General features: G+C 43.9%; 1 protein-coding gene across 1 annotated transcript; it reads left to right on the forward strand.

Annotated features, from left to right (window-relative positions):
* Positions 1–7,757: 7,757 nt before the first annotated feature.
* On the forward strand, positions 7,758–57,379 carry LOC140717088 (tubulin alpha-1C chain-like). The gene is made up of 5 exons (XM_073030274.1): positions 7,758–7,867; positions 15,164–15,386; positions 40,089–40,237; positions 53,710–54,390; positions 56,688–57,379. The coding sequence occupies exons 1-5, from the start codon at positions 7,865–7,867 to the stop codon at positions 56,979–56,981; spliced, it is 1,350 nt and encodes a 449-aa protein (XP_072886375.1). The 5' UTR covers positions 7,758–7,864; the 3' UTR covers positions 56,982–57,379.
* Positions 57,380–72,089: the final 14,710 nt, after the last annotated feature.

A 72,089-nucleotide genomic window follows, 5' to 3' on the forward strand; every position in this document is an offset into this window, starting at 1 on the left:
AGTCTTTTTAATTAGTTCTTTTGTGGTGCTCTATTGAAGGTCTTTTTAAAAGTCCAAATATATCACACCCACAGGTTTGCCCTTAGTTATGCTGTGAGTCACAACCTTGAAAGCCTCACAACTTTGTTGAAATGATTATCCTCTCATAACTGCATGTTACCTCTGCTTGGTATTTGCTGTTTCCAAAGTGCCCTGTTGCCATTTTCATAATAATATCTAGTCATTTATTTTGTTTAATGATACACCTCAGATAGGCCCTTCCAGCCTTTCAAACAACCCCCCGATTTAACCCTGGCCTAATCACAGGACAATTTACAATGACAAATGAACCTACTAACCAGTACATCTTCGGACTGAGGTCTTGAGGAAATTGCACCTGGAGGAAACCCATGTGGTCACAGGAAGAACATACAAACTTTCTTACAGATGACATTGGATTGGAACTCCTGAACTCTGATGCCTCAAGCTGCGAACCGTTACACTACCATGGGGCCTTTACACAATTAATTCCAGGTTTGTGGTTCAAAGGTAAAAACCAAAAACACTACAGACACTCAAAAGTCGGGTAGCATCTGTGGAAAGAAAAACAAGACACCTGGTATGATCTCCCTCCCACTCAAAGTGAGATTAGATGTGAATGTGTTAGTACCAGTAAGTAAAAAAAACAAGAGATGCTGGAAATCCAGAGCAACGCACACAAAGTGCTGGAGGAACTCAGCAGGTCAGGCAGCATCTATGTAGGGGAATAAACAGTTGACATTTTGGGCAGAAACTTTTAATCAGGAATGAAATGTAAGGGGGCAGAAGCTAGAATAAGGTGGGGGAGGGTAAGAGTACAAGCTGACGGGTGATGGTGAGAGCAGATGAGGGAGAAGGTGGGCGAATGAAGCAAGAAGCTTGGAGGTGATAAGTGGGAAAGTTGAAGGGCTGAAAAATAAGGAATCTGACAGGAGAGGATTATGGGAGAAAGGGAAGGAGCAGGGGAGCCAGAGGGATATGATGGGCAGGTGTGGAGAAGACAAAAGGCAAGATTGGAGTCACGATTGGGAATGGAAAAATAGAGAAGGGGGAGGGGTGGGTCATTGCTGTGTTCGAGAAATCAATATTCATGCCATCAGGTTGGTGACCACCTAGATCAGGAATTCCCAACCTTTATTATGTCATGGACCAAATTCATTTAGCAAGGAGTCCATGGACCTCAGTTTGGGAACCCCTGACCTAGACAGAATACGAGGAATGGCTCCTCCAACCTGAGAGTGGCCACATTGTGGCAGAAGAGGAGGCCATGGAATGGAAAGTAGAATTAAAATGGTTTTGCCTATAGTGGACAGAGCAAAGGTGCTTGACAAAGTGATCCCGCCCACCCCCACCCCCAATCTATGTTATGTCTCAGTAACGTAGGGGATATTGAACCCTGAGCACTGGATTCAGTAGCTGACCCCGGCAGACTCACAGGTGAACTTTGGGGCTCTGAATGAGGTGGAGGATCCACAGATTCTGCCAGGCCCACTGTGTTCCTCCAACCTTTTGAGCATTAGTCAGATGGTTTAACGAACAAGCTTCATCCCATTCCTCCTCCTTTCTAACGATAAAGATTACTTTGCTCAGAAGCCTCACTCCTATCATTGTATTCTTGGTTCTAGAATATTTAATAAAATGTTAGTTCTTTTTGTACAATGCAACCTCATGGAACTTTCTTCCTGGTCTGGTCCCAAAACTAAACAAGTAACACAGCTCCCTTAAAACGTACAAAACAACATCATTCATTATGCAATATGACACTCAGTAGTCACTTTATTAGGTACCTCCTGTATCTCCTGTTCATGGTCTTCTGCTGGTGTAGCCCATCCACTTCAAGTTAGAAGCATAGAAACATAGAAAACCTACAGCACAATACAGGCCCTTCAGCCCACAAAGCTGTGCTGAACATGTCCTTACCTTAGAAATTACCTAGGGTTACCCACAGTCCTTCATTTTTCAAAGTTCCATGTACCTGTCCAGGAGTCTCTTAAAAGACCCTGTTGTATCCGCCTCAACCACCATCATCAGCAGCCCATTCCACGCACTCACCACTCTCTGCTTGCCCCCTGACATCTCCTCTATGCCTACTTCCAAGCATCTTAAAACTGTGTCCACTCATGCTAGCCATTCTAGCCATGGGAAAAGCCTCTGACTATCTACACGATCCATGCCTCTCATCATCTTATACACCTCTATCAGGTCATCTCTCATCCTCCGTCGCACCAAGGAGAAAAGGCCCAGTTCATTCAACCTATTCTCAAAAGGCATGCTCCCCAATCCAGGCAACATCCTTGTAAATCTCCTCTGCACACCTGTGGTTTCCACATCCTTCCTGTAGTGAGCGCCATCGTTCCAACGTGCTTCAAGGCCGCCACCAAGTCCCCGTGCCGAAGAAGTCTTCAGTATCCTGCCTCAATGACTACCGTCCCGTTGCACTCACATCCATCATCATGAAGTGTTTCGAGAGGCTCATCATGAAGCACATCAAGACCCTGCTGCCCCCCTCACTGCCCCCCTGCAATTTGCGTACTGTCCCAACTGTTCAACAGATGACACCATTGCCATCACCCTCCACCTGGCCCTAACCCATCTGGGCAAAAAAGACACATACGTTCGAATGCTGTCCATAAACTTCAGTTCAGCAATTATCCCTTAGAAAATGATTGGAAAGCTGAGCCTTCTGGGCCCGAACACCTCCCTCTGCAACTGGATCCTAGACTTCTTGACTGGGAGACCTCAGTCAGTCGGGATCAGAGGCAGCATCTCCAACACCATCACACTGAGCATGGGGGCCCCCAGGGCTGTGTGCTCAGTCCACTGCTGTTCACTCTGCTGACCCATGACTGTGCAGCAACACACAGCTCGAACCATATCATCAAGTTCGCTGATAACACGACTGTGGTGGGTCTCATCAGCAAGAGTGACAAGTCAGTTTACAGAGAGGAGGTGCAGTGGCTAACGGACTGGTGCAGAGCCAACAACCTGTCTCTAAATGTGAACAAAACAAAAGAGATGGTTGTTGACTTCAGGAGGGCACAGAGCGACCACTCCCCGCTGAATATCGACGGCTCCTTGATAGAGATCGTTAAGAGCACCAAATTTCTTGGTGTTCACCTGGCAGAGAATCTCACCTGGTCCCTCAACACCAGCTAATAAAGCTCAGCAGCGTCTCTACTTCCTGCGAAGGCTGAGGGAAGTCCATCTCCCACCCCCCATCCTCATTACATTCTACAGGGGTTGTATTGAGAGCATCCTGAGCAGCTGCATCACTGCCTGGTTTGGAAATTGCACCATCTCGGATCGCAAGACCCTGCAGCGGATAGTGAGGTCAGCTGAGAAGATCATCAGGGTCTCTCTTCTCGCCATTGCAGACATTTACACTACATGCTGCATCCGCAAAGGAAACAGCGTTATGAAGGACCCCACACACCCCTCATACAAACTCTTCTCCCTCCTGCCATCTGGGAAAAGGCTCTGAAGCATTGGGGGTCTCACGACCAGACTATGTAACAGTTTCTTCCTCCAAGCCATCAGACTCCTCAATACCCAGAGCCTGGACTGACACCAACTTACTGCCCTATTGTCTTGTTTATTATTTATTGTAATGCCTGCACTGTTTTGTGCACTTTATGCGGTCCTGGGTAGGTCTGTAGTCTAATGTAGTTTTTTTATGTGTTGTTTTTATGTAGTTCAGTGTCGTTTTTGTACTGTTTCATGTAGCACCATGGTCCTGAAAAACATTGTCTTGTTTTTACTGTGTACTGTACCAGCAGTTATGGTTGAAATGACAATAAAAAGTGACTTGACTTGACTTGACTTGAGAACCGAGCACAGTACTTACTCCAAGTGGGGTCTGACCAGGGTCCTGTCCTATATAGCTACAACATTACCTCTCGGCACTCGAACTCAATCCCATGGTTGATGAAGACCAATGCATCATATGCCTTCTTAACCACAAAGTCAACCTGCACAATGTCCAATGGACTCGGACCCCAAGATCCCTCTGATCCTCCACACTGCCAAGAGTCTTACTATTAATACTATATTCTGTCATCATATTTGAACCACCTCACATTTATCTGGGTTGAACTCCATCTGCCACTTCTCAGCCCAGTTTTGCATCCTATCAATGTCCCACTGTAACCTCTGACAGCGCTCCACACTATCCACAACACCCCCAACCTTTGTGTCATCAATAAACTTACTAATCAATCCCTCCACTTCCTCATCCAGGCCATTTATAAAAATCACAAAGAGTGAGGGTCCCAGAACAGATTGGTCACCACTGACACACCACTGGTCACCGACTTCCATGCAGAATATGACCCATCTACAACCACACTTTACCTTTTGTGAGCAAGGCTTGGATCCCATGCCTTCTTACTTTCTCGATAAGCCTTGCATGGGGAACCTTGTCAAATGCTTTGCTGAAATCCATATACACCACAACTAAGGTTCTACCTTCATCAATGTGTTTAGTCACATCCTCAAAAAATTCAATCAGGCTCGTAAGGCACGACCTGCCCTTGACAAAGCCATGCTGACTATTCCTAATCATATTATGCCTCTCCAAATGTTCATAAGTCCTGCCTCTCAGGATCTTCTCCATTAACTTACCAACCACTGAAGTAAGACTCGCTGGTCTATAATTTCCTGGGCTATCTCGCTCCCTTTCTTGAATAAGGGAACAACATCCGCAACCCTCAAATCCTCCGGAACCTCTCCTGTCCCAATTGATGATGCAAAGATCATCACCAGAGGCTCCTCCCTTGCCTCCCACAGTAGTCTGGGGTACATCTCATCTGGTCCCGGCGACTTACCCAACTTGATGCTTTCCAAAAGCTCCAGCACATCCTCTTCTTTAATAGCTACATGCTCAAGCTTTTCAGTCTGCTGCAAGTCATTCCCACAAACGCCAAGATTGTGAATACTGAAGCAAAGTATTCATTAAGTACCTCTGCCATCTCCTCTGATTCCATACACACTTTTCCACTGTCACACTTGATTGGTCCTATTCTCTCACATCTTATTCTCTTGCTCATCACATACTTGTAGAATGCTTTGGGGTTTTCCTTAATCCTGTCTGCCAAGGCCTTCTCATGGCCCCTTCTGGCTCTGCTAATTTCTTTCTTCTAAGCTCCTTCCTGCTAGCCTTATAATCTTCTAGATCTCTATCATTACCTAGTTCTTTTTTGAACCTTTTATAAACTCTTCTTTTCTTCTTGACTAGATTTACAACAGCCTTTGTACACAGTTATGATGTGTTGTGCATTTAGATATGCTCTTCTACACACCACTGTTCTGACGCATGGTTATTCGAGTTACTGTCGCCTACCTATCAGCTTCAACCAGACTGACCTCTGACCTCTCTCATTAACAAGGCATTTACGCCTACAGAACTGCGACTCACTGCATGTTTTTTTTTTCATTTTTTGCACCATTCTCTGTAAATCTTAGAGACATGAAAATCCCAGGACATCAGCAGTTTCTGAGATACTCAACCCAACAATCATTCCATGGTCAAAGTCACTGAAATCACATTTCTTCACCATTCTGATGTTTGTTCTGAACAACTGAACCTCCTGACCATGTCTGTAAACTTTTATGCATTGAGTTGCTGCCACATGATTGGCTGATTAGATATCTGCATTAATGAGCAGGTATACAGGTGTCCCGAATAAAGTGGTCACTGAGTGTACAATGGGGTCCTTTATAAACAAATCTACTCTATGCTTTGTCACTGTAATAACCCACATTATGTGCCATTCCACACCACTTGCATTACAAAATCTTTCCCCTCTCCCTCTCCCAAAAATCCAAATGTTCCTGTTCAAAGTTCAAAACTGAAAGTAAATTTATTATCCAAGTACATATATTACCATATACTATCCTGAAATTCATTTACTTGTGGGCATTCACAGTAAATATGAAGAAACATAATAGAATCAATGAAAAACTGCACAAAATGAAGACAGATAAATAACCAATGTGCAAAAGACAGACTGTGAAATACAAAACAAACATAATAATAGTAAAAGATACATAATAAAAGGCCCCAAATTCAAAATGATATATATAGACAATGCCAAGAGAAACCAGAAACAATCCGGCACATTACAGGATCCTGTAGCAATTTAACTCAATCTGATTACTTATGCAGGCACAATTAGGTGGCAAACATTATTCACCAAAATCGTGCCAATATTCACTAATATTTTATTCACTAAAATACAAACTCATAAAAGAAATACAAGCCTGATCCAGTTTTACAGACAGAATCCCACAAATTATATCATGGCCAATCCGTTGTTACAGATGGGACAATCCATAATAACCATTCAGATATAATATTACAGGATGAACAAGCAAGAACAACTTACTTAATAGATGTAGCCATTTCAAACACACAGAACATACAGGAATCAATAAGTAAAAATCACCAGAATTTTGCTGAATTAGAAGAGGAAATGGCAAGACTTTGGAACATGAACAGTGTATACATTGTTCCGATAGTATGATCCCAAGGGCACTACACAATAGCATTAAATAATTAGCGTTACAGCAATATCTATGTAAGTCTTCAGAAAGCTACAATACTAAATAACACTGGGTTAGTCGGAAGGTTCCTAGCAACTGAGAAATGAGTGTGCTTAGCTGTGCTGTGCCTCAGGTTTTACCAGCTTGAGCTCAGGAAAAAATAAATAAGCAATAAATATTGAAAACATAAGTTGAAGAATTCTTGAAAGTGAGTCCCTAGGTTCTGGGAACAGTTCGTGATGGGGTGAGTGATGTTGGTTCAGGAGCCTGATGGTTGAAGGGTGATAACTGTTCCTGAACCTGGTGGTGGGGGTCCTGAGCCCCCTGTCTTCTTCCTGTGAGAAGACAACATTGCATAGATGGTGGGGGAACTTGATGATGGATACTACTCCTCTGACACCTTACTGCCCTACTGTCCTGTTTATTATTTATTGTAATGCCTGCACTGTTTTTGTGCACTTTACACAGTCCAGTGTAGGTCTGTGGTCTAGTGTAGCTTTCTCTGTGTTGTTTTTTTTAAAATTAGGTAGTTCAGTCTAGTTTTTGTACTGTGTCATGTAACACGGTGGTCCTGAAAAACGTTGTCTCATTTTTACTATGCACTGTACCAGCAGTTATGGTCGAAATGACAATAAAAGTTGACTTGACTTGCTTTCCAGCCACATGCTACCTAGTGTTAAACGACACACCTCCTAAACCAAACTATAATGCAGATGACAACATCTACTCCACATTACTTCAAGCAGATGCCAGAAGAGTGAGAAGACGCGAGTTTAATGTGTGGGAACTTGGCAATCTCTCACAACATTAAGTTGGTATCTTATCTCTTACACACCACGCCCATCTATTGAAAACACACAAAATGCTGGAGGAACTCGGCAGGACAGGCAGCATCGATGGACGGGAATAACGAGATGTTTCAGTGCGAGACCTTTCATCAGTCCAGCATTTGTTTGTGTTGCTCTAAATTGCCAGCATCTCTTGTTTTCATACTTTAGTATACAAGCGAGCTTCAATTAACGAGCAAGAACCTAAAAAAAAAATCACACAGATAATTACACACCTTAGTTGTTGGGTTGCTGACGAGGGTCCACCTTCCTCCTGTTTCAATAGCGGCGTTCTCCCTGGGTTAACTGTCCTAGGGCTGAGCGGGTGGAGGGGCGCGGCACAGAATAAGCCCCACCTTCTTCCCCCTGCCAAATCGCCGTGCTCGGTTTGGTTAGAAGCTTCGCCCTGTCCCACCCCCGACCGCGTTACCTGGCTTGAATTGAGCTGGGGAGGTAATTGAGAAAGTCTACGGGTGATCATGGTGAGTTTGGCGGGCTGCTGCTTTGGCAGCCAAGGGAAGTGTGGATGTGCGGAAATGAGAGATGTAGTGGAGAGCCCTCCTCACCCCAATGACGACCCCCGGGGTGGAGAGGAATGTCCAGAGGGGTAAGGGAAGGCGCTGAGCTTCCACCCGCTATGAGATAGGCGGGTGGGTGCTCATTGCGTTCGCTGATAAATGGGTAGGAACAACCAGTCTTGTATCCACATTGGAGGTGTACCGTTCCCTCTTCAGACCCCCCCCCCCCCCGTTTCGGACGATTCCACAACCTACAGACTTACTTCCGAGGACTCTACAACTCATATTCTCAATATTATTTATTGCTTTTTTTGTATTGGCAGTTTGTCTTTTTCACATTGGTTGGTTGTCAGTCTTTGTGGGTAGATTTTCATTGATTCTATTGCGTTTCTTTGTTCCACGAAAGTGAATCTGGAGGTAGCATGTGGTGACGCAGGTACCGTGTCGTGTACCTTGGTCCAGCGCAAAATTGCGATTGGTGGTACTGTATACATGGAAGCGGTTGAATGACAATAAACTCAAACTGTAAACTGGATCTCTCCAATGATTACTCTGACCCCTTGCCATCAGGCAGGAGATACCATAGCATTAGGACAAGGAGTGTTGGGATGGGAAATGGCTTCTTCCCCCAGGCTGTGAGACTACAACACTCCCCGCCACCACCCAGGTCTCACCACGTACAGTATGAAATGCCAGTAGCTTAACACGCTTTACTCTTTAACTTGTATCATATATGCAGCTTATTTTAAAAATGTATTTATGTGAATATTACTCTGTTTTGTGTGAATTATATGTACTGTGTCATTCACCTTGGTCTGGAGGAATGTTGTCTCGTTGGCAGTATGTATGTGGTTGAATGACAAACTGGAACTTGATACACTATACCTGCTTTGATAATAAATTTACTTTGAACTTTGATTCCAGAGGTGAAATGGGGCTTTTGACGGGCAGATGTCACACCCGGGCTACCCAATATACTCATGGGGAACAAGTGTTAACAGAATGAAGGGGTTAATAACAGTTTGCCCTCAGGATATTTATGGATGAAATAGCAAGCTGGACTGGTTAGACGGCTTTACTTTCCCACACTGTGTTGGGGCTTGTCGATCTACTGGAATATATTAGACAAATTTGACATATTCAAAAAAAACACAGCAACTTCAGAGCCAGTAGGTCTGGATATATTGGAAAAATGTAGTCAGTTTAAAACAAAACACACAAAATGCTGGAAGTGTTTTAGGGCAGACTCTTCAGTAAGTATTTTTCCCAGAATGGTCTTTGATGTGATTCAAGTTTATTGTCATCTGACTATATATACAAAACAAAGAAAACAACATTCCTCCAGATCATGGTGCACCCACAATACAAACAACACCCGAAACAAAATACTGCCACAGATACTTTCATAAAGTATCATTCAAAATGCATGTAATGCACAGCACAGGTAAACAGTACAGCACCGGTGTTGGCAGGGTATTCATTAGTCTCACAGCCTGGGGAAAGCTGTTACCCAGTCTGGCAGTCCTAGTCCTGATGCTCCTGTACCTCCTTCCTGATAGTGGTGGGTTAAAGACATTGTGTGATCAGTGGTAGAGATCCTCAACAATGCTTTGTCTAAATCACAAATGGAACCACAGTGGTTTTTACTGTGCTCTGTAGGGTCTTCCACTCCGATGCCTTGTAGCTTCCGTACCCACAGTGATGCAGCCAGACAGAACATTCTGGATGGTGCTCCTGTAGAAAGTAGTTAGAACAGGGACGGGAGCCTTGCACCTTGAAACTGCTCTGAAAGTAGATGCTGATGTGCCTTCGTGACTAATGAGTTGGTGTTGTGGGTGCAGTTAGATTGTCTGTATTGTGCACACCAAAGAACTTTGGGCTCTTCTCTCTCTGCACAGCAGAGCCATAGATGGAGAGTGGTTGATCTGCACCTTTGGCTTGTCCACGTTGAGACTCAGGTTGCCGTTCTCGTGCCATTTGGCATATGATATCTTTGTTTCTCATTGTGCAGACTCACTTTATGTGTCTATGATGGAATTGATGGCTTTGTGGCCAAGTTTGCGGACCTTACAAAAAATGGAGGGGCAGGTGGTGTTGAGGGGTCAGAGGACTTGGACAGATTGGGAGAATGGGCAAGAAAGTGCCAAATGGAATACAGCCTAGGGAAGTGTATGGTCATGCACTTTGGTAGAAGAATAAAGCTGTATTTAAAGCAGGTTGATAGGTTTTTGTTTATTGAGGACATTAAATGTGAGAAGGATGGGATTGAGAGTGAAAATACATTAACCATGAACAATTGCTAGAACAAACTTGATGGGCCAAATAGTCTATTTCTGCTCCTATGTCTTATGGTTATACTGCCCAAAATGTTGAATGTTTCCAGCATTGTGTTTTTATTTCAGATTTTCAGCATCTGCAGTGTTTTAGTTATAGCTGCTGTAGAACTGTTGGATCTGAATGTTATTTTAAAAATATCTGTCACATTTGTCCAAATTATTCGCATTCCCCAGCAACAATTGCCTTAGTGTTCTACCACCTGATCCCACGCAATCATGGCAGGCCTCAGGAAAGCTATGCATTGTCAAGATTCAAGATTGTTTAATGTCATTTCCTGTACAAAGTGTAAAGAGAATGGAATAATTGTTACTCCGGATCCAATACAGTGTTAAAGAACACAATAGTAATAATAATAAAACACTCAATAAATATAAATACACAAGATAACTTGTATGCATAACTTGATTGTATGTCCATGAAGTATGCTAGGCACAGAAGTTTCTGTACATAAGGTGACTGAGAGGAAATGATAAAGTAGTAGTGGTTGGGGTGGGTGAGGGGGTGAAGGTGTTGCTTGGGGTAAATAGCTGTTTTTTGAGTCTGTGATCCTGGCGTGGATGCTACGTAGCCTCCTCCCTGATGGGAGTGGGACAGACAGTCCGTGAGCAGGGTGGGTGGGATCCTTCACAACATTGCTCACTTTTTTTCGGGCACCTTTCTGAACACGGTGCTGGTGATGTGTTGGACAGTTTTTTTTTCTCAGCATAACAAAACTTTCAATTTCCAGATACAATTACATTTCTTCCCCTCACAGATATCAGCTATCAGAACCCTTCCATCAAAATATAGACCTCAACACAACATCCTATACAAAAGCCCTTATTAGTATAGCAGACAGATTTACATCTACACACTGCAGAAAAGGTTGCCAGGCTTTATGGAAACTATTTGTTTTTGAGTGTACCATACATGTCAAAAAGTCTAAAGGAATGTATTCCATGATTAATTTACACCAACCAAAAAGTCCAGGGGCCTTATCAGATATCCAACAAAGTAAAATGTTCTTCCTCACACAAAAAGTCAGAATGTTAAAATGTTTTTTCTGATGTGCATTAATAATACGACTGCTGGGGAAGCCTCAGAGAAAAGACACTGGGTCCAGTTCAAGCTCCATCTTCGGAATCGTTTCCATTTCACCCAAAATATCACTCCAGTATGCCTGAAGTTTGGGACAAGTCCTAAAACAGTGGGTGAAAGGTCCAGCATTTACTTTACATTTAGAACACACTGGAGAAACCCCCATCTTAAATATCGAGAGACAATCTGGAGTCAGATAGGCTCTATGCAGAATTTTGAGTTGCAATGCTTTAGGTCTATTACAAACTGAAATCTTCTTTGCATTATCACAGATGTCTTCCCATGTTTCCGCTGTAATTTCTACTCCCAGCTCTTCCTCCCAGACCCTTCCCAACTGCTCAGCCTCTCCACAAGAACATTCCCTCAGGATGCTGTAAGAAGTAATAATGGAGACTTCACCCTTAGAACAAAACAGCCTCTTTTCTGTGTCAGAACTATAGAAATCAGTTAACAATGATGTTTTTTTCTGTATATAATCTCTTATATGAAAGAAACGAAAAAGCTCCTTGTTGGGTAAGTTAAATTTCTGTACTATTTGACTAAAAGACATTATCGTTCCTTCATCAAACAAGTCTCCTAGATGGAAAATACCCTTAGAAGTCCAAAGTTTAGGTTTCCGGTGACATCATCGTCAAGAATGGCAGCTTAAGTCACTAGCTCCTCCAGAAAAATGCGTATTAAGCCCCGTTAACCCATCAAATATAGTATTTTTCAAAAAATATTTGAACTGAAAAGAGGGGCAAGAATGAGGAAAAAGAATGGAAATTTAAAAAAAAGCGACACTGCGGCCGAGAGGAGTGCAGTGAGCGGCCCTCCTACCTGTCCGTGTGCTAGCGAGGCGGACACTGGGCCTCGTTCAGGCGAAGCGGCGAATATGATCGAAATTCTGAAAGAGATAATGGAGTTCCAGAAAGATATAAAGCAGCAGCTCCATGATATTAAGTCAGAGCTCGCCAACGTCAATCAAAAAATAGCGGTGGCAGAGACTCGAACTGAGAAGGTGGAAGATCGCGTTCAAAACGTGGAACAAATACTGAGTAAGACAATAAAAATATTATATCACCAAGAAGGTAAACTGCTTGACCTGGAGGGAAGATCACGGCGGAAAAATATTAGAATATACAACGTTCCCGAAGGAGCGGAGGGCTTGTCTATGACAAGAGTTTGTCGGAAAGTTGCTGCTGGATGCGCTGGAGCTTCCCTCGACTATGGAGCTGGAAATCGAGAGAGCGCATTGCGCACTAGTCCCGAAGCCTACCCGAGATAGAGCAGATAAGCCGCGCTTAATAATAATTAAATTCCTTTGGTACAGTACCAAGGCGGAGATTCTACAAAGGGCCTGGGGTAAGAAGAGGGTGTTTTTAGATAATAAATTAATATATTTCAACCAAGATTACCCCCTGCGCGGTCCTGCAGTAACGTAAAGAATACTCTGAAAGCAAGGAAGGATTAGATTTCAAACTCTGTACCCTGCTAAACTTTGAGTGTTTTATGAAGACGGGGCGCGGTTGTACCAAACAGTGGAAGAGGCGACTACAGACATGAAGGCCAGAGGGTTGTCTGTCAGCGTGATCAAACCGAGGGAAAGCCTGGTAGAGGAATTATCCCGCTCCGCTTGGGAAATAGTGCAAGAATCGAGAAGGCAGGAGACAGGAGGAGGCTGAGAAAAATATATCAGGAAGAGACCGGGAGTTTTCCAAAGACAGTCCTCACCCCCTCTGGAAGAGTCATAAGGTTTGGCTAACTTAAAAAATGTTGAGAAGCTAAACGGAAGCAAAAGTACACAGTGATATACCTATCTCGAGAAATACTTATTATAATGTGGATTTTATATTACTTAGTTGTTATTCTTTATTCGCTCACTTACTCCTTTTTCCCCACCAAAATGAGAATATATATATGTGTGCACAGGGAAATCTTTTCTGTGTAATGGATTTGTTCACTGACTTTTATGAATACTGCAATGGGGGCCCTCAACTCACAAGTAGGAGGGGTTATCCCGCACAGCTAGACATTTCCTCTAGCTCAACGCAGGGTCATCTACTAGAGACCTCAGCCTTGGAATCACACGTTCATTGCCATTTTTGTTATTATTTGCGTTTCCAGGTTCTTATTTGTTCAGGGAGTAGATCGATTAAGTTTTATTCTGCTAATTTCAATGATACATTGACAGATAAATACAGATGGCTAAGGACAAAGTAACATTCATTTCTTTTAATGTCAATGGACTATTAAATCCAATCAAGTGTAATAGAATTTTATCCAAAATGAAAAAGAACAAGCGCATGTAGTATATTTACAGGAAACTCATTTAAGTGATAATGAGCATAGAAAACTAAAGAGAATGGGCTTCACTAATTTGTTTTTCTCCTCTTATAAATCAGGACATAGGAGAGGAGTTGCTATTCTTATTTCAAGTAAGCTAAATTTTGAAAAAGTATTCAAAATGGGAGATAAAGAGGGCAGATATATTCCAGTAAGGGGGAATATAGACAGAAATTCAGTTACTCTGTTGAATATATATGCACCCCTGGGAAGTGATATTGGTTTCTTTCAGAAAATTACTGATATTATGGTAGCAGAAACAGAAGGTCTCCTAATATGTGGGGAAGCATAACCCAAATTGACACCTTCTTGAATTCTCTAGAGTTACCCACTTTAAGCGAAGAACAAAATAGAACGATGACTGCTGACATAACTGAAGCTGAATTAAAAGCTGCAATTAGTAGGCTTAAATTAAGCAAGTCACCACGATCATATGGGTATACGGCAGAGTGGTACAAAGAAAACTCTATGAACAGTGGTGGATATAGCCCAGTTTGTCATAGACAAAACCTTTCCCCCCCCCACCCCAGCACTGAGCACGTCTACAAGGACTGCTGCCACAAGAAAGCAGCATCCATCATCAAGGACCCCAACAACCAGGTCATGTTCTCGTCTCACTGCTGCCATCAGGAAGGAAGCACAGGAGCCCAAGGTTCCACACCATCAGGTTCAGGAATGGTTACTTCCCTTCAACCATTAGGCTCCTGAACTGACATGGTTAACTTCACTCACCACAACTCTGAACTGATTCTATGATCTACACATTCACTTTCAAAGACTATATATATTCTCATTATTATTTATTTTGTTTATGCAGTTTGTCTTCTTTTGCACTGGCTGTTTGTCTATAGTGTATGTGTAGTTAATTTTATTATAAAATATGTTGTATTTATTTTCCTGTAAATACCTGTAAGAAAATGAATCTTAAGGTAGTATAGGATAAAATGTACTCGGTGCCACTTTATTAAGTACCTCTTGAAGCTAAGAAAGTGGCCACTGAGTGTATGCTTGCGCTCTTCTACTGCTGTAATCCACCCACTCCAAGGTTTGATGAGATGTGTATTTGGAGATGTTATTCTGCACACCACTGTTGTAATGCGTCATTATTTAAGTTACTGTCGCCTTCCTGTCAGGGTGATCTGGTCTGGCCATTCTCCTCTGATCTCGTTAATGAGGCATTTTTGCCAACTGAACTGCCACTCACTGGATGTCTTTGTTTTTGTTTTTCACACCAATCTCTGTAAACTCTAGACTGTTGTGTGTGAAAATCCCAGGAGATCAACAGTTTCTGAGATACTCAAACCACCCCATCTGGCACCAAAATCATTCCATGGTAAAAGTCACTCAGATGACATTTCTTCCCCATTCTGACGTTTGGTCTGAACCACATAACAATGCTTTTATGCATTGAGTTGCTGCTGTTTGATTGGCTGATTAATTTGCATTAAGAAGCAAGTGTACAGCTGTTCCTACGTGTATGCATACTTTGATAATAAATTTACCTTGAACTTCCAACAACAGAGAGAGTGCATCTCCATCCATGTTGGGCAGGCGGGTGTCCAGATTGGCAATGCGTGCTGGGAGCTGTACTGCCTGGAGCATGGAATCGAACCGGATGGAAACGTGGTGGGCACCAAGGTTACTGGCAGAGTGGACGACTCCTTCAGCACCTTTTTCAGTGAGACCTGTGCAGGACGGCGTGTTCCTCGTGCAATCTTTGTGGACCTAGAGCCATCAGTGATAGGTAAAGTGCAAGCTCAACAAGACCTGTTTGATCTTGTCCTCCATTTTCTTTATAATTAAGGCTAACCAACTGCTTGTGGGCTACGCTGCTTGCTATAACTTGCATGATAACTTTAATGATGCATTTAAAAAGCCGTATCAACTCCTCTGAACACCGACCTTTACTGTAACACCACAAGAGCACAATTAGACCATTCAACTCATCGAGTCTGCTCTGTAATTCCGTCGTAAGACCATAAGACATAGGAGCAGAATTAGGCCATTCTCCCCATCCAGACTGATCTGCCATTCCATCCTGGCTGATCCCGGATCCCACTCAACCCCATTCACCTGCCTTCTCACCATATCCTTTGATACCTTGACTGATCAGGAAACAACCAACTTACACCTTAAATACATGCATGGATGGCGTCCTGCACAGACTGTGGCAGAGCATTTCACAGATTTACTACTCTCTAACTAAAGCGATTCCCCCTTACCTCTGTTCTAAAGGATCGCCCTTCAATTTTGAGGCTCTGACTTCTATAGTTTTAGACACCCCCACCACAGGAAAAATCCTCTCCACATCTACCCTATCTATTCCTTTCAACTTCCGGTAGGTTTCGATGAGATCCCCCCACATTCTTCTAAATTCCAGAGAGTACGAGCCCAAAGCTGCCAATTGCTCCTCAAATGTTAACCCCTTCATTCCCAGTATTATCCTCGTGAACTTCCTCTGAACTCTCTCTAATGACGACACATCTTTTCTGAGATATGGGGCCTACAGTTGTTGACAATATTCTTAAGTGCCGCCTGAATAGTGTCTTATAAAGGCTCAGCATTATTTCCTTACGTTTATATTCTATTCCCATTGAAATAAATACCAACAGTGCATTTCCCTTCTTTACCACAGACTCAACCTGTGAATGAACCTGTAAAAGACCAGAAAACATAGGAACAGCGTTAAGCCATTCAGCCCATCAATTCTGCCCTGCCATTTTATCATTCCGTCATTCCTTGTCTATGGCAATGAATTCCAGAGACTCACCACCCTCATCTTTCTTTTAAACAAAAATGCTTTTCTATTTTTAAGTAAAATGGTAATCTTGATCAGCCACGTTGAAAGTTCGAGAATCTGCAGATCCTGAGCAACGCACACAAAATTCAGGAGAAACTATGGAAATGAGTAAACAGTTGATATTCTGTGCTGAGACCCTTCAACAGGCTGGAAAGGAAGCAGAGAGAAGCTAGAATAAGAAGATGGGAGGAAGGGGTAGGAGTACAAGCTGGCAGGTGATAGGTGAGGCCAAGTGAGGGAAAGGTAGGAGGAGAAGGGGGTGATGAAATAAGAAGTTGAAGAGGTAAAGGGCTGAATAGAAAGGATTCTGATGAGAGAGGAGAATGGACATGGGAGAAAGGGAAGGAGAAAGCAGATGGCTAGCTGAGAAGTGAAAGGGTGAGAGGGAGGCCGAAAGGGGAATCAAAGGGGGAGAGGAGAGAAATTACCAGAAATTAGAGAAATCAGTGTTCATGCTTTCAGGTTGGAGACAATGCAGATGGATTATGAGATGTTGCTGCAACCTGAGAGTGGACAGTAGCAGAGCTTGTGGACCGACATGTTGGAATAGGATGTTGAATGGGAATGGGTGGCCACTGGGAGATCCCGCTTTTTGTGGCAGACGAGAAGAAAGGCACTCGGCATCCTCACTATGTTCTGACACCTTCCTGCAGCTTATAACCTATCTCACAGCTCACTTCCCACCTACCTTTGTGTCCATGGTCTCGAACAACTGTAATATCCGGCTACAATTAATCAGTGACCAAACAAAGATCCTTGTGCCACTCTGTTAGTTAAACTCTGCCATTCTGAAAATGACTCCCACTTTCTGTCATCCAATCCCTGAGAGAAATTATTCCACTGTTTTAGAAATAGTCTCACAATTGGTTAAATTGCTGGACCAGTAATCTGGAGGTTTAGAGTAATACTCCGGAGAATAACATCAAATCGCATCATCGCTCTGGTATTAAACAAATAGGTTTTGTAGATGCTAGAAACACACACAAAATGCTGGAGGGACTCAGCAGGTCAGGCAGTATCTACAGAAATGAATAAACAATCAAAGTTTTGGGCCAAGACTCTTCATCAGGATTGGAAAGGGAGGGTAAGATGCCAGAATAAAAAGGTGGGTGAGGAGGGGGAGGGGAAGTAGGACAAGCTAGAAGGTGATAGGTGAGGGAAAGGTAGGTGGGTAGGGTCGGGGATAAAAAGAAGCTGGGAGATGATAAGTAGTAAAGGTAAAGGGCTGGAGAAGAAGGAATCTGATAAGGGAGGAGTGTGGGCCACAGGAGAAAGGGAAGGAGGTGATAGGCAGGTGAGGAGGCCAGAGTGGGGAGTCAATGTTTATGCCATCAGATTGGATGTTACCCAGACGAAATATGAGGCTTTGATCCTCCAACCTGAGAGTGGCCTCATTGTGGCAGAAGAGGAGGACATGGAGCGACATGTTGGAACAGAAATGGGGATTGGTATTGAAGTAGCTGGCCTCAGGAAACTGTGCTTTTGGCAGATGAAGCAGAGGTGTTTGACCAAGTGGTCCTCCAATCTATGTTGGGTTTCACTCATCACTCTGGGATTGACTGAATTAGAGTAAACCTCTTGGTACTTTGGTGCTGGACTGGTAGGATTTCTGGATTTTCTGGGTTATTAACACCCCCTCCCTCCCCCCCCCCCCCACCCCCAGTGCGCACTTTAAATCCACTGTTTGCACAGTACAATAAAGATTAGTTTTATTTGTCACATACATTGAAACATACTGTGTAGTGAAATGTGTGGTTTGCCTCAGATCAGCAAGGATTGTGCTGGGGAAAGCCTGAAAGATCACAGCATGCTGTTGTGCAGAGGGTCTTGGCAGTGCTTTTGCAGGAGTGACAGGTTATCCAGAAAGCAAAGCCTCGTTGTCAGATGGATTTTGAATTGAAGAGCAGGGAGATTATATTGCAGTTGGACAGGGTACTGGTGAGGCAGCATCTGGAGTACTGCTTGCAGTCCTGGTCGCCTTACTCAAGGCTTTGGAGGCTGTGCAGAGGAGCTTTACCAGGTTGATTCTGGAGATGAGAGATTGAGTCGCCTGGGATTATACTTGATGGAGTTCAGAAAAGGAGAAGGGATCTTACAAAAGCACCCAATTATGGAAGGGCTAGATAAGATAGAAGCAAGAAAGTTTTTCCACTGCTAAGTGAGAGTAAAATTAGGGGACATCACCTCAAGATCTGGGGGAATAGACTTGGGACAGATGATGAGAAACTGCTTTTCCAAAGAATAATGAATCTGTGGGATTCTCTATCTAGGGAACAAGTATTATGGGTACCATGGTAATGTAGCTGTTAGTGTGACGCGATTCCAGTCCTCTGTAAACTAGTGCATCCCATCCCCTGTGTGCATGGGTTTCCTCCACAGTTCAAAGACATACTGGTTAGTAGCTCTGGTCTTTGTAAATTGTCCTATGGTTGGGCTACAGTTAAATTGGTGGGTTGCTGGGTGACATGACTTGAAAAGCTGGAAGGCCAACAAAACATAAGAAATAGGAGCATAATTGGGCCATTCGGCCCATCAAGTCTGCTCTGCCATTCCACCATGGCTGATTTACCCCTCTCAACCCCATTCTCCCCATAACCTTTGATGCCCTCACTAATCAATAACCTATCAACCTTAACTATACTCTACACAACCGTCTGAGGCAATGAATTCCACAGTTTCAGCACATTCTGGTGAAAAAGTTTCATCATCTCTGTTCATGATGAATGTTTCTCAGTTCTGAGCCTGTGCCCTCTGGTCCTGGAGTCCCCGCTACAGGAAACATTTTCTCCACATTCACTCTGTCTAGGCTTTTCAATATACAATAGGTTTCAATGAGATACCCTGTATTCTTCTAAACTCCAGCCAGTACAGGCCTGGAGCCATTAAATGCTCCTGATATGTTAACACTTCCATTCCTGGGGCCATCCTCATTTACATTCTCTGAACCATCTCCAATCCCAGTACATCTTTCCTTAGATAAGGGGTCTAAACCTGCTCGGAATATTCCAAGTGCGGCCTGACTAATGCTTTACAAAGCATCAGCATTTCATCCTTGCTTTTGTACACTAGCCCGCTCAAAACGAATGCTAACATTGCATTTGCCTTCCTTACTACTGATTCAATCTGCAAAGATTCCAAGTCCCTTTGCACCTCAGATTTTTGAATTTTCTTTCCATTTAGAAAATGGTCCACACCTTTTTTCCTTCTACCAAAGTGCAGGACCATACACTTCCCACCACTGCATCTACTACTTCTTTGCCATTCTGCTAATCTGTTTAAATCCTTCTGCAGATATCCTGCTTCCTCAACATTACCTGTCCCTCCACCTATCTTGGTATCTTCTGCAAACCTGGCCACAAAGCCATCAATTCTGTCATCCAAATCATTTGACATATAACGTGAAAAGAATCGGCCCCATCACCGACCCCTGAGAGTGGCAGAAGAAGATACCATGGACCAACCTGGAATGGGAATAGGGATGGGGACGGGAATTAAAATGGTTGTCCACTGGGAAACTACAGTTTTGGTGGATGGAGTGGAGGTTCTCGACAAAATGGTCCCCCAGTCTATGTCAGGAGGCTGCATCGGGAGCGCCGGATACAATAGATCACCCGAGCAGGTTTACGGCTGAATGTTGCCTCTCCTGGATGGACTGTTTGACACCCTGAATGGACTGAGAGAGGAGGTGAATGGGCAGGTGTAACATTTATGTCACTTGTCAGGAAGGAGATTAGGCAGGGACGAATGAACGAATAGAAAAAAAATCCTCCCTCCCCTTGTAACCCTTTGTCTTTCACTCTAGCTCTGCCCCCGGTCCTTTACACCATCTGCTCCCTCCGTTCATCCTATCCATGACAGAGATGATCTTGTACAACTTCTTTGCTCCACAGGAAACAACCCAAGCTGTTGTTGTCTAATGTTGCTGCTGAACATCCCTGCAACTGTCGTGCTGCATCCTCCCTGGGGCCTCTATATCCCCAGGGAGTCAGGATACAGTCTCCATTTGTGGTCGGGCCTTTGTTTTACGAAGCTTTCCTTCATTTGTACTTGTAGCTGTATTTATGTGACTGAAGATCTCATGGGGCTCACCAGCTGTTCTCTCGACATGTCTCGACATTTCTGAAGATTTAAGCCCACATTCCATATGTAGACGGCACAGTAGCCTAGTGGTCAGCGTGACACTATTATAAGCACAGGAGCAGAATTAAGCCATTCGGACTGACAAGTGCGCTCCACCATTCCTTTGTGGCTGATTTATTGTCCACTGTCTTCTCTCTCTATCCTTGCTACCATGGGGCACCGCAGTGGCATATTGGTTAACATGATGGTATTACAGCTTGGGTTGTTGGAGTTCGGTGTTTGATTCCAGTGGCATCTGTATGTTCCTTCCCATGTGCGTGTGGAGTTCCTCCGGCTGCTCTGGTTACCTCCCAGAGTCCAAGGATGTACTGGTTAGTAGGTTAATTAGCCATTGTAAATTGCCATGTGATAATACTGGTGTTAAGTAGGTGGGTTTCAGGGTGGTGTAGCCCACTGGGCCAAAAGGGTCTATTCTGCACTGTATCTCTAAATAATTAGATAATCAAGACCCCATCAGTCTCCACTTCGAATATACCCAATGATGGCCTCCACAGCCATCCATGGCAACGAATTCCACAGATTCACCTGCAGTGACCCAGGTCCAGCTCCTACTGCAGCCTGTAATGAGTTTGTATGTTCTCCCCATGGACCATGTGGGTTTCGTTTGGGTGGTCTGGTTTACCCCCACATTCCAAGGAGGTAGGGGTCAGTAGGTTAATGGGTCACATGGATGTAATTGGGCTGGAAGGGCCTGTTAACGTGCTCTATCTCTCGAAGTTATACACACACTACATTCCTCTGCATTCTTTAGAGTTGTGTCAGTTTATCTTGTCTCATTCCTTCCTAAGAATGAATTATTTTGCACTTCTGAATTATATGTACAGTGGATTCCCAGTTAATTGGGCCATCGGTTAATTGGAGCACTGTGTTTAGAGTGAACAGTATTTAAATAGCATCAGTTCCATGTGTTTTTAAAAAGTAGTGATTTTTTGTCAGTGATAGTTGATGAGAAGTAATTAGTAAGACAACTCAGAACTATATTGCTCACTCTGGCTTCAAGCACTCGGGCCTGGAAATACTAGAAATGGCCAGGAGTGAAAAAGAACAATTTTACTACTTCAACAAGTTACAGACTAGAGTTGCAGGGGAGTGGGAACCAGAGTGCCAGAACAGTTCATAGAGAGATTGTGGAGGCAGATGTTGGTAAAACCTTAAACAAAATTAGGAATCAAATGTTGAGCATGCTGTGACTAATGTCATGAGCTGCATTTATTTCAGTGCAAGAAGCATCGTAGGAAAGGTGAACGATAGTGCTGAAGATGAGGCAGCTGGTTTACAAACAGAGGCAATGTGTCATGCGGAGAGGCTGCTGACAGGGCAAAACTGCAGTCAACAGATGAGTAGCAATGTAAAAGGCGGACAGAATCAAAAAGGGTGAAGGTGTTGTATCTGAAAGTGCACCGTATATGGAATAAAGTGGATGAACTTGCAGCACAGTTGTAGATTGGCAGGTATGATGTTAGAGGGATCACTGAATCACAATTGTAAGAAGATTATAGCTAGGAGCTTAATGTCCAAGGTACACATTGTATAGAAAGGACAGGCAGCAAGGCAGAGGGGGTGGCGTTGCTCTGTTGATTTAAGAAAAATGAAATCAAATCATTAGAAAGAAGTGACATAGAATCAAAGGTGTTGAATCATTGTGGATCGAGCTAAAGAATTGCAAAGGTAAAAAGGCCCTGATGGGAGTTGTATACAGACCCCAAACAGCAGTAAGGATGTGGTCTACAAATTACAATGAGACAGAAAATGCTTGCCAAAAGGACAATGTTACAATAGTCATGGGGGACTTCAATATGCAGGTAGATTGGGAAAATCAGATTGCTGGATGACAGGAGTGGGAGTTTCTAGAATGTCTACCAGATGGCTTTTTAGAGCAGCTCGTGGTTGAGCCCACTAGAAGATCAGCTATTCTGTATTGGGTGTTGTGCAATGAACCAGAATTGATTAGAGAGCGTAAGGTAAAAAAAGGGGAAAATGATTGTAATATAATTCAATTCACTCTGAAATTTGAGAAGGAGAGGCTAAAGTCAGATATATCAGTATTACACTGTAGTAAAAGGAATTCTGCAGCCATGAGAGAGGAGTTACCCAGAATCGATCGGAAAAGAACACTGGCAGGGATAATTCCAGCAATGGCTGGAATTTCTGGAAGCAATTTGGAAGGCACGGAATATATACATCCCAAAGAGGAAGAAGTATTCCAAAGGAAAGACGACACAACTGTGGCTAACAAAAGAAGTCAAAGCTAACATAAAAGCCAAAGAGAGGGCATATAATAGAGCAAAAACTAGTGGGAAGTCAGAGGATTGGGAAACTTACAACTATTAACAGAAGGCAACTAAAAAGTCCATTAAGAAGATAAAGATGGAATACAAAAGTAAGCTAGACAGTAATATTAAAGAGGATACCAGAAGTTTCTTCTGTTACATAAAGTGTAAAAGAGAGGCGAGAGTGGATATCAGACCACTGGAAAATGATGCTGGAGAAGTAGCAATGGGAGATAAGGAAAATGGCAGAGGAACTGAATAAATATTTTGTATCAGTCTTCACTGTGGAAGACACTAGCAGTATGGTAGGAGTTCCTGGTGTCAGAGAATGAAGTGTGTGGAGTTGAAAGAAGAAAGAAGGTTCTTGGGAAACTGAAAGGTCTGAAGGTAGGTAAGTCACCTGGACCAGATGGTTAGACCCCAGGGTTCTGAAAGAGGTGGCTGAAGCAATCATGGAGGATTTAGTTATGATCTTTAAAGAGTCAATAGATTCTGGAATGGTTCCAGAAGACGGGAAAATTGCAAATGTTACTCCACTCTTTAAGAAAGGAGAGAGGCAGAAGAAAGGAAACCATTGTCCAGTTAGCCTGACCTCAGTGGTTGGGAAGATGTTGGAGTCTATGATTAAGGGTGAGGCCTCAGGGTACTTGGAGGCACGTGATAAAATGGGCCTTAGTCAGCATGGTTTTCATTGTTTCTGTGCACAACTACATATAATTAAATAAAAGCGTGCATATGGGAGATGGCTTTAACTGGTGTTTTCACATTGCAAAGAGTGCAGGAGAGAGAACAAGGAGCACAGACAACAGTAGTGCTAAGTGGAGGCCATTGCTCTAAAAGAAATAGATCCATACATTACACTTCCTCCCCCTTTAGATTAATGCAACATGAAACTGTATATGTAGTAGTGCAGATAAACATGCTTTCACAGTAACAGTCCATAACCAACTTCACAGTTCGAGAGGCTCAGTCTGTTTCTTTCAGGATAGGACCTTTGGATTGCATCAGTAATGCACCATCAATAACTCTCGGAGACTGCAAGTGAACGATAGGCTTTTATTAACAGCAAAAAGGGAGCACGACATCTCGGAGACTGAGGTGGGGAGCAGTGCCCCAATCGCCTTTATACAGGGGTCTGTGGGAGGAGCCACAGGAGCAGTCAGCAGAGGGGGGGGCGTGTCCAGACAGGTATACATAGTTTACCACATTCACCCCCCCCCTTTGTTTTAAAAGAGAGTCCCCATGGGGCGAAGTTTCTCACAAGTATATTTATAGGTCAAGTCTATCAGGCGGTCGAGTCCGTCGCTGCGATCTACGTAGCACTGGCGGTGATTGCACTGGTGACGGTGGTTGTGCTGGCTCCGGCCTGACTTGAGGTGCCATCCTGTTAGGCATCAGTAACCCCTCGTGTGTGCGTGGCGCCTGGTATGGGAGTGTCGTGAGGAGACTGTGTAGGGCTTGGTGTGCGTGCTGTCAGGTGGGTATACACCTCGGTGGGTACGGGGTTCATAGTCACCATGGAGTGTTCGGGGTAGGGGTCTGGTGCTCCTGCGGGCGCCAGGTCGCGGACGGAGACCGTGTCCTCCCGCCCATCAGGTAAGACCACGTAGGCATACTGGGGGTTCGCATGAAGTAGGTAAACCCTCTCAACCAGTGGGGAGTATTTATTGCTCCGTGCATGTTTCCTGAGCAGCACTGGCCCTGGGGACGTCAGCCAAGCCGGTAGGGTGGTCCCAGTGGCAGACTTCCTGGGAAAAGAAAAGAGGCGCTCATGAGGGGTGGCATTGGTGGACGTGCATAATAGGGAGCAGATGGAGTGGAGTGCCTCGGGGAGGACCTCCAGCCATCGAGAGACCAGCAATCCCTTTGACCTAAGGGCTAAGAGTGTGGCCTTCCACACAGTGGCATTCTCCCTCTCCACCTGTCCATTTCCCCGGGAATTATAGCTCGTGGTCCTACGAGTACCAATGCCCCTAGCCAGCAGGTACTGGCGCAGCTCGTCACTCATAAAGGAGGACCCTCTATCACTGTGGATATAGCAGGGATATCCGAACAGAGTGAAGAGCTGGTGCAGGGCTTTTATGACGGATGTGGTAGTGGTGTCGGGGCAGGGGATGGCAAAGGGGAACCACGAGTACTCGTTGATTATTTTAAGAAATTTTAAGATTGCGGTCGGTGGAGGGAAGGGGGCCCTTAAAGTCGACACTCAGTCACTCAATGGGGCTGGTGGCCTTGATAAGTTGCGCCTTTTCAGGACAGTAGAAGTGCGGTTTGCACTCAGCACAGACTTGGCAGTCCCTGGTCATCGTCCTGATTTCCTCAAGGGAGTAAGGCAGGTTCCGGGCTTTCACGAAATGGAAAAGCCGGGTGACCCCCAGGTGGCAAAGATCTGCATGAAGGGTATATAGCCGGTTGAGCTGTGCGCTGGCACGCTCCCCGGGATAGGGCATCAGGGGGCTCATTGAGCCTTCCAGGCCGGTACAGACTATCATAGTTGTAGGTGGAGAGATGATTCTCCACCTCAAAATTTTATCATTTTTGATTTTGCCCCACTGTTGGTTGCTAAATGTGAACGCAACCGAGCGCTGGTTGGTCAGCAAGGTGAACCTTTTGCCGGTGAGATAGTGCCTCCAGTGCCTAATAGCTTCCACTATGGCCTGGGCTTCTTTCTCCACCGCGGAGTGCCGAATTTCAGGGCCTTGAAGGGTACGAGAGAAGAATGCTACTGGCCTGCCTGCCTGATTGAGGGTAGCAGCCAGTGCAAAGTCGGAGGCGTCACTCTCTACTTGGAAGGGAATGGTCTCATCCACCGCATGCATCGTTGCTTTGGCAATGTCCCCTTTAATGCGGCTGAAGGCCGCGCGGGCCTCGGCAGAGACAGGAAATGCGGTGGAATTGACCGGGGGCGGGCCTTGTCTGCGTAGTGAGGTGCTCATTGGGCGTAATAGGAAAAGAAGCCCAGGCACAGTCTGAGGGCATTGGGAAGGGGGAGTTCCAACAGGGGGTGCATACGGTCGGGGTCAGGGCCAATGACCCCGTTCTCCATGACATACCCAAGGATAGCAAGTCGAGTGGTTCCGAACACACACTTGTCCCTGTTATAGGTAAGGTTAAAAGCTTTGGCCGCTTGGAAAAATTGTTGGAGGTTGGTATCGTGATCCTGCCAGTCGTGACCACAGATAGTGATGTTATCCAGATATGGGAACGTGGCCTTCAGTTGGCACTGGTCCATCATCCGGTCCATTTCCCTCTGGAAGACAGAGACACCATTCGTGACATTCGCGCAGGAAGTGATAGAGCCTGCCGCCCACCTCGAAGGCAGTGTAGGGGCGGTCCTCCGGGCGGATGGGGAGTTGATGGTAAGGAGATTTTAGGTCTATGGTCGAGTACACCTTGTACTGAGCTATCTGATTGACCATATCCGCGATGCAGGGTAGAGGGTACGTGTCAAGCTGCGTGAACCTATTGATGGTCTGGCTATAGTCCACGACCATCCTATTTTTCTGCCTGTTCTGAACAACAACCACCTGGGCCCTCCAAGGACTTGTGCTTGGCTCAATGATCCCCTCCCTGAGCAGCCGCTGCACCTCCGACTTAATGAAGGCCCTGTCCCCTGCGCTGTACCTCCTGCTTTTAGTTGCCACAGGTTTACAGTCGGGGGTCAGGTTGGCGAACAGCAGTGGGGGAGGGATCTTGAGGGTGGAGAGGCTGCAAGTGGTGTCCATAATGTGGCTGTTGGCATGGTGTTGGGTGGGATGTGTGGGTCGGTGTGTGTGTGTGGTCAGTAGCGGGGTATGTGACAAATTCGAACAGAACTGAGGATTCCTGACAGTGAGTGATGGGAGGGGCCCGTCATATGCCATAGTCACACTTTTCAGGTGGCTCTGGAAGTCCAGCACCAATAGCACGGGCGCACACAGTTGAGGCATGACCAGTAGCACAAAGTCCCGATATTCTTTGCCCTGCACCACCAATGTCGCTACACAACCCACCCGGATGTCTGTGGAATACGACCCAGAAGCCATGGTGACCCTCTGGCTTACCGGCCGTGTCACGAGTCTGCAGCGTTGCACCGTGTCCGGGTCAATAAAACTCTCAGTGCTGCCCGTGTCAAACAGGCAGCTAGTCCTGTGTCCCTCCACCAGGATGTCCATCATTGACCTTGTGAGCTGGTGTGGAGCGCTTTGGTCGAGGATCACGGAGGCCAGAGTTGACCCGCCGTCTTGGTCCGGTGCGGTGGGGTGCCCAGTAAGCACCCATGGATCATAGGCGGTGCGAGGTGGCGCCAACCAAGATGGCGACCCCCATGCCTTGCACGTGGCGCTGCTCGACCCCACTCGTGGTTTGGAGTTACAGGCCTGGGCGAAGTGGCCCTTCTTTCTGCAGCTGGAGCAGGAAGCTTCTCGGGCCGGGCAGTATTTTCGGTGGTGCTTCTCGAGTCCGCAGAAGTAACACTTCGCGGACTTGCGACTGGCAGCAGCCGAAGTTGATTCGCTGGCGGGTTGCAGGGTCTGCGGTGTCCATGAGGCCGGCGGGAGATCACGCGGCTGGACAGCGTCAGCGTTGTGCAGAGCGGCCTCCAGCGTGTCGGACAGCTCGATCGCCGAATGTAAGGTAAGATCGGCGTGTTCCAGCAGCCGCTGGCGCACGTACACTGACCTGATCCCTGTGACAAAGGCGTCTCATACCAGGAGCTCTGCATGCTGTTCCGCCGTCAGTCCCCTGCAGTCGCAGGCCCACACGAGTGTCTGTAGGGCCCGGACAAGCTCAGCACTCGACTCTCCAGCCGCTGCTGCTGTGTCGCTAAGCGATGTTTTGCGTAGACGGTGTTCACTGGCCGCAGGTATTGTCTTTTGAGGGCGTCCATCGTGCCCTGGTAGCTCGGTTGGTCCCTGATCATGGAGTAGACCCGTGGACTGACCCTGGAGAGGAGAACTCTGTGCATCGTGGCAGGCTCGGTCACTTGAATCTCCTCCAGGTACGATTCGAAGCATGCTAGCCAGAGTTCGAAAGCGTTGCCGACTTCCTGGGATTGAGGGTCGAGATCCAATCTGTCAATCTGTAAAATGATCTCCATGTTTTAAAATTGCTGTTAATAAAATTGATGCACCATCAATAACTCTAGGAGACTGGAAGTGAACGATAGGTTTTTATTAACAGCAAAAGGGAGCACGACATCTCGAAGACTGAGGTGGGGAGCAGTGCCCCAATCGCCTTTATACAGGTGTCTCTGGGAGGAGCCACAGGAGCAGTCAGCAGAGGGGCGTGTCCAGACAAGTATACATAGTTTACCACAATCAGGTCTGTTAGGTGTCTTGTCTAAGAAACCATTCTCGGTTTCCAGTGTCATGTTGCTGTCAGTGACATCATCTCTGAGAAGTAAGTCTGGTGACTGTAATGTGTCTGTATTGTGTGTTCTTAGGTTGAGCATTCAGTATAACCATATAACATTTACATCACGGAAACAGGCCATCTTGGCCCTTCTAGTCCATGCCGAACACTTACTCTCACCTTGTCCCACTGACCCGCACTCAGCCCATAACCCTCTATTCCTTTCCTGTCCATAGACTTATCCAATTTTACTTTAAATTACAATACCGAACCTGCCTCTACCACTTCCACTGGAATCTCGTTCCACACAGCTACCACTCTCTGAGTAAAGAAATTCCCCCTCATTTAACCCTTAAACTTTTGCCCCCTAACTCTCAACTCATGTTCTCTTGTTTGAATCTCCCCTACTCTCAATGGAAAAAGCCTATCCATGTCAACTCTATCTATCCCCCTCATAATTTTAAATACCTCTATCAAGTCCCCCCTCAACCTTCTACGCTCCAAATAATAAAGACCTAACTTGTTCAACCTTTCCCTATAACTTAGGTGCTGAAACCCAGGTAACATTCTAGTAAATCTTCAGTGTACTCTCTCTATTTTGTTGACATCTTTCCTATAATTTGGTGACCAGAACTGTACACAATACTCCAAATCTGGCCTTACGAATGCCTTGTACAATTTTAACATTACATCCCAACTCCTATACTCAATGCTCTGATTTATAAAGGCCAGCATACCAAAAGTTTTCTTCACCACCCTATCCACATGAGATTCTACTTTCAGGGAACTATGCACCATTATTCCTAGATCACTCTGTTCTACTGCATTCCTCAGTGCCCTACCATTTACCATGTATGTCCTATTTTGATTATTCCTACCAAAATGTAGCACCTCACACTTATCAGCATTAAACTCCATCTGCCATTGTTCAGCCCACTCTTCTAACTGGCCTAAATCTCTCTGCAAGTTTTGAAAACCTACTTCATTATCCACAATGCCACCTACCTTAGTATCATGTGCATACTTACTAATCCAATTTACCACCCCATCATCCAGATCATTAATGTATATGACAGACAACATTGAACCCAGTACAGATCCCTGAGGCACACCACTAGTCACCAGGCTCCAACCTGACAAACAGTTATCCACCACTACTCTCTGGCATCTCCCATCCAGCCACTGTTGAATCCATTTTACTACTTCAATATTAATACCTAATGATTAAACCTTCCTAACTGACCTTCCGTGCGGAACCTTGTCAAAGGCCTTACTGAAGTCCATATAGACAACATCCACTGCTTTACCCTTGTCAACCTTCCTCATAACCTCTTCAAAACATTCAATAAGATTTGTCAAACATGACCTTCCACGCACAAATCCATGCTGACTGTTCCTAATCAGACCCTGTCTATCCATATAATTATATATACCATCTCTAAGAATACTTTCCATTAATTTACCCACCACTGACGTCAAACTGACAGGCCTATAATTGCTAGGTTTACTCTTAGAACCCTTTTTAAACAATACGCCAATCCTCCAGCACCATCCCTGTTTCCAATGACATTTGAAATATTTCTGTCAGATCCCCTGCTATTTCTACACCAACTTCCCTCAAGGTCCTAGGGAATATCCTGTCAGGATCTGGAAACATCCACTTTTATATCTTTAAAAGCGCCAGTACTTCTTCCTCTTTAATCGACATAGTTTCCATAACTTCCATACTTGTTTCCCTTACTTTACACAATTCAATACCCTTCTCCTTAGTGAATACCGATGAAAATAAATTGTTCAAAATCTGCCCCATCTCTTTCGGCTCCACACATAGCTGTCCACTCTGATTCTCTAAGGGACCAAATTTATCCCTCACTATCCTTTTGCTATTAATATAACTGTAGAAGCACTTTGGATTTACTTTCACCTTACTTACCAAAGCAACCTTGGATCTTCTTTTAGCTTTTCTAATTTCTTTCTTAAGATTCTTCTTACATTCTTTATATTCCTCGAGCATCTCATTTACTCCATGCTGCCTATATTTATTGTAGATCTCTCTCTTTTTCCTAACCAAGTTCCAATATCCCTTGAAAGCCATGGCTCTCTCAAACTTTTAACCTTTCCTTTCAACCTAACAGGAACATAAAGATTCTGTACCCTCAAAATTTCACCTTTAAATGACCTCCATTTCTCTATTACATCCTTCCCATAAAACAAATTGTCCCAATCCACTCCTTCTAAATCCTTTTGCATCTCCTCAAAGTTAGCCTTTCACCAATCAAAAATCTCAACCCTGGGTCCAGTCCTATCCTTCTCCATAATTATATTGAAACTAATGGCATTGTGATCACTGGACCCGAAGTGTTCACCAACACATACCTCTGTCACCTGACCTATTTCATTCCCTAACAGAAGATCCAGCACTGCCCCTTCTCTAGTCAGTACCTCTATGTATTGCTGCAAAAAACTATCCTGCACACATTTTACAAACTCCAAACCATCCATCCCTTTTACAGTATAGACTTCCCAGTCTATGTGTGGAAAATTAAAATCTCCCACAATCATAGCCCTGTGCTTACTACAAATATCTGCTATCTCCTTGCAAATTTGCTCCTCCAATTCTCACTCCCCATTAGGTGGTCTATAATATACCCCTGTAAGTGTTACTATACCTTTCTCATTCCTCAATTCCACCCAAATAGGCTCCCTAGACGAGCCCTCTAATCTATCCTGCCAGAGCACCGCTGTAATATTTTTTTCTGACAAGCAACGCAACACCTTCCCCTCTTGTCCCTCCAATTCTATCACACATTTGAGCAACGAAATCCAGGAATATTTAGTTGCAAATCACACCCCTCCTGCAACCATGTTTCACTAATACACTACAACATCATATTTCCAGGTATCAATCCATGCTCTAAGCTCATCCACCTTTCTTACAATGTTCCTAGCATTAAAATAAATGCATATAAGAGATTCTCCACCTCTTCCTCTCTGTTTATCTCTAACAGTACAAAGAACTTTACTGTCTTCTTTTTCTTCCTTCTCCCATACATCTGTTCCTACGCTCTGGTTCCCCTCCCCCCTCATATCTAGTTTGAATCCACTGGAGCCTCTCTAGCAAACTACCTGCGAGAATATTTGTCCCCCTCCAGTTCAGATGTAAACCGTCCCACCGGAACAGGTCCCACCTTCCCTGGTAAACTGTCCAATTATCTATAAATCTGAAGCCCTCCGTCCTGCACCATGTCTTCAGTCACATGTTGATCTGCACTATCTTACTATTTCTAAACCCACCTGCACGTGGCACTGGTAGCAATCCTGAGATTGCTATCCTGGAGGTCCTGTCCTTTAACTTGGCACCTAGCTCCCTAAACTCACCTTTCAGGACCTCCTCACTCTTCCTACCCACGTCATTGGTCCCTACATGGTCCACATCTGGTCCACATGACTTCTGTATCTGATTTCCAACATCCACTGTGTACGTCAGTGGTCCAGTAATTGTAGCTATCCTAGCAGGTGTCCACTTGTCTTCTCGATAATCACACGCTAGGACTTTCTGTCCAATCTCGATGTTCCTTGCTGCTTTATTTTGCAACTGGCTGAACTGTTTATTCTGTACTTCCCTCTGGAGGTCTCTATGAGAGGTTGCATCACTGTCTGGTATGGGGGGGTGGGGAGGTGTGCTACTGCACAGGACTGAAGGAAGCTGCAGAGGGTTGTAAATTTAGTCAGCTGCATCTTGGGTACTAGCCTACAAAGTACCCAGGACATCTTTGAGCGGTGTCTCAGAAAGGCAGCATCCATTATTAAGGACCTCCAGCACCCAGGACATGCCTTTTTCTCACTGTTACCATCAAGTTGGAGGTACTGAAGCCTGAAGGCACACACTCAGCGATTCAAGAACAGCTTCTTCCCCTCTGTCATCCGATTCCTAAATGGACAGTGAACCCATGAACACTACCTCACTTTTTAAATATATATTATTTCTGGTTTTTTGCACAATTTTTAATCTATTCAATATACATATACTCAATTCTTATTATTATTTTATTTTGTTATTTATTCTTCCATATTATGTATTGCATTAAACTGTTGCTGCTAAGTTAACAAATTTCACGTCACATGCTGGTGATAATAAACCTGATTCAGATCTCAGATTCCTGCTCATGAACAGCATTGCAGGTGTTTGATCTGTTGTTGCATGAACGGAGTTCCAATACACAAAAAGGAAGTTGACCTCCTTGTGCCATAGAGAAACCCCCTTGACCTACTTGTTCATGGGCTTAGTGGATAAACCTTTCAGCTAACCCATTTGTTGCTGGGTGGCAAGGAGCTGACTTGAAATGTTTGATGCCATTTTTCTTCACAAACAGTCGGAATTCTGAAATGAATCGTGGTCCATTGTCACTCACAATTTGTTCTTGTAAGCCATTTCTGGCTAAGATAGTCCTTAGAGAGGAGATGGCCTTTGCTGAGGTGGTTGACTTCATTGCTATAACCCCCAGCCACTTCAAATGAGCATTCACAGCAATCAGAAACATGGAGTCCATGAATTGCCCAACAAAGTCAATATGTACTTTTTGCCATGGTGACGACAGCCATTCCCATGGGCATAAAGTTACCTGTGAGTGAACAGTTTTAGGCCGAGTTTTCTGTTATCTGTTCCTAGCCACCACACGTAGTGAGACTCCGGGTGAGACTCTTCATCTTCACTGTACCCAGGTGTTCTTCATGCAGATTTTCTAATACTCCGGTGCCTAATTTAGAGGAAACCACAACACAAGATCCACACACCAGTGTTCTTTGACATACCGACAGTTGGTCTTGTCTCGCTGAGAACCCTGGAAACATCGGGTTATCATGAACTAACCATCCTTGCATGGGGATTTCATAGACTTTTGACAATGTTGGGTCATTCCTTGTTTCTCTTTATATTTTAGGATTTGTTACCGGCAACTGGTCCACCAATGTTGTGTGGAATACCTCTGCTGGGTTACAGTATGGAGACTTTTCTTCTTCAGTTGCCAGTAGTGGAAGACATGACAAGCTGTCAGTGTTGCTGTGTTGTTTGGTTTCCTTGAACTCTGTCACAAGAGTGGGCTCCTAGGGACAGTGCCCAACGTAACTGGGTAGCAATCATCACTGGAATTCCCTTTTTGGGATCAAAAAAGTACACAAGGGGCTAGTGATCTGTAACTAGCGTAATCTTTTGTCCATAGAAATAATGGTGGAACTTCTTTATTCCCTATACCAGACTGAGAGCCTCTTGGTCAATATGAGCATAGCTACGTTCTGCACTTGTCAGTGATCTTGAAGCAAACGCAATCGGACGTTTAGATCCATCTTTCATAATGTGTGACAAAACAACTCCAATGCTATAAGGGGACACATCACACACCAGTCTGATGGGTAGGGATGGTTCATAACGGGTGAGCAGTTCATCGGATGTTATTAATCCTTGTTTCCTTGAATGCTTTTTCACATCTTTCTGACCACTCTCACTTTGCTCCTGACTGTAACAGTGTGCACAATGGATGAGGCACTGTAACAATGTTTGGAAGAAACCGGTGGTAGTAGTTTACATGGCCCAAGTATGACCTGAATTGTGACACATTTTCTAGTTTGGGTGCCTGTGGCACTGCTTCAATCTCCTCTTGTGACTTAATAAGCCATGCTTGTTAATGACATGTCCACAGTGTCATTCTTGAGAACTCAGATTTCTCTCTCTTTGCATGCAGACCATACTCACACAGCCTTGTAAGCACGTTGCCAAGGTTCTGCAGGAGCTCTTTATTTATCATTCTTGCCAGTCACGATGATGTCATCAAGGTAACATTGTGTTCCTTGGATATCTTGGAGCACTTGCTCCATTCCACTTTGTCAAATAGCTGGAGCTAATGAGATGATTATACTGGAACAGACCTTTTGAGTGTTGATTGTGAGGAACTCCCAGCTTGAGTCCTCAATCTCCATTTGCAGATAGGCTTGTGACATTAACCTTTGGAAAAACTCTCCTTGCCTGCCAAAGATGCAAAAATGTCTTCTAATTGTGGCGGGGATACTGCACAGTCCACAGCACTGGGTTGGTGCTCACCATGAAATCCCCACATATGCCAATGGCGCCAGCCTTCCCTTTCTCAATTACTGGGACAATGGGCATTGCCCAATTGCTCCACTCAACCTTGGAGAGAATTCCAGACACCTCCAAGCTCTGCAGTTAAGCATTCGCTTTAGGACATAGTGAGTAAGGAACTGGATGCACTTTGTGGAATCTTGGTGTTGCTGCTTCATCTAGTTCAAGTCTGGCCTTCATGCCTTTGAATTTACTGATGCCCTTCTCAAACACTTTCCCATTAGCACTAAGCAGCTGTGTCAGCCTCTTGTTTTAATGCTACCATTGCCTTTTGATGTCACACTGGCAATACAATATAGATCACAAAAGATGAGACCAGTGTAAAACTGAAAATGGAACTGGATACAGGTCAGCTTTGTCTGTAATTCCAGAGGCTGACTACAACGGACTGTTTTTTTTAAATACTATTAGAGAAGAACTCAATGATTGCTAAAGACTTACACAGGCGGAAAAAGTGTCTCCCAAAGGCAAACTGAAAGTAAGAGGCCAAACACAACAGCTGGAGCTTTATATTATTGAAAAAGGGAGGGCCAGCACTTTTCGGATGTGAATGGTTGAGAAAAATCAACTAGACTGGCACTGACTGAGCTGAAACTGGGATTAAATGATTTGGGTGATGGAATTGATGGCTTTGTTGCAAAATCCACAGACAATATGAAGATAGGTAGAGGGACAGGTAGTTTTGAGGAAGTAGGGAGGCTGCAGAAGGACTTGGGTTAGAATGGGCAAAGAAATGGCAGATGGAATACAGCGTCAGGAAGTGTGTAGTCATGCACTTTGGTAAAAGAAATGAAAGAGTTCTTTCACTAATGGGAGAGAAAATACAAAAAAACTGAGGTGCAAAGGAACTTAGGAGTCCTCATGCAGGATTCCCAAAATGTTAACTTGCAGGTTGAGTCTGATGCGGAAGGCAAATGCAATGTTAGCATTACTTTCAAGAGGATTAGAATATAAAAGCAATGATATAAAGTACTTGTGAGGCCTCACTTGGAGTATTATGAGCAAGTTTGAGCTCCTTATCTTAGAAAGTATATGCTGAAACTGGAGAAGGAGATTCACGAAAATGATCCTAGGATTAATGACTTGTCATATGAAGAGCATTTGATGGCTCTGGGCCTGTATCCACTATAACTCAGAAGAATGAGGGGTGACCTCATTGGAACCTTTCGAATGGTGAAAGGCCTTGATAGAGTGAATGTGGAGAAGATGTTTCCTATGGCGGGAGTCTCAGACCAGAGGACACAGCCTCAGAATTGAAGGGTGTTCTTTTAGAATGGAGATGAGGAGGAATTTCTTTAGGCAGACAGTGGAGAATCTGTGGAATTCTTTGCGAGAGACAGCCGTGGAGGCCAAGTCTTTATGGATATTCAAAGCAGAGGTTGATAGATTCTTGATTGGTCAGGGCATGGAGGGATATTGGGAGAAGGCAGGAGACTGGGGCTGAGAGGAAAATTGGGTCAGCCATGTTGAAATGGCAGAGCAGACTCGATGGGCCAAATGGCCTAATTCTGCTCATGTGTCTTATGGTCTTATAGAAGCTATGAAGAACTTGTTACAGCACTTACAGTGTGACATCATGCTTACATCGCTGGAGATCAACTAGAGCTCAACAAAAGCAGCTATGATCTGCGCAAAGCTATCAGGGCTGCAAAACAACAATATAGGGGGAAGATTGAGTCAAGATCACAATGAATAGCACACATGATTTGTGGCGAGGGCTGCAAACCATTACAGACTTCAAAGCCAAACGTTGTGCTGCCAACATTGCAGCCTCTCTCCCAGGAATCGCTTTTACACTGGGTTTGATGTCGCTAACTCTGAGCGTCCAAGGAAAGCCACCACTACAACCTACAACCTGGTCATCTGAGGCTGAGGTACATAGAAGTTTCCAATGAGTGGAAAGACACTACATTGATTGGCCTTATCTCAAACAATAACGAGGTAGAAGTCATCTCTCTGACACAGTGGTGTCTCCCTCAATGTTGCAAAAACTGGTTGTGGATTTCCGGAGGAATGGAGACAGGCTAACCCCTATTGATATCAATGGATCTGGGGTTGAGAGGGTAAATAGCTTCAAGTTCCTCGGTATCCACATCACTGAGGACTTCACGTGGTCTGTACACACCAGTTGTGTGGTGAAAAAGGCACAACAGCACCTCTTTCACATCAGAAGGTTGAGGAAGTTCGGTATGGGCCCCGAAATCCCAAGAACTTTCTATAAGGGGTATAATTGAGAGCATCCTGACTGACTGCATCACTGCCTGGTATGGGAACTGTACCTCCCTTAATCACAGGACAGCTCAGCACATCTGTAGTTGTGAACTTCCCATGATTCAGGACATTTACAAGGACAAGTGTGTAAAAAGGGCCCATAGGGTCATTGAGGAACCAAGTCATCCCAACCACAATCTATTCCAGCTGCTACCGTCTGAGAAGCGGTACTACAGCATAAAAGCCAGGACCAACAGGCTCCGGGACAGCTTCTTCCACCAGGACATCAGACTGATGAACTCACACTGACATGAGTGTACTCTATATTACATTGACTGTTCTATTTATTATAAATTACTATGATTGCACATTGCACATTTAGACAGAGACATAACGTAAAGACTTTTATTCCTCATGTATGCAAAGGATGTAAGAAATAAAGTCAATTCAATTCAAACAAAAGGTGTTGACAATCATATTGAATCTTACAATGTAAATGAAGATTTGGAGTTTACAATCATCGGCAGCTTTGTATGAATGTGGTCTGCATTAGGTGTCTGTGCTGATTTTGTTCATTTACAGTCAAAAAGAACACAACGGGGATTAATTCCATCAATAAGTATCAGGAACTAATGCACAGTTTTATAGTACAGCTGTAGTAATGTAGTGTTCCAATTTGTTCTGTATTTCATTTAAGTACATAGTTTGTTACTCAGTATTTCCATGAAGCCAGCTAATTGGGGCAGTCACTTAATTTGGCTGAAGTGTACTGGTCCTTCTATCCCAATTAACCGGAATGCATTGTACTTCTTTTCAGATATCAATGTGGAAAGATATCAATAAGATCAAAAGAACTAGAGGTCATGGGCTAAGGGCGAAAGGTGAAATATTTAAACTAGAAAAAATTCCCATTTCCCCTCAAGGTAATGGCTCCTAGAATCATTGCTTCACCTAGCACAGAAACAGGCCATTCAGCCCACTGCATCCATGCCGACAAGCAAACAACTGTCTACACTGTTGACAAACTTGCATAGATGTGTGGTGGAGAGCATATTGGCTGGTTGCATCATGGCCTGGTATGGAAACACCAATGCCCTTTATTAGAAAAGCTTACAAAAAGTAGTGATACAACCCCTTCCATCACGGGTAAAGCCCTCCCTACCAATGAGCACATCTACAGGAAGCACTGTTGCAGGAAATCATCATCAAGGACCTCCATGATCCAAGCCATGTTCTCTTCTCACGGCTGCCATCAGGAAGAAGATACAGGAGCCTTACATCCCACACCAACAGGTTTAGGAATAGTTATTACCCCTCACCCATCAGGCTCTTGAACCAGAGGGGATATTACACTCAACTTCACTCGCTCCATCACTGAATTGCTCCCTCAACCTAAGGACTCCCTTTCAAGGACTCATTTCATGTTCTTGACATTTATTGCATATTTATTATTGTTATTATTATTTCTTTCTCTTATTGTATTTGCACAGTTTGTTGTCTTTTGCACATTGGTTGTTTTTCCTTCCAGTTGGGTGTGGTCTTTCATTGATTCTATTCTGTCCTGAAAATCCAAGTAAGCAATATCCACCTTTGTCTATCCTGATTGTTATCTCCTCAAAGAATTCCAACAAGATTTCCCCTTGCTGACTTTAGCCTATTTTATCATGTGCCTCCCAGTATCTCAAAACATCATCTTTAATAATGTTCAGCACAGCATTGTGGGCCGAAGGGCCTGTATTGTGCTGTAAGTTTTCTATGTTTCTATAATGCATCTTCTCAACCACTGAGGACAGGCTAACTGGCCTAAAATTTCCCTTCTTCTGCCTCCTTCCTATCTTAAGAGTGGAGTGACATTTGTAATTTTCCAGTCCTCCAGAACCATTCTGGGCTGTATCTGTCATTTTCTATAAATTGTTCGTTTCCCGGGCATTGGAGGTGTAACCAGTTAGAATTCTCTTCATTGTAGAAGTTTATCAATATTTTTGGTGACATGCCAAATCTACGTAATGTAGAGACACTGTTGTGCCTTTTTTGTGATGGCACTTATGTGCCTGTCCCAGGACAGATCGTCTGATATAGAATGTAAACCCACTCACCTCTGGCTCATGGATCTCCAGTTTCCTCCTCCTGTAGTCAATAATCAGCACTTTGGTTTTGCTGATGATGAGTGAGTGATGCGGAAGTGGGGAGAAATAGCAAACACAAAACAAATGGAGCAGTATGCCATGTTTCCCTCTGGCATATTTCATAATTGCTCTCATCTCTACCCTGGTGATAGTAACCAGTTATTGGCAATTTAAACACCTCCACCCTTTTCTGTTCCAGCTACTGGAGACACAAACCCAAGTGTCCCCACCCTTGCATTGAAGCTGACTCTGTCACTCGGGCAGTAATCTCTGAGGATCATCAGCTTGTTATAGTGGAGAGACATCCCAAGAGCGATGCCACCTAGAATTTATCCATCTGGTGTTTAGCTCCTGGTAGGGTCAACCATGTCCAAGGGGGAGGCCGATCTAACCAAACCTGGAGCTGGAACTAGATGAACTCCGGATCATTCATGAGGCTGGTGGGGTGGGGGTGATAGACAGGACACAGGAAACTGGGTGGCACTTAGGAAGGGCAGCCAGTGCAGAGCACCCCTGTGGCCATCCCACTCAACAACAGGTATATCATTTTGGATATTGTTGGATGGGATGTCACAGCAGGCTCTGGTGGGGTCTCTGGGACTGAGTCTGCCTCTGTGACTCAGCAACAGGGAGAAGAGGTGAGCTGTGCTGATTTACTATATACATAAAAAGGATGGGAGATGGTTGAATTTTGTTCATTTGGACTATGTCAGTATTTAATATGCGTGCATGTTATGTGCATGTAGAGTGACAGGAATTACGGGACGTAATTGTGGCTGCCCTCAGGTGTTGAAGGGAGACATTCAAAGTAAGGTTGTTTAAACAAAAGAAAAACTTGTCCTTGTTGTTTGGGTGTTAACAATCAATATTCTAAAGGGATGTACTTCTATTCTGAGGCTGTGCCCTCTGGTTGAAGACTCCCCGGTATATGTTTTTTTTTCATAAATTCTGTTGTATTTCTTTATTTTCCTGCAAGGAAATGAATGTCAGGGTAGTCCATTTCAGTGTTTGTCATCCCAGATCTTGTGTAAAATTAGGTGTCAGTGGAATTCAGATCAAAGCCGCTGCTCCCAGTGTGTTACTGCTCATTTATTTTAGAGCGCTGTATGTTTATTGACTTCCTTTATTCCCAAGCTGCCGGGTTCGGGCGCAGTCATTGCCCTGTGGCCATCAGATCTGGAGGGGCTTTTCTTGCCTCAGCGTTCATCTGACTCCGCAGCTGTGAGCTCACTGCAGTTCATGTTTCATGCGTTTGATTTTTTTTCTAACTATTTGCATGATTTGTCTTTTACACGCTGAATATGTGGTGGTCTTTGTTGTGTGTTTTTTTTTCATGAATTCTTTAATTTCATTGTTTTGTGGCTGTCTGAAAGAAGATGAATTTCAAGATTGTACATACTTTGATAATAAATTTGAACTTTGAACTTCTGTCTAGATGAGGTCAGGCACGGGCCTTACCGGGACCTTTTCCATCCGGAGCAGCTCATCACTGGAAAGGAAGATGCTGCAAATAACTATGCCCGAGGCCACTATACCATCGGGAAGGAGATCATCGATGCGGTGCTGGAGCGTGTCCGGAAGCTGGTGAGTGCCAGATGGTCAAGGCCTGGAAAAGTGTGTGTGGTGGATAGCAACATACAAAAATGCTGGAGGAACTCAGCAAGTCTACGAAGGGGAATAGACCGTTGATGGTTTGGGCCAAGATGCTTCATCAGGACTGAAAAAGAAGGGAGAAGAAGCCAGAATAAGGAATAAGAAGGTGGGGGAGAGGAAGATTGACAGGTCACAACCAGGTGGGTGGGAGAAGGAGCTGATAGGTGGAAGAGGTAAAGGGTTGGAGAAGAAGGAATCTGGGAGAAGAGGAGAGTGGACCATGGGAGAAAAGGAAGGAGGAGGGGAACTAGAGGAAGGTGATGGGCAGGGGAGGAGAAGAGAAGGGATGAGAGGGGAACCAGAGCAGGGAATGGAAAGAGAATGAGGGGGAGGGAGAGAAATTTTCATACAGCAGGTTAGGTGCTCTCCAGACAGTAATTTGAGATGTTGCTTCTCCAAACTGAGAGTGGTGTCACTGTGGCAGGAGAGAAGGCCTTGGACTGATACATCAGAATGAGAAAGGGGTAATGTTATCCTCTCACGTGTTCTCTTCTCCACTGCCTATCACCTCAAGCTAGCGTTTTGTGTGTGTTGCTCAGAATTTCCAGCATCGCTGGAATCTCATGTTTTGAGATTTTTTTTTCCTGTCCAGCACTAAAACATAGTGATGCACCATCAATAACTCACTCTGAGACGTAAGAAGCGAGGTATCGGCTTTTATTGACTGGAAGAATGAACAACACTACATCCTGGGGAATGAGGCTGGGCATCAGGCCTCAATCGCCTTTATACAGGGGTTTGTGGGAGGAGCCACAGGAGCAGTCAGCAGGGGTCTGTGGGAGGAGCCACAGGAGCAGTCCAGACAGGTATATGTAGTTCACCACACATAGTCTCTGAGGGCCTTCCCCTTTGTCTGTCTTTCCAAACGTCTGATTGAAATACATTTACCACTCTTGCTCTGTGATTGCCAGTCCTTACTAGAACTTTCCATATTTACTCTGGATGTCAAACACAGTCCCAACATGAATTGATTAAATAAATATCTTCAACCCCATTCTCCTGCCTTCTCCCAGTAATCTTTGCCACTCTTACTAATCAAAAACCAATCAACTACCAGTTTAAATACACCCAATGGTCTCCACAGGCATCTGGCAATGACTTAAGCAGATTCACCACCCTCTGGCTTAAGAAATTCCTCCTCATTTTTGTTCTAAACGGACATCCTATTCTGAGGCTGTGCCCTCTAGTCCTAGACTCCCCCACTATTGGAAACCTTCTCTCCAAATCCACTCTGTCTAAACTTTCAATGAGTCTCATTTGCAATCCTCACTTCCTGTGTTGCCATCTCCCTGATCCAACTCTGGTCCTCAGTTTTGATTCCCCCCCACCAACCCTTAGTCATTTTCAGTCGCTCTCCCTTCTGGTTCTGTTCATCTCCCTACTAACAGTTCTCTTGATCACCTTCATTACTAATCAGCTTTCAATACTGGCAGACTTTGTGTCCCCTCATATCACTCTCCAGCATCTGCCTTCATCTTCACCCTCATCCTCACCTCCTCTCATCCAACGCCATCTGCCTCTTGACTGACTAAAACTGAGCCACATCGGGAGATCTTTATTCACACAGCAAATCTCCAGGGGAGAGAGAGTCCAAATGACTTGCACTTTCATGACACGATGTTGTGTACCTCTTCAACACAAAGATGACGATAAACGACTAACTAATTGCTATAACTCCTTGCTTAACCTTAACAAGGTCCTCCATTGGTCAGAGTGGACCATGGATGTTGTGTCTCAGCTGTCTATGTGATACGCTTGTATAAGACGTTGACGAGGCCTAATTTGGATTAAAGTATACAGTTTTGGTCACCTAGCTACAGGAAAGATTGAAAGAGTGCAGAGAAAATTTATAAGGATGTAGCTGGTTCAGGAGGACCTGAGTTATAGGGAAATATTGAATAGTATTGGACTGTATTCATTAGAATGTAAAGGTTGAGAGGAAATTTGATAGAGGTGTACATAATTATGAGGGTATAGGTAGGACTTTTCCCACTGAGGTTGGGTGGGACTACAACTAGAGGTCATGGCTTAAGGGTGAAAGGTGAGAAGTTTAAGGGGAACATGTGAGATCTTGGGATCCATGTCGATAGGACCTCAAAGCTGCTGCGCAGGTTGACAGTGTTGTTAAGAAGGTGTATGGTGTGTTGGCCTTCATCAACTGTGGGACTGAGTTCAAGAGCCGTGAGGTAATGTTACAGCTATATAAGTGCTTAGTCAGACCCCACTTGGAGTGTTGTGTTTAGTTCTGGTCACCTCATTACAGGAAGAATGTGGATACTATAGAGAGAGAGTGCAGGGGAGATTTACAAGGATGTTGCTTGGATTGGAGGGTGTACCTTATGAGAATAGGTTGAGTGAACTTGGCCTATTCTCCTTGGAGTGATGGAGGGTGACCAAATAGAAGGATAAGATGATGAGGAGTATTGATCGTGTGGATAGCCAGAGGCTTTTTCCCAGGGCTGAATTGGCTAACATGAGGGAGAATACTTTTAAGGTACTTGGAATGTCAGGGGTACGTTTTTCACACAGGGAGTGGTGGGTGCGTGGAACGTACTACCAGTGGCAGTGAATAGGGTCTTTTAAGAGCCTCTTAGATAGACACATGGAGCTTAGAAAATTAGAGAGCTGCATGCTAGGGAAATTCCAGGCAGTTTCTAGAGTAGGTTACATGGTTGGAACAACTTTGTGGGCCGAAGAGCCTGTAATGTGCTGCAGATTTCTGTTTCTATGAGGGCATACTTCTTCACTCAGAAGATCGGGAGAGTGTGGAATGACCTGCCAGCACAAGTGGTGCATGCAAGCTCAACTTCAATGTTTTAAGAGAAGTTTGGATAGGTACATGTATGGTAGGAGTATGGAGGCCTTTGATCCAGGTCAATTGAAGTAGGCAGTTTAAATGGTTCAGTATGGACTAGATGGGCTGACGGGCTGGTTTCTGTGTTGTACTGCTCTATATCTCTGATGATGTGGCAGTCATTGCTCCCTAAAAGAATTTACAGTTTTTGGACACTGGGCATTGGTTCTTCAGGAATGCAGTCAAGTCAGAAACCTGCATTGCAAATGCCCCAACTGAACAGGAAGCAGGGGTGGAGAGAAGCAAGAAAGCAATAATGATCAGGGATTTTGTAACTAAGTGGGTGACTCAAACAGGCCTTTCTGGATTTGTAGAAATCCAGAATGACTGCAGGATTGGGATGTTACCTCCCTTGTGCCAGGATTACGCTGGTGAAAAGGCTATAAAGTATCTTGAAAGGGGAGCGTGAGCGGTCACAAGTCATCCACGTTGTCACCAACAGCATGTGTAGACGAAGTAATAGGGTCTTACAGGCAGAATTTATGGAGCCAGCAAAGTAGTTACAAAATGGGTGGTGGTTTTAGGATTTGTTCCAGTGCCGTGTGGAAATAAACAGAACGGTGTGTGGCTGGAGAGACAGTTAGGAGGTATAGCTTTGTTTTTTGCTTTCTGGGCATGTAAGTATTTAGTAGATTTTACCATAGTAGGTGGGACATGTGCAAATTAGATGGTTTACACCAATGTATCACCAATATCCTTGAGGAGGTTGAGGTTGCTAGTACTATTGGGAAGAGTTTAAAATGGTGTGCAAGTTTTGAAAGGATAGAAGTGAAATCTGACGGGTAACACAGTGATTGAAGCAGGTGGTACATGCTATAGTGAACGGTTCTATCCTGACATGTGGTGCTGTTTTAAATGGGAGTTTGTACCTTTCTCCATGTGGCAGCATGAACTTCCCTGAGTACTTCCATTCTCTCCTCTCTTCCCATGGATACGCTGGTTAGTATGTTAATTGGCTACTGAAATTATCCTGGGTGTAGGAGAGTGAGCAAGTTAAAGGATTTGACAGGCATGTGAGAGAATAGGTTTCAGAGAGATGAATGCTGGAATGGTATTGATAGAATTGCTTTGATAGCTGGCATAAACTCCATGGGCTAAATAGCCTCCTATGTTAGGAAGTACACAGAAGAATCGGGTTTAATATCACTGGCATTTGTCATTAAATTTGTTGCTTTGCAGCAGCAGTACATTACAATACATAATTGAAAAACTATAAATTACAAAAGTATATATAAAACAATAAATATGTCTTACAAAAAGATAGAACCTGCCAAAGGGTCTTGACTGGTTCTCTTTTCCCTAGAGGCTGCCTGGCCTGCTGAGTTTCTTCAGCATTGTCTGTGTTGTCTGGCCACTTCAATCCACTTTCCTGACAGACCTTTGCCAATGTATCTTTTAATACTCCATTCATTCTACTACTGCTGAGGACTGGGGTTGATATGGAAGGTGATATTCCCAAGTAAATCCTAATGCCTGACCCCATTCCTTAGATAATTTACCTGTAAGGTATGTCCCTCTGTCACTGTTAAATGGGTATGGAACCCCAAATCTGGGAATAATTTCTTTCATTAATGTCTTAACCACAGTTCGAATATCATCTTTTCTAGTGGGAAATGCCTCCACCCATTTGGAGAACATGTCCACTATCACTAATCAGTATTTATTACCCCACTGCAGGCATGTGCCCAAACTCTATCTGTAATTTGGCAAATGGTGTCTCCGCAGATGGCAAACGGTTAAATTTAGCAGGTGACTCTGGCAAATCTCACAGCTTCACACAAACTGCCCCATAATTACTGTTAAACCTGGCGCAAGCCATTCTTGGATTTGATGTATAATCCCCCCTCCCCCTTTTCCTACTTGTCCTTTCCCAGGTACTAGTCGAACAAGGACAGAGGAGATTCCTGGGACACACATGGCCATTATCTTGATGTTTTCACACCCCTCGAGTCGCTAAAACATTGCTCTTCCTTCCATTCTCCATTCTCCTTTAACCGGGGTCCTGTCTTGGGCGGAAATTAAAATTCACAGGTTTGGGATACGGTGCACCTGCGTAGCTTTTCCTGCACCAGTGTCTTCCCTAGCAGCCACGTCAGCAGCAACATCTCCTTTCGCTGTGGGGTCTGAGGCATTAGCGTCAGCTTCACACATAATGACAGCAATTTGTTCGGGCCACCCAACTGCTTGTAGCAGATTTTTACTGTGATACGCGTGCTGGGTGGATTTTCCCATGGATGTAATGAACCCTTGATGTTGCCAGTGACCCAAAATCATGTACCATCCCGAAGGCATACCTATGAATGTTTACTGTGTATCCTTTGGCTAAACCACAAGCTTGTTTTAGAGGAAAAAGCTCTGAGCAGACGTCCCTTGGGGAAGGGTTCCCACCTCTGAAGTATCTAATGGAGTCACTATCATTGCCTGCCAGTACAGTGTGGTCATTGGGCTTGCCAGAGGAGCCATCGGTAATGACTATTAAATCTGGGTTATCAAGGAGTCAGGTCATGGTGACAACCGTTACACAGTCGTGGGGTTCTGAGGACTCCGTCATAGAGACCAGCGTAGCCGGGTTGAGTGCAAGGGCTCTTTTAGAAGTTTTTATTGCAACACCAACAAATTACATTCAATACAACCAGCTGCCGATTACATTTTACCCGACTACACCTGCCCTTACACTTCCTCCCTCACCACCATTCAGGGCCCCAGATAGTCCTTCCAGGTGAGGCGACACTTCACCTGTGAGTCGCTGGTGTGGTATACTGCGTCCGGTGCTCCCGGTGTGGCCTTTTATATATTGGTGAGGCCCGACGCAGACTGGGAGACCGTTTCGCTGAACACCTACGCTCGGTCCACCAGAAAAAGCAGGATCTCCCAGTGGCCACACATTTTAATTCCACGTCCCATTCCCATTCTGATGTGTCTATCCATGGCCTCCTCTACTGTCAAGATGAAGCCACACTCAGATTGGAGGAACAACACCTTATATTCCGTCTGGGTAGCCTCCAACCTGATGGCATGAACATTGATTTCTCTAACTTCCGTTAATGTCCTTCCTCCCCTTTACACCCCATCCCTTATTTATTTATTTATTCCCTTTTTTTTTTTCTCTGTCTGCCCCTCTCACAATCACTCCTTGCCTGTTCTCCATCTCCCTCTGGTGCTCCCCTCCCCTTTTCTTTCTCCTGAGGCCTCCCCTCCCATGATCCTTTCCCTTCTCCAGCTCTGTATCCCTTTTGCCAATCACCTTTCCAGCTCTTAGCTTCACCACCACCCCCCCCCCCCATCTTCTCCTATCATTTCGGATTTCCCCCTCCCCCTCCTACTTTCAAATCTCTTACTATCTTTTCTTTCAGTTAGTCCTGACGAAGGGTCTCGGCACGAAACATCAACTGTACTTCTTCCTATAGATGCTGCCCGGCCTGCTGCATTCCACCAGCATTTTGTGTGTGTTGCCAATTACAGTTTGACTGTTTAACCAAGCCACCCCTCAACCTTCATCACCATGCCCCCCTCCACCTCTCATCTTCTTCCTCATCCCCACCCCTTCTCCAACCCTCCCCCCTTTCTACCCCCATCCCTTTCTCCTCCACCAACCAACTGAATAGTAATGCATACACAGACAGAGCATTCCTCTATTAACAGAAGATCTTTTAAGTTAGATATCAAATTTGTCCACATTAAGATTGTGTTTGGTCGTGCATCATTTACTCCTGCTGATGATAATTCCAGGTAAGAAATGTCCAAAAAGCTCCAAATCCAGTGAGTACTTGAAATATCATTAGGAGGTTTCCAACACTGGACTACAGTCGTCTTAGCTGCAGTCAGGCTTGCCAGCCAGACTTTGCATGTTTTTTCCCTAAAGGAAAGGTGGGATTCATCATTTAGAAGATGTACAGCGGGGTCCATTGGTAATTGTACCCCCATTAGTTCTGTAAGAACACTGATAACCTTCCCCCACAATCCAAACACCCCTGGACATTCCCATATAACATGTATAAAAGAGCCAACGGTTCCGTGGGGGCAAAATGAGCAATATGGGTCAGGAACCAGTCCCATTTGATGTCTAATTCTCGATGTTATATATGCTCTATGACAAAATTTCAAATGTATATACTGATGATTTGGATTCTTGAAGCACCGGCAGCATTATCCCAAATCGCATTCCAGTCTAACACTTGTCCCAATTCAGATATGTCCCTATCCCAGGCTTTCATTCCTGATGGGGGCATATATTTCTGGGCGTTTAACTTATCATAGATATATGACACTATTTGTCTTGGAGCACTCTATATCCAGCTTAAAATGGGATGGTCCTTTAAGTTAGGGCAGGTGACGGAAGTGTGTGTAGGGTTACACTTTGGTTCTGGTGATCATAATGTCATTAGTTTCAACTTGATCATGGATAAAGATAGTTCTGGTCCTCGGGTTGAAGTTCTAAACTGGAAAAAGGCCAAATTTGAAGAAATGAGAAAGGATCTAAAAAGTGTGGATTGGGACAGGTTGTTCTCTGGCAAGGATGTGATTCGTAAGTGGGAGGCCTTCAAAGGAGAAATTTTGAGAGTGCAGAGTTTGTATGTTCCTGTCAGGGTTAAAGGCAAAATGAATAGGATAAGGAACCTTCGTTCTTGAGGGATATTGGAACTCTGATAAAGAAGAAGAGAGAGATGTATAACATGTATAGGCAACAGGGAGGAAATAAGATGCTTGAGGAGTATAAAAAGAGTAAGAAAATACTTAAGAAAGAAATCAGGAGGGCTAAAAGAAGACATGAGGTTGCTTTGGCAGTCAGGGTGAAGGATAATCCTAAGAGCTTCTACAGGTATGTTAAGAGCAAAAGGATAGTAAGGGATAAAATTGGTCCTCTTGAAGATCAGAATGGTCGACTATGTATGGAACCAAAAGAAATGGGAGAGATATTGAATGGGTTTTTTGCATCTGTATTTACTAAGGAAACTGGAATGGAGTTTATGGAAACAAGGCAAACAAGTAGGGAGGTCATGGAACTTGTACAGATTAAAGAGGAGGAGGTGCTTGCTGTCTTGAGCCAAATCAGAGTAGATAAATCCCCAGGACCTGACAGGGTATTCCCTCGGACCTTGAGGGAGACTAGTGTTGAAATTAAGTGTTGAAGTTAAGAAGGTTCAGTCGTTAGGTATAAATGCTGGAGTAATAAAATGGATTCAACAGTGGCTAGATGGGAGATGCCAGAGAGTAGTGGTGGATAATTGTTTATCGGGATGGAGGCCGGTGACTAGCGGGGTGCCTCAGGGATCTGTTTTGGGCCCAATGTTGTTTGTAATATACATAAATGATCTGGATGATGGGGTGGTAAATTGGATTAGTAAGTATGCTGATGATACTAAGGTAGGAGGTGTTGTGGATAATGAGGTGGGTTTTCAAAGCTTGCAGGGAGATTTATGCCGGTTAGAAGAATGGGCTGAACGTTGGCAGATGGAGTTTAATGCTGAGAAGTGTGAGGTTCTACATTTTGGCAGGAATAATCCAAATAGAACATACAGGGTAAATGGTAGGGCATTGAGGAATGCAGTGGAACAGAGAGATCTAGGAATAACAGTGCATAGTTCCCTGAAGGTGGAGTCTCATGTAGATAGGGTGGTAAAGAAGGCTTTTGGAACGCTGGCCTTTATAAATCAGAGCATTGAGTACAGAAGTTGGGATGTAATGTTAAAATTGTACAAGGCATTGGTAAGGCCAAATTTGGAATATTGTGTACAGTTCTGGTCACCGAATTATAGGAAAGATATCAATAAATTAGAGAGAGTGCAGAGACGATTTACTATGATGTTACCTGGGTTTCAGCACTTAAGTTACAGAGAAAGGTTGAACAAGTTAGGTCTCTATTCATTGGAGCGTAGAAGGTTGAGGGGGGATTTGATCGAGGTATTTAAAATGTTGAGAGGGATAGATAGAGTTGACGTGAATAGGCTGTTTCCATTGAGAGTAGGGGAGATTCAAACGAGAGGACATGATTTGAGAGTTAGGGGGCAAAAGTTTAAGGGAAACACGAGGGGGTATTTCTTTACTCAGAGAGTGATAGCTGTGTGGAATGAGCTTCCTGTAGAAGTAGTAGAGGCCAGTTCAGTTGTGTCATTTAAGGTAAAATTGAATAGGTATATGGACAGGAAAGGAGTGGAGGGTTATGGGCTGAGTGCGGGTAGGTGGGACTAGGTGAGATTAAGAGTTCGGCACGGACTAGGAGGGCCGGAATGGCCTGTTTCCGTGCTGTGATTGTTATATGGTTATATGGAAATTGCAGGGGTCCTGGCAGAAATATTTAAAATGTCGATATTCACGGGTCAGGTGCCAGAGGATTGGAGGATAGCTCATGTAGTTCCGTTGTTTAAAAAAAGCTCAAAAATTAATCTGGGAAATTATAGGCCAGTAAGTTTGACATCGGTAGTAGGTAAATTATTGGAAGATATAGGATCTACTAGTATTTGGATAGACAGGGACTTATTAGAAATAGTAATAGAAATACCATGGCTTTGTGCATGGTAGGTCATGTTTAACCAATCTATTAGAGTTTTTCGAGGAAGTTACCAGGAAAGTGGATGAAGGGAAGGCAGTGGATGTTGTATACATAGACTTCAGTAAGGCCTTTGACAAGGTCCCACATGGGAGGTTAGTTAGGAAGATTCAGTCGCTAGGTACACAAGGAGAGGTAGTAAATTGGATTAGACATTGGCTCAATGGGAGAAGCCAGAGAGTGGTAGTGGAGGATTGCTACTCTGAGTGGAGGCCTGTGACTAATGGTGTGCCACAGGGATCAGTGCTGGGTCCATTGTTATTTGTCATCTATATCAATGATCTGGATGATAATGTGGCAAATTGGATCAGCAAATTTGCTGATGATACAAAGATTGGAGGTGTAGTGGACAGTGAGGAAGTTTTCAAAGCTTGCAGAGGGATTTGGACCAGTTGGAGGAATGGGCTGAAAAATGGCAGATGGAGTTTAATGCGGACAAGTGTGAGGTATTGCACTTCGGAAGGTCAAACCAAGGTAGAACATACAAGGTAAATGGTAGGACACTGTGGAGTGCAGTAGAACAGAGGGATCTGGGAGTACAGGTACATAATTCCCTAAAAGTGACTTCAGAAGTAGATAGGGTTGTAAAGAAAGCTTTTGGTACATTGGCCTTTATAAATCAAAGTATTGACTATAAGAGTTGGAGTGTAATAGTGAGGTTGTATAAGACATTGGTGAGACTGAATTTGGAGTATTGTGTGCAGTTTTGGTCACCTAACTACAGGAAGGATATTAATAAGGTTGCAAGAGTGCAGAGAAGGTTTACAAGGATGTTGCCGGGACTTGAGAACTAAGTTACAGAGAAAGGTTGAATAGGTTAGGACTTTATTCCCTGGACCGTAGGAGAATGAGGGGTGATTTGATAGAGGTGTATAAAATTATGATGGGTATAGATAGAGTGAATGCAAGCAGGCTTTTTCCACTGAGGCCAGGGGAGAAAAAAAACCAGAGGACATGGGTTAAGGGTGAAGGGGGAAAAGTTTAAAGGGAACATTGGGGGGGGGGGCGCTTCTTCACACAGAGAGTGGTGGGAGTGTTGAATGAGCTGCCAGATGAAGTGGTGAATGCAGGCTCACTTTTAACATTTAAGAAAAACTTGGACAGGTATATGGATGAGAGGGGTATGGAGGGATATGGCCCAGGTGCTGGTCAGTGGGACTAGGCAGTAAAATGGTTCGGCACAGCCAAGAAGGGCCAAAAGGCCTGTTTCTGTGCTGTAATGTTCTATGGTTCTAAGTCTGACCCCCATAGAACCCTGTAGGCCTTACAAGCATTCCCCTGTTGTAATGTCAGCTTCAATTTGCTGCTGTAGCCAATTTCCACAGCAATTTCCCTGGATACACTAGCTATAGAAAGCAGCTGGGTGCTCGGTTTCTTGTAGAGGAGTTCAGGCGGTCTGTTTTCGGGGATTTCGAGATACGATCCTTCAGAGGTACAATGAATAATAGTATCCAAGCAAATTAACAGGTGGGTTCTCAGCTATAACAAATGTTTCATCAATCAAATTATTCGCGGTCTTTCTATTTCAACAGGCTTGGACAGGAGGTTCTATCATGGGAACTGTTGCTATTCCTACAGTCTTAATAATTTTGCTGCCTTTAGGTACTGCTATGGAAGGGTGTACGGGTGATTCTGTAGCGCAGGAATCGATCAGGGCTTGTAATCTTCTATTATCTATCTCTGTGTCTAACATGGGGTTTCTTGAAAGCCTGATAAATGCTACCTGTATTGCCCACTAATATGTGGCTCCCCCCTAATGTTGGTTAAAGGAGTTATGATTAAAGGGTTTGCGCATGGTAAAGGAGGCTTCTAATTCCCCTCTTTTGTCTTTACCAGGGCCTCTTCCCTTTTCACTCCATCTGGTTCAGCACTCCTTAGCCCAATGACCTTTCTTCCCACACTGCCTGCATACATCCTGTCTCTTGTTTCTGTGCTTGGCCCTTCTCTCAATTCATCTCTTTCTTGTTGCGCACACTGTTCCTTTTCTCCCCGATTTTTAAATAGTCCACTCCTATCTAAATCCTCATTAATGACATCCTCACAATTTTTGTTTTGCCATTCCAGATTGGTGAATTTTAAAGAATGTGCTAATTAATAAATGCTTGCACTGTTGTTTCCCACTGGGGGGTCGGGAAGGAGGGAAATCCCTGTGGTTGATTCCCAAGTACCTTCAAACTGGGCAGTAAAACCAGTCATAGTCTCCCCCTTTTGCTGACATCTAGTTACGTCCAAACTCACTGTGTTGCCTGACCCCTGCGAGAGTGACATCTTTTGCTCTGTTCATTCCGTCAGTAGGACTCCCATCACCATTCCCCTCGTTCCCCGGTGGTGGGGCCCAGTACCCTCATGGTTCCTTGGGAAATCCTGTTCTAACTCCTGGCCAGGAAATTCCATAGTCCCCTTAAGCAATGGCTGGGCATCTCCAGGTAATGGATTTAAAAATTTGGCAAGTCTAGTCCAACCAATTATGGAAGGCTGCTGGTTTGCGTAGTGGACTGGGGGCTTCGCTAATCATGTTGCATACCTTCACCAGGGTCCAGGGTTTGAATATTGGGACTTTCCCTACTATTATGCGAGGAGCCTGGAGCAGAGAGTCTGAACTATTCACCTCCGCCTCCTCAGCTTGGCCCCCACGTGCCCCATATGTTTGTGATCTTGTCACAGGTCTATCACTTGACCTGGTCTGTGAATGGTTCTACCCTCAGTCCCTGGGCCATGCTATATTGATCACCACTCCCCCACAGGGAGTCACTATACAAATCCTTGACCCAAAACATTGACAATTCCTCTCAGTAAACACAAGAGGTTCTGCAGATGTTGGAAATCCAGAGTAACACATACAAAATGCTGGAAGCAGCATCTATAGAGGGGAAAAACAGTCAACATCCCAGGATGAGACCCTTCTTGCAATGAAGATGAAGTCGAGTAAGGGGGAAGGTGGGTGAGTGGGGGAGCAGGAAATGAAGTAAGAAGCTGGGAGATGATAAGTGGAAGAGGTAATGGGCTGAAGAAGAAGGAATCTGATAGGAGAGGAGAGGGGCCATGAAAGGAAGGTAAGAGGGGGAGGCGATGGGCAGGTAAGGAGAAGAGAAGGGGTAATGGGAGTCAGAATGGAGAATTGAAGAGTGAAGGAGAAAGTGAGAGGAATTACTGTAAGTTAGTGAAATTGGTTCATGCAGTGAGGTTAGAGGTTTCCTCTCCATAGATGCTGCCTGACCTGCTTAGTTCCTCTAGCATTTTGTGTGTTACTCTAGATTTCCAGTATCTGCATTATTTCTTTTGTTGTTTTCTCCCCTAGGAGGTAGGATTGGTTGTTTATTCTCGGACTGCTATTTACCTCTTCCACCTATTCGCTCCCATCTTCTTAATTCATCCCACCTTCTCCCTCACCTGGTCTCACCATCACCTGCCAGCTTGTACTCCTTTTCCTCTCCCCCCTTCTTATTCTGGCTTTGCATTCCCTTTTTCACATGTCAATCCTCTACTGCAAAATAAAGCCTCTCTCAGATTGGAGAAGCAACACCTCATATCCCATCTGGGTAGCCTCCAACCTGATGCATGAACATTGATTTCACTAACCTGGTAATTTCCCCTCATCCCCCTTCTTTCTTTTTCCATTCTCCTTTCTCTTCTCCTAACCCACTCATCAACTCCCTCTGGTTCCCCTCCTTCTTGTCTTGCTTCCATTGTCCACTCTCCCCTCCTATCAAATTCTTCCTCCTTCAGCCCTTTACCTCTTCTACCTATCCTTCACAGCTTCTTACTTCACCCCCTCCCACCCACCCACTTTCCCCCTCACCTGGTCTCACCTTCTATTTTCTTATTCTGGCTACTGCTCCCATCCTTTCCAGTCCTGATGAAGGGTCTCACCTGAAATGCTTATTGTTTATTCATTTCAGTAGATGATGCCTGACCTGTTGAATTCCTCCACCATTTTGTATGTGTTGCTCTGGATTTTCAGCATCAGCAGACTCCCTTGTGCTTATCCTTTGTCTTTTTCAGTCAGACCAATGCATGGGTCTCCAAGGCTTCCTGATATTCCACAGCTTTGGTGGAGGTACGGGATCTGGCTTCACCTCCCTGTTGATGGAGCGTCTATCCGTCAATTATGGGAAGAAATCCAAGCTGGAGTTCGCGATCTACCCAGCTCCACAGATCTCCACGGCCGTGGTGGAGCCCTACAACTCCATTCTCACCACTCACACTACCTTGGAGCACTCCGACTGTGCCTTCATGGTGGACAACGAAGCCATTTATGACGTCTGCTGTAGGAACCTCGACATAGATTGCCCCACATACATCAATCTCAATCGTCTGATTGGCCAGATAGTGTCCTCCATCACTGCCTCACTTCGCTTCGACGGGGCTTTGAACATCGACCTGACAGAGTTCCAGACGAACCTGGTCCCCTACCCACGCATCCACTTCCCATTGGTCACCTATGCACCCATTATCTCTGCAGAGAAGGCCTACCACGAGCAGCTGTCCGTGGCTGAGATCACCAATGCCTGTTTTGAGCCTGCCAACCAGATGGTGAAGTGCGACCCTCGCCACGGAAAGTATATGGCATGCTGCATGCTGTACCGGGGTGACGTGGTGCCCAAGGACGTCAACGCTGCCATCGCCACCATTAAGAACAAGCGGACTATTCAGTTTGTGGACTGGTGTCCTACTGGGTTCAAGGTGAGTGTCGTCAAAACACCCCTCCTCTTACCCACAGCCCTTGTATCTCATTCTCAGTGAAGTTTAACTAAATTCCCTAAAGGTTAACTTGCAGGTTGAGCTGCTGGTAAGGATGGCAAATGCAATGTGCTGCTGAGGCTTTATAAGGCACTGGACAGATCACACTGGGAGTATTTGGGCTCCTTATCTAAGAAAGAATGTGCAAGTAATGGAGAGGGTCCAGAGGAGGTTCACGAGAATAATAATAGGCATCCGTTCGTCTCGTGAGACCATGGGTTTGCACCTTGGAAGTTTTCCAGGGTGCAGGCCTGGGCAGGGTTGTATGGGAGACTGGCAGCTGCCAAGCTGCAAGCCTTCCCCTCTCCATGCCACCGATGTTGTCCAGGGGAAGGGCACTAGGACCCAAGCAACTTGGCACTGGTGTTGTCGCAGAGCAATGTGTTAAGTGCCTTGCTCAAGGACACAACACGTTGCCTCAGCTGAGGCTCGAACCAGTGACCTTCAGATCACTAGACTGATGTGTCAACACGAGAATATTTCCAGGAATAAAAGGTTAACATATGAGCGTTTGATGGCTCTGGGCCTGTACATGGAGAATTTAGAAGGAAGAGATGGGAAACCTCATTGGAACCTATTGAATGTTGAAAGGCCTAGTTAGAGTGCATGTGGAGAGGATGTTTTCTATAGTGTGAGAGTCTAGGACCAGAAGCCACAGCCTCAGAATAGAAGGCCTTCCTTTTAGAACAGAGATGAGGAGGAATTTCTTTAGCCAGAAGGTGGTGAATCTGTGGAATTGTTTACCACAGATGGCTGCAGAGGCCATGTCATTGGGTATATTTAAAGGGAGGTTGATAGGTCCTTGGTTGCAAGGAGAATGCAGAAGAGTGGGGTTGAGAGGGATAATAAATCAGGCATGAAGGAATGGAAGAGCAGACTCTGGGCCAAATGGCCATAATCTGCTCCTATGTCCTGTGATCTTATGAAGCAGAAACAAAATATCCCTTCAACTTCCATCAGATAAGAGCAACTCAAGTTTTGCAGTCAATACATTTTACAACAGTTCCATACTAACAATTCTCTGAACACCTTCAAAAGGAGAGAGAGGGAAAGTGAGGGGCTGTGTGCGAGGGAAGGGTTCGATTGCTGTTACGAGGTCGGCACAATATCGTGGACCGAAGGTCTCCTCGGAAAGTAGAAGTGTTTGCTTTGACTGTGTAGAATGTATTCTGAGACCACGAGGGGTTTATGTGATGTACACTCCCAGGAGGTTGATAGTTCTTGCAGATGGCACAGAGGCACAGTCTGAGTGCTCCAAGGTAGTAAAGAGGGGTGTGAGTGGTGCAAGTTCTCCTGAAGTCAAATACCATCAAAACACAAGTTTGCATTTTAGGGAAGACTTCAGGTCTTTCTCATCAGGAAAGAAGTCATGAGGGCAACTGGGGAAGGAAAGTGACTTCTGGGCTTGTCACTGACATCAACATCAGAGTATACAGTATGTCATGAAATTTGTTGTTTTGCAGCAGCAGTTCATTGCAATACACAAGTTTTAAAAATTATCAATTACAATAAGAAATGTATATAATTTTATGTATCCTTATATTCCTGATTGTAATGTAGAAATTGCACTGTACTGCTGCCACAAAACAAATTTCATGACATAAACAGGTCAGTGATTTTTTTTAAAAACCTGATTCTGGTTCTGATTAGATTTTTTTTATCAACAACTAAAGATTCAAGATTGTTCTTTGTTATTCTGCAGTATACAAGTATAAAGGAGAATGAAATATTTGTTGATCCAGATCTGATGCAGCATAAAAGAAACACACAATAACCATAAAGAACACAAACACAAGAGATTCTGCAGATGCTGGAAATCTAGAGCAATACACACAAAATGCTGGAGGATCGCAGCAGGCCAGGCAGCATTAATGAAAATGAATAATCTGTTGATGTTTTGGGCTGAGACCTTTCATCAGGAAAGGAAAGGAAGAGGGAAGACTCCAGAATAAAAAATATGGGGGGAGGGGAAGGAGGACAAGATAGAATGTGATAGGTGAAACCAAGTGGGTGGGAAAGGTAAAGGGCTGGAGAAGAAGGGAGTGGATAGTGAGAGAAAGGGAAGGAGGAAGGGCACAGGAGTAAGTGATAGGCAGATGGGGAGAAGAGGTAAGGGGCCAGAGTGGGGAATAGAAGGGATGGGGAAGGGAAAATACACAAATAAATGTAAATATAAAGCAATCCTATAAACTACAGTGTACAATAAGTCCTAAAATGGCTTTTGCTCCTCTGATTGTCAGGTTGGGATCAATTACAAGCCTCCCACCATGGTACCAGGGGGTGACCTGGCTAAGGTCCAGCGAGCCGTCTGCATGCTGAGCAACACGACGTCCATAGCTGAAGCCTGGGCACGCCTGGACCACAAGTTTGACTTGATGTACTCCAAGCGTGCATTTGTCCACTGGTTTGTGGGTGAGGGCATGGAAGAGGGAGAGTTTGCAGAGGCAAGGGAAGATCTGGCTACGCTGGAGAGAGACTATGAAGAAGTGGGGGCAGACTCCTTGCCAGAGGAAGATGATGGAGAAGAATACTGAAAGGCACATTCTGGCTTTAATAATCAATGCATATACTGTACAAGTTGCCTTGTGCACCATGTAAACTGCAATTAATAAAGTTTAAGATTATTGTTTTAAGACTGTAAGACATAGGAGTAGAATTAGGACATTCAGCCCTCTGAGTCTGCTCTGCCAACCCATTTTGGCTGATTTATTATCCCTCTCATTCTTCTGCCTTCCCCTGTAACCTTTGATGTCCTTACTCAGGTTGACAGGTATTTTGTTAGTGAAGGCATCAAAGGCTACGAGGAGAAGGCAGGAGAATAGGATTGAGAGGGATAATAAATCAGCCAGGAGAGAATGGAGAAGACTGGATGGGCTGAATGGCCTGAACCTGCTCCGCTGTATTATGATCTTATTATCTAATCAAGAACCTATCAACCTCTCCTTGCTTTAAATATTCCCAATGACTTGGCCTTCATGGCTGTCTGTAGCAATGAATTCCACAGGTTCACCATCCCCTGGCTGAAGAAATTCCTCCTCATCGCTGTTTCCAGACTATTCTGGAAGCTGTGCTCTCTGGTCCTAGACTCCCCCACTATCGAAAACATCCTCTCCACATCCACTCTTTCTAGGCCTTTCAATATTTGCCAGGTTTCAATGAAATACCCCCTTCATTCTTCTGAACTCCAGAGTACAAGCCCAGGGCCATCAAATGCTCTTCATTCATTAACCCTTTCATTCTTGGGATCAATCTCATGAACCTCCTCTCAATGCTCTCTGATACCAGCACATACTTTCTTAAATGAGGGGCCCAAAACAGCCCACAAAACTCCAGTGCAATCTGGTAAACTTAAAGTGAAGCCTTCTAGAACCTCAGCATTACATCCTTGCCTTTATATTCTAGTCCTCTCAAAATGGTAATGTAGGGGTTACTTGAGAATAACCCAACACCATTGAGAGACTAAGACAGCACGGTATGATGCGCTTCCAAATAACAAAGTTCCAAGTCAAAAAAGATACATTCAATACTTTATTACAAAACTGATAAAGATGCATGATGTGGTAATGATAAAAAAACTAATGAAGCTAAATTAATTATCTTAGCATTCAAATCAGTGCAACTAAGTGTTCCAATTAGTAAAATTAGCATATTTAAGTAGTCAACAAAAAATATCTTTCTCAGTGGCTCACTCCCTCTGGCTAACAACTAATGAACCCCAAGTATGAAAAGGAAACTACACTCATTTGCTTCTACAGCACCCCAAGCCAAGGGACAGAGTACCAAAATAAAGATGCCACAAAATATGGACAGAAAATAGATACAACTACATACTACTAAAATAGGATTCATAAAATCTTCAAGGACAAACATCTTAACATTTATACATATGTCCTGTTTCTTCTTCCAGACAAGTCATGTAACAATCATCTAGGCCAGAGGTTGCCAGCACTGTGCCTAGTACAGAATGATCTTTACCATCACTCTCATGAAGATTCTAGCGCTGTAACTCCTCAAACCCTGTAGAAGACCAATCTTGTGCACACCTGTTGCACAAATCGTCTTCTATCTGGGAAGACTTGAATGACTCTTCTCAAGATCCATGAGTTTCGAGGTGCTGTGCCGTCAACTATGAGCAGAAGTACTATCAGTCCAATACACTGAGTCATGAAGCTGCATGTGCAACTCCTTCCTCCACAGTGTATCCAAACGGCTTCGTATTGTATCAGCAGTGAGCATACAAGGAATGGAAACTGACTAGGTTTTCTCATGATAAAGCGCTATACACCTGGGAACGCGTGTTGTGCAACAATAAGTGGCCACTGCTCCATAACCATCTTCGTTTGTGTCTGTAAAGTAGTGTAACTGTGCAGCAGCAACTTCTCCAAAGTCCAAGGGCTTCAAACATCTAACAACCTTGAAGTCTTCCAACTGACAGAGTTCTTCCAGCCAGCTTGTCCACTCATGAGCAGCTGATGTTGGTACAGTATCATCCTGGCAAAGCCTTCTCTTAAATAGATCTTGTAGGATCTCAGCTGATAGCACCATTGGACTCAAGATTCCTAAAGGATCATAGATGGAACTAATTGTGGAGAGGATCCCCCTTCTGGTGAGCGGTCTATCTTGGATCATGATCTTAAACTTGGAATATCAGACTGAATGCACCATTGCAAACCCTGTTAGGGAACTGGAGCAGGAGCTGGATGACCTCCGGATCATTCAGGAGACTGAGCAGTTTATAGATAGTAGCTTCCGGGGGGTAGTTACACCTAAGGGACAGGGCACAGGTAATTGGGTTAATGTCAGGCGAGGGAAGAGGAAAGTGCAGGTAGTGCAGGGTTCCCCTGTGGCCATTCCCCTCCAAAACAGGTATACCGATTTGGATACTGTTGGGGGGGGGGGGGGGGGGATGGCTTACCTGGGACAAGCTGCGGCAGCCGGATCTCTGGCACTGAGTCTGGTTCTGCAGTGCAGAAGGGAGGGAGGAAGAAGAGGAGAGCAGTAGTGATAGGGGACTCCATAGTCAGGGGTACAGACAGGAGATTCTGTGGTCGTGACAGAGACTCCCAGATGGTTTGTTGCCTCCCGGGTGCCAGGGTCAGGGATGTCTCTGACTGTGTGCACAGCATTCTGAAGTGGGAAAGTGATCAGCCAGATGTTGTGGTACACATCGGTACCAATGACATAGGCAGAAAGAATCAGGAGGTCCTGAAGAGTGAGTACAGAGAGCTTGGTAGGAAGTTGAAAAACATTACCTTGAGGGTAGTAATCTCTGGATTGCTGCCTGTGCCACGTGCCAGTGAGGGCAAGAGTAGGATGCTCTGGCAGATGAACGCGTGGCTGAGAAACTGGTGTAGGGGGCAGGGTTTCAGTTTTCTACATCATTGGGACCTCTTTTGGGGCAGGTGGGACCTGTACAAGAGAGACGGGTTACACCTGAACTATAAGGGGACCAATATACTTGCAGGGAGGTTTGCTAGTGTTATTGGGGAGGGTTTAAACTAAATTTGCAGGGGGATGGGAACCACAGTGCTAGAGTAGATATTGGAACGGGGGTAAAAATAAATGATGTTAGTAGTTCATGCAAAGTCACAAATAGTAAGGTTGTGTGTGGTGGTAATAATTCTCTGAGGTGTGTATATTTCAATGTGAGGAGTATTGTGGGAAAGGCAGAAGAGCTGAGGGCCTGGATTGACACATGGAGTTATGACATCATAGCCATTACTGAAACTTGGCTACAGGAGGGGCAGGACTGGCAGTTCAATGTTCCAGGGTTCCGATGTTTCAGACGTGATAGAGGCAGAGGGATGAAGGGTGGGGGGGGGGGTGGCTTTGCTAGTCAGGGAAAATATTACAGCAGTGCTTCGGCAGGACAGATTAGAGGGCTTGTCTACTGAGGCCATATGGGTGGAGCTGAGAAACAGGAAAGGTATGACCACATTAATAGGGTTGTATTATAGACCACCCAATAGTCAGTGAGAATTGGAGAAGCAAATCTGCAGAGAGATAACAGACAACTGCAGGAGACAGAAAGTTGTGATCTTAGGGGATTTTAATTTTCCACACATTGATTGGGACTCCCATACTGTTAAAGGTCTAGATGGGTTAAAGTTTGTGAAATGTGTTCAGGAAAGTTTTCTAAATCAATATATAGATGTACCAACTAGGGAGGATGCAATATTAGATCTCCTATTAGGAAGAGAGTTAGGGCAGGTGACAGAAGTGTGTGTAGGGGAACACTTTGGTTCCAGTGATCATAACGTCATTAGTCTCAACTTGATCATGGATAAAGATAGATCTGGTCCTCGGGTTGAAATACTAAATTGGAAAAAGGCCAAATTTGAAGAAATGAGAAAGGATCTAAAGAGCGTAGATTGGGGCAGGTTGTTCTCTGGCTGTGATTCGTAAGTGGGAGGCCTTCAAAGGAGAAATTTTGAGAGTGCAGAGTTTGTGTATTCCAGTCAGGGTTAAAGGCAAAACGAATAAGAATAAGGAACCTTGGTTCTCGAGGAATATTGTAACTCCGATAAAGAAGAAGAGAGCGATGTATAACATGTATAGGCAACAGGGAGGAAATAAGATGCTTGAGAAGTATAAAAAGAGTAAGAAAATACTTAAGAAAGAAATCAAGAAAGCTAAAAGAAGACATGAGGTTGCTTTGGCAATCAGGGTGAAGGATAATCCTAAGAGCTTCTACAGGTATGTTAAGAGCAAAAGGATAGTAAGGGATAAAATTGGTCCTCTTGAAGATCAGAGTGGTCGGCTATGTATGGAACCAAAAGAAATGGGAGAGATATTAAATGGGATTTTTTTTGCATCTGTATTTACTAAGGAAACTGGAATGGAGTCTATGGAAACAAGGCAAACAAGTAGGGAGGTCATGGAACTTGTACAGATTAAAGAGGAAGAGGTGCTTGCTATCTTGAGGCAAGTTAGAGTAGATAAATCCTCAGGACCCAACAGGGTATTCCCTCGGACCTTGAGGGAGACTTGTGTTGAAATTGCAGGGGTCCTGGCAGAAATATTTAAAATGTCGATATTCATGAGTCAGGTGCCGGAGGATTGGAGGATAGCTCATGTAGTTCCGTTGTTTAAAAAAGGCTCAAAAAGTAATCCGGGAAATTATAGGCCAGTAAGTTTGACATCGGTAGTAGGTAAATTATTGGAAGGAATACTAAGAGATAGGATCTACAAGTATTTGGTTAGACAGGGACTTATTAGAAATAGTCAGCATGGCTTTGCACGTGGTAGGTCATGTTTAACCAATCTATTAGAGTTTTTTGAGGAAGTTACCAGGAAAGTGGATGAAGGGAAGGCAGTGGATGTTGTATACATAGACTTCAGTAAGGCCTTTGACAAGGTCCCACATGGGAAGTTAGTTAGGAAGATTCAGTCGCTAGGTATACATGGAGAGGTAGTAAATTGGATTAGACATTGGCTCAATGGAAGAAGCCAGAGAGTGGAAGATTGCTACTCTGATTAGAGGCCTGTGACTAGTGGTGTGCTACAGGGATCAGTGCTGGGTCCATTGTTATTTGTCATCTATATCAATGATCTGGATGATAATGTGGCAAATTGGATCAGCAAATTTGCTGCTGATACAAAGATTGGAGGTGTAGTGGACAGTGAGGAAGGTTTTCAAAGCTTGCAGAGGGATTTGGACCAGTTGGAGGAATGGGCTGAAAAATGGCAGATGGAGTTTAATGCGGACAAGTGTGAGGTATTGCACTTCGGAAGATCAAACCAAGGTAGAACATACAAGGTAAATGGTAGGACACTGTGGAGTGCAGTAGAACAGAGGGATCTGGGAGTACAGGTACATAATTCCCTAAAAGTGGCTTCAGAAGTAGATAGGGTTGTAAAGAAAGCTTTTGGTACATTGGCCTTTATAAATCAAAGTATTGACTATAAGAGTTGGAGTGTAATAGTGAGGTTGTATAAGACATTGGTGAGACCGAATTTGAAGTATTGTGTGCAGTTTTGGTCACCTAATTACAGGAAGGATATTAATAAGGTTGAAAGAGTGCAGAGAAGTTTTACAAGGATGTTGCCGGGACTTGAGAAACTGAGTTACAGAGAAAGGTTGAATAGGTTAGGACTTTATTCCCTGGAGTGTAGGAGAATGAGGGGTGATTTGATAGAGGTGTATGAAATAATGATGGGTATAGATAGGGTGAATGCAAGCAGGCTTTTTCCACTGAGGCTAGGGGAGAAAAAAACCAGGGGACATGGGTTAAGGGTGAAGAGGGAAGAGTTTAAAGGGAACATGGGGGGGGGGGTTCTTCATGCAGAGAGTGGTGGGAGTGTAGAATGAGCTGCTAGATGAAGTGGTGAATGCGGGCTCACTTTTGACATTTTAAGAAAAACTTGGACAGGTATATGGATGAGAGGGGTTTGGAGGGATGTGGCCCAGGTGCAGGTCAGTGGGACTAGGCAGAAAAATGGTTCGGCACAGCCAGGAAGGGCCAAAAGGCCTGTTTCTGTGCTGTAATGTTCTATAGTTCTATGGTACTCTCTCTACCAAAGGAAGGTCTTGATCCAAATCTAAATCCTTCATCTCCTTCACTCTTTGCACTTCTGGTATCACAGCTAGCACACTGTTTGTTGCTTATCTACTTTGTGATTTGAAAGCTGCCTTTAGCACAAATGTATACAAGATCATGATAGAAGGTCACCACTGCTCCTCAGAGGACACTGACACCAGGTCATCATCAACATAGAAGCAATGCAAAACCTTGTACACTGTCTTACAGCTGAAATGTTCTCATTGCCTTCTGCACATTTCATAAGAGTGAAATTGGCACAGCTCAGTGATGAAATTCCTTCTAAAGTTCACCATATGTTGGCCAAGTTCACCATCAGGCCACCAGAGAAACCTCAGCAGAACTGCATCTTCTGCTGCTATATCAACCTGATGAAACATCGTTTCAGTACCCACCATGATTACCACTGGTTCTTTGTATCTGTTTATGACTCCAATCAGTGAGAGAGTAAGATCTGGTCCCTGTAAAAGCTGAGCATTAAGTGATATTCCCTGAAAAGTTGCTCCACAGTCAAACACAACACAAAGTTTTCCCTTTTCTGGGGTGATAAACACCATGATGTGGAATATACCAGACTTTCCCATCACTGTGTTCCAGATCCTCCACTGGCTCTCTTTGGGTATAATATTTGGAGATGACATCCTTCATCAAAGCTGTGTAATCAGTGTGAAACGACAAATCCTTCTTAAGCCTCTTCCTTAGATTTAGCGCACACTGTTCAGCAATCTTCCTGTTATTTGGCATGTTAACCTCCTTCTTTCTCGAAGATAAACTAATCTGGTAGTGGCCATCCACCAATTTGTAGAATTCGTAACCAGCTCCATGAACTTGTGATCTTCTGACAAACTAAGCTGTTCATCCTGACTGCACTCGGAATTCTGCCTTGAACTGGTGCTGCCAAAGCTCATCCAGGTTCAAAACTGAGACACTGCCAGCTCTGGCTGAGCACAGTTTCTCCAACATCATGGTCTGTCTTCAGCCGTCCATTCACAGTCCAACCCAACATTGTTCTGATTGCACAGGGTTCATCATTAACACTGTGGATCACTTGCATCAGCTCCAAAGCTTTAGGCACATTTGTCCCTATCAGCAGCTCAGTTCCTGAATTAATCTCTGGCAAATGGACATGGTTCAGGTAAGCCCATCCCTGGAGATCTGTTACTTTTGTGGACAAGCATAATTCCCTGTGTATAGATGTTGTGTAGTTCACAATAATTTTCACCATCTAAGCCAGCCACTTCCAATCCTGAAACAAAGTAGCTACTCACAATCTTCTCTTGACCCATGGTTCATGTGTGTCCTTTTTTCCTGTGAGGTGGAACTTGTTAACGAGGCCCACTGTGCAGAACACTGCTGTATTTCCTTGATCTAGGAAGTACTGTCTTGTTACCCTTCTTAGACTTCACCTGAACTGGAACCATGGGTAGTTTACAATCATGATCACCAGCCCCTGTAAGGCTGTTAGATACCAGGGCACGACTCACTGCAGTGTTTGATTCTTTCACAGCTTGTTTTGAATCTGCACTGCTTTCGTCAGAGTGGACATGAAGTACTCTGGAACACTTGCCACTGCATACCTTGCATGAAAGATGCTCCCTGCAATCCTACACACAAACAGCCAAAGCAGACAGCGTTTTCCTTCAGGAAGGTGATCTTCTCACAATGAGCCCATTTCTTCAGCTGAGGGCACAAAATCTAATGTGTGTTCACACTTGCACAGCAAACAAACTCTTTTGCCTGATGAGACCATTTCCCTTGCATTTACCTCCAGGTTCAGTTTTAGCTTTACTTCTCACAGTGACCATAGTATCGGCAAAGCTACTTTCTTTAGCCTTAGAATGAAGTTGTGACTTAGTTTTGTTCACATCTTTGTTTATTGCCGGTGGTGGAGCATTCTGACATTGGGTGGTAGGAATCTTTACTTGCCTCTCAATAAAGTTAACAATGTCAGTGAAGTAATCTTATGGTTGTGCCTTTCTTGTATTAACAGACCACTGTCCTATGTTTATCCCTAAGCATACAGGGCAATTTCTTTATGACAATCAAGATATTAGCATACACGTGCAGCTCCTGCATGGCACTTTTTCCATGGCATTGCAACATCTTCTAAGAAAAAAACTAGTCTTGAAGAGCTTTAATGTCTTCAGATTTGATTGATACCCAAGAAAGAGCTTTTTGCATGCAATTTTCATTACCAAATGCATGTTCATTACCAAAATGTTCCTTTTACATATCCTTTCTCTGGGTTAACATGCTGGCAATAAATAAACAAACTTCTGACAAGTTTCTAAAGCAACCTCTAGTGTATTGTTCATGGAATTAGAGGCAGCTACTACAGCTATCAGTCTTGTCTTCAACTCTGTTTTCAAAAGCCCCCATGAATGCATGATACTGCAATGGATCACTATTGAAGATCTGAATCTGCCTTTCAGGAAAAGATGAAATGATTTGTTGTTGTACCAATAAGGTTGTTATTTAATTTTGCTTCCTCGTAATATCAATAGTACTATTTTAACTTTGATCACCTAAAACAAGTGTGTTTACATGCTGTTGTTAATGTCCACATGAGCATTTTGAGTTGCTGAATATGACATAGGTTCAGAGTGCTTCATTAGTGCAAGCTGAGAGTAAGCACCATGAACTACCTCTTGATGGTCTAACTCAAGTTTCACAGTCGCTTGAGAAATGAATAAACCGGCATTGACATTAGGTGTTTTCTTGAATATGGGAATTCACACCATAGGACTGTCCCACTGGAGTACTTTGATTTGTCGCCACACTTGAAGCCCTTAGCACATTAACTTTGGCCAAATGTGTGGCAATTTCTATCTCCAACTTAAATTGTTCCTTCCTTTTCTGTAGTTGTTCCAATAATCGTTAACGTGATTAATGCAGCTAAATCAGCCTCTGTTTTAATGCATGCCGAGGAGGTAGGAAATACAAATGATTTTCTTCCTTCAACAGAACTTATAGTGTTGACTTTAGACATGTCATCCTGCGAGTCACCTACTCTGTGCGTAGTCAAAACATGGAATTTGAGATACCTAGTCTGATGGAAGGTGAGACACATATGCACTTGTTGCAGCAGCATATCCTTCATGTTTGAGTCAACCATTGTTTCCTATCCTCTATGAATGCACTGCAATAGTGATCAATGTTTGGAAAACATAGGCTCAGTTTGGTTCATTAGGCCTTGGAAAGTAATAAGATATCCTTTGAACTATATGGTCAATTATCAGGATACAAGATCAACATAGATAAAACCTTCATATTACTATAGCCCACCAAGAGAAATTGAAAGTAGATATCCCTGGGCATGGCAAACAGAGTCTTTCAAATATTTGGGGATCATTATGCCAAAAGATTTGGCAAAATTATCAGAATGTAATTATCAGCCTTTATATAAAAAAAATTAAGGAAGATATGGCAAGATGGAACCTGATTCCTTTTTTCAGTCTCAGTTCAAGGATTGAGTCTATTAAAATGAATATACTGCCCAGACTGTTATATCTCTTTCAGACCCTAGCAATAGAGATTAATCAAAATCAATTCAATGAATGGAACAAGATGTTATCAAGGTATATTTGGCAGGGTAAAAGGCCTAGAGTTCGTCCCAAAACTTTGCAATTAGCAAAGGAAAAGGGGGGATGGGGCCTACCTTCTCTTAGAGATTATTATTTTGCAGCACAGTTGAGAGCTATGATATGTTGGTGCAACCCATCATATGATGCTCAATGGAAAAACACTGAGGAGCGGGTACTTCCCATCCCCATACAAGCAATTTTGGCTGATAACAACCTGCAAGGGTACATAAATACTATTGATAACACATGGGTGAAATTGACTCTTAAAATATGGAAAACTACTATAAAAGAATATAATCTAGAGGGAGATATTGCAATTCTTAAATGGTGTGCATATGACTCGGATTTTACACCAAATAAATTGGAAGCTAAATTTAAGGACTGGACAGCTAAAGGAATAACGGTTCTTTGTAACATAATGAAAGAAGGAACACTGTTCAGTTTTGAAATGCTTAAAGAGAAACACTTATTATACAAACAAGATTTTTATCGGTATATACAGATGCGACAGTATGTTAATAAGATGCTTAAAAATGTAACCAAGGCAAGTACATGCTTGATAGAGCTATTTAGAAAAGCATATAATTCAGATAACGGTAGTAGAATCATTTCAAGCATGTATAAGGGGTTGTCAAATCTTAAAACACATTTGATTTCATACATTAAAACAAAATGGGAGAAGGAAGGAGGCATAATTATATCTGAGGAAGAGTGGACAATAATATGGAGGTATCAATGGACGTGTACCAGTTCACAGAAATGGAGGGAGTTTGGATGGAAAAGCTTGATAAGATATTTTATTACATCATCTCAGAAATCCCATTATAATATTAACCTCCCTGTTTGCTGGAGAAATTGGGGAAATCAAAATGCAAATCATTATCATAATTTTTGGGACTGCCCTGTTATCAAAAACTATTGGAGGGGGATACACAATGCCCTACAAGACATCTTTAAATGTGAAATACCCTTAGAGAGTAAGACCATATATTTTGGATATATACTTCAAAACTGGTTGAAAAGAGATAAATATTTAATGAATATACTGTTGGTGGCTGGTAAAAAGACTCTTACTAGGAAATGGTTATCACAGGAGAGCCCAACTTTAAATGCATGGATGGAAATTACAATGGACATTTACAAAATGGAGAAGATAACAGCATCTGTTAATCATAAGCTGGAACAATTTGATTCATACTGGGAAAAATGGTTTAACTATATAATGCCTCATAGGCCTGATTTTATTCTTACAATTCAATGAATATATTGTAAAAAAAAGATCACTCCCTACTTGTACATAGTTTTTTTCGTTTTGCTTGTTTTTTCTCTCCACTCTTTTCTATAAGTGTATACCTCAGATAAATACCATGTGGAGATTTGTGATATATGTGATTATATGATATATATGTACAATGTCTGAAATACATCTTATGGATATGTTTGTTTGATAATGAACTTCAAAACAAAATTACAAAAAAGGAAAGTAATAAGATGAGCAGGTGATGTTGCTTAACAACAGCTTTACAGAGATTAGTCCTCAAGATGAGATTGTACTTGTAAAAGTTCTTACTTTAATTTTCATAAGATCATTAATTGGTGGTATTAAACATTTAATTATGTTCACATTTGCTTCATACTCCTTTTGAAGACTTTCCATTAGATTTGCTTAAGCTTTAATATCTCTTTTCAAGCCTTGACTGCAGAATTGTCAGCACCAATTCCATGTTTCAATGCACTCACATTACTTTCTCTAGTTGCACAACTTGTAATTAACTCTTTGTTTGCCCACAGCACTGGCGATATTCGATTCAATAAATGTAGTCAACAAACAAACAGCCTTCAATTCAAATGTCAGTAGCTGCAATATTTCATCACTTCAGTAAAACAAAGCAATGACCCTTTCCTGGGGGCTTTGCTATTGCTTGCTTAGTGGGTTGGAGGGTGGAGTAGGGGGGGCTTTGGGGTTCTAACACTTTTACTGTCACACATTCTTTGGGGTATTCTTCATTTTTTGTGGATGTCTGCAAAGAACACGAATTTCAGGTTGTATATTGTATACATTCTCTGATAGTAAATGGAACTATTGAACTAATCTGTCTAAGTCCTTCTGTAGACCCTTCACTACCTCAACACTACCTGCCCCTCTGGAACCAGCTACCTCTTTCATTACCCTGGAGCATAGTCCATTTGGTCCAGGTGACTTGTCAACCTTCAGACCTTTCGGTATCCCAAGCACCTTCTCCTCAGTAATGGCAACTTCACTCACTTTTGCCCACTGGCACTTGAACATCCAACATATTGTTAATGGCTTTCACAGTGAAGGCTGATGCAAAATTATTATTCAGTTCATCTGCCATTTCCTTGTCCCCCATTACTACCTCTCCAGCATCATTTTACAGTGGCCAAATATCAACTCTTGCCTCTCTTCTACACTTTGTATTTCTGAAGAACTTTTTAGTATCCTCTTTAATAATATTGGCTAGCTTGCCTTTGTATTCCATCTTTTCCTTCTTTATGCCATCTGTTAGTTTTTAAAAGCTTCCCAATCCTCTAACTTTCTACCAGTTTTGCTCTATCACATGCCCTCTCTTTGATTATTATGTTGGCTTTGACTTCGTCAGCCATGGTTGCATCAACCTATCTTTAGAATACTTCTTTGTTGAGATGTATCTATCCTGTGCCTTCCGAGTTGCTCCCAGAAACTCCAGCCAGTGCTGTTCTGCCGTCTTTCCTGATAATGTTTCCTTTCAATCAGTTTTGGCCAACTCCTCCCTCATGCCTCTGTGTTCCCATTACTCCATTGGAATACTGATACATCTGACTTCAGCTTCTCTTTCTCAAATTACAGAGTGAATATTATCATATTATCATCACTGGTCCCCAAGAGTTCCTTAAGATAAAGTTCTCTAACCAATTCTGGTTTATTGCAGAACACCCAATTCAGAATGGCTGATCCCCTAATGGGTTCAACTATGAACTGCTCTAAAAAGCCAGCTTGTAGGCACTCTAGAAATTCCCTTCTTGGGATCCAGCACCAATCTGATGTTCCCAATCTACCTGCATATTGTAATCTCCCATGGCTAATGTAATATTGGCCTTTTGCATGCACTTTCTATGTCCTGTGGTAATTTGTAAACTACATCTTTGCTTCTGTTTGAGAACCCATCAGGGTCTTTTTAACCATGCAGATTCTTAGCACTACCCACAACAGTTCTATACCTTCTTATACTATGTCACCTCTTTCTAATGATTTGATTTCATTTTTTTTTGGCTAACATGCCTGTCCTTTCGATACAATGTGTGTCCTTGGACTTTAAGCTCCCAGCTATAATCTTCTTTCAGCCATGATTCAGAGATGCCCACAACGTCATACCTGCCACTCTATAACTGTGCTGCAAGTTCATCTACCGTATTCCATATACTGTGTGCATTCAGATATAATCTCTTAAGTCCTGGATTCACCCATTTTGGTTTTTCCCCCTTTTACATTGCAACTCATCCTATTGACAGCAATTTTGCTCTATAATCTGCCTATCCTTGCTAGCAGTCTCAGTACATACTGCTTCCCATCCTTAGCCCAGTTGCCATCCCCCGCCAAATTACTTTAAACCCTCCCAAAGAGCTCCAGCAAATCTGTCTGCTGTTGGTCCCCCTCGGATTCAGGTGTAACCTATCCCTTTTGTACAGGTGATCCCAATGATCCAGAAATCTGAACTCCTGTCCTGGGTACCAGTTCCTCAGTCAAACATTTCATCTGCCAAATCATTCTATTCTTAAGTCAACTGGCATGTGGCACAGGCAGCAATCCAGCGATTATTACCCTGGAGGTCCTGTTTCTCAGCTTTCTACCTAGCTGTCTAAAATCTTTCTACAAGACCTTCTCACCTGGTCTATGTTTGGCTGCTCACCCTCACCCTTGAGAATGGAATGGATCTGAGATATCCCTGACCCTGGCACCTCGGAGGTGACTCTGTCGTGTCCACTGAATCTCATCTCTATTCCTCTGACTACGAAATCTCCTATCACCACTGCAGTCCTCTTCACCTCTCTTCTTTTCTGAGCCACAGCGCCAGAGACCTGGTCGCTGCAGCTCCCGCCGTGCCCTCCCCACCCCCCACCAGTTTGGTCATTCTCCTCAACAGAATCCAGAATAGTATACTTATTATTGAGGGGTACGCTGCACCTGCTGCCCATTTCCTTGACAGTCACCCAGTTACCTGCCTCCTGCAACCTAGGGGTGGCTCTTATCTCTCACTTCCTCAGTCTCACATATGAGCCGAAGGTCATCGAGCTGCAGCTCCAGTTCCTTCCGCATCTGGTGCAGTTGACAGATCACAACACAGCACCTTGCAGCCATTCTCACTGCATTAACTGTGCCCTAACAGACAAGGAATGAAGAAGGAGAAGAAGAAACTGACCAGATACTTGCCTTGCCCAAGCCTGATGAGCCAAAGCCACTCCAACAGTAGCCCACTCACATGACAACTTAACCCTGCCTTATCTGTATTCGCCCTTTCTAAAGAATCTTGTTCACTGATTGGGTGCAGCCCATCTCTGAAAACTGCTGTGAAGTGTTGCCTTTTTAATCTTCAACTGTAGACTGAAACAAAATCGGTGCTTCTTCTTGTGCTCTCGTTCACTGATTGGGCACAGTTCAACTCCCATCCAATGTAGCGATCTTAGCATTCAAATCACATAATTAAGCATTCCAATTAGCAAAGTTAGCAATTTAAGTGGTCAACAAAAAATATCATTTCCTGTGACTGGCTCACTTCCGCTAACAACTATACTCATTTGTTTCTACCACATCCAAACCTACGTGACAGATTACCATAATAAACACACCACACAATACAATACAATACAGACAGAAAATAGTTACACAGCTCCCACACTAACATTTCATTTCCCTTCTTTACCACTGACTCAACCTACAAGCTGACTTTTGGAGAACCCCGCACAGACAACAAACGGGATTCGTTAATTTGAAGGGGGTGACTGGAGGCTGTGTGCCCTGACCTGAAAATCTGGTCAAATCCTGCGTCCTGTACCCACATGGGCAATGTGGCACAAATAATGAGGGAATATCACAGATACAGCTCTGGTGCAAGCAAGGGGGGGGGGGGGCCTGGTTTGGCCCTTCCTATTGCTGCACACTGACTTTCTTCAATTGGACACAAAGGGTTCACTTCTACAGTTGAGAACCACTTAAAGTGGGTGTAAGCATCATTATTTAAACCACAGAACAGATTATAGAGGTTTCTCAGGAGTCTGAAGAGAGTTGGACTTTACATGTCCATACACACTTCATTCTACAGATATGCTGTAGAGACTATTCTGATAAGCTGCATCATTGCATGGTATGGAAACCGCACTGCAGCTGACAGGAAAGCTCAACAACGGGTAGTCAAAACTGCCCAATGCATCACCAGTGCCAGCCTACCTGCCACCAAGGAAATAAATGCAGAATGGTGCCAGAAAAGCACAAGTAACATCATGAAGAAACCCACCCACCCTG

The sequence above is a fragment of the Hemitrygon akajei genome, chromosome 27 (assembly GCF_048418815.1).
Source record: "Hemitrygon akajei chromosome 27, sHemAka1.3, whole genome shotgun sequence".
Classification (NCBI taxonomy): Eukaryota; Metazoa; Chordata; class Chondrichthyes; order Myliobatiformes; family Dasyatidae; genus Hemitrygon; species Hemitrygon akajei.

Excerpts from the sequence above, each read along its gene's own strand:
- LOC140717088 (XM_073030274.1), top strand. Across the intron at positions 15,387-40,088 it reads CCTAGAGCCATCAGTGATAG|ATGAGGTCAGGCACGGGCCT; the intron begins GTAAAGTGCAAG and ends ACTTCTGTCTAG. Across the intron at positions 54,391-56,687 it reads GGTGTCCTACTGGGTTCAAG|GTTGGGATCAATTACAAGCC; the intron begins GTGAGTGTCGTC and ends TCTGATTGTCAG.